Source organism: Dipteris shenzhenensis, chromosome 27 (genome assembly GCF_047967505.1).
Source record: "Dipteris shenzhenensis isolate YYH24624 ecotype China chromosome 27, Dip_SZ_1.0, whole genome shotgun sequence".
Lineage (NCBI taxonomy): Eukaryota > Viridiplantae > Streptophyta > Polypodiopsida > Gleicheniales > Dipteridaceae > Dipteris > Dipteris shenzhenensis.
In genome coordinates this window covers 18865553-18937641 of record NC_141622.1, presented here as the reverse complement: position 1 = coordinate 18937641, position 72089 = coordinate 18865553, and the positions used below count along the sequence as shown (strand labels likewise).

The 72089-nt window shown below is 43.9% G+C and overlaps 1 protein-coding gene and 1 pseudogene across 4 annotated transcripts; one reads left to right on the top strand and one right to left on the bottom strand.

Annotated features, from left to right (window-relative positions):
• The first annotated feature begins 12750 nt into the window (after positions 1–12750).
• Positions 12751–54504, top strand: LOC147883985 (phospholipid-transporting ATPase 1-like). Of its 4 annotated transcripts, XM_087398214.1 has the most exons (13): positions 12751–15061; positions 15305–15641; positions 15883–16342; positions 16730–16783; positions 41451–41574; positions 41730–41949; positions 42721–43188; positions 46826–47370; positions 47531–47682; positions 47803–48079; positions 48297–48345; positions 50599–50717; positions 54343–54504. In XM_087398214.1, exons 1-8 carry the CDS (start codon positions 13204–13206, stop codon positions 47022–47024), a joined length of 3720 nt encoding a protein of 1239 aa, XP_087254340.1. In that variant the 5' UTR covers positions 12751–13203; the 3' UTR covers positions 47025–47370; positions 47531–47682; positions 47803–48079; positions 48297–48345; positions 50599–50717; positions 54343–54504. The 4 variants fall into 4 exon arrangements, with proteins under 4 accessions (XP_087254340.1, XP_087254337.1, XP_087254338.1 ...); XM_087398211.1 differs by having other exon boundaries at positions 15883–16783; XM_087398212.1 differs by lacking the exons at positions 50599–50717; positions 54343–54504 and adding an exon at positions 48437–48461 and having other exon boundaries at positions 15883–16783.
• LOC147883986 (uncharacterized) lies at positions 25300–28443 on the bottom strand (annotated as a pseudogene).
• Positions 54505–72089: the final 17585 nt, after the last annotated feature.

Below are 72089 nucleotides of genomic sequence, written 5' to 3'. Positions count from 1 at the left end.
TTGGTGATATTTCACTCTATTGTGGCATACACATTTGGGTGCACTTGGTATTTGTTGTGATTCTCTCTTGCAGGCACTAGCATTTGGGATTTTGCTTTATTTGCATCATGGCATCCTCTTCCATGCCTGAAAAGGAGTTTTTCAGCATTAAAAAGTTTGATGGGACAAACTTTTCTTTGTGGAAAGAACAAATAAGGGATGTGCTTATTCAAAAGAAGCAGATTAAACCCTTGGCAGGGATTGAAGCTAAGCCTGTGGATATGTCTGAGGATGATTGGAATGAGTTGGATGCATTAGCAAAGTCTACTATTAGACTTCATCTTGCAGAGTCAGTTTATTTCACAGTAGTAAATGAGCAGACTACGGAAGATTTGTGGAAGAAACTGTGTACCACTTATGAGAAGGAAACTGCCTCTAATAAAGTTTACCTCATGAAGAGGTTGTTTGAGCTGCAGATGAAGGAAGGGGTCTCCATTGCTTCTCATTTGAATGAATTCAATATTATTTTCAGCCAGCTTCAGGCTTAGAAAATGAATTTTGATGCGGAGACTAAGGCAATATTTCTCTTATGTTCATTGCCATCCTCATGGGATACCTTCCGTACAGCTGTCAGTAACTCTGCACCTGGTGGAGTACTGAAATTTGATGATGTTGTGGGTAGCTTGTTGGCCGAGGAGATTAGACGGAAGTCTATGGATGGCAACAAGCAGGATGCAGCCTTAAATGTGCAAAGGGGTAGATCACAGTTCAGGGGGAAGTCCCAAGAAAGAGGGAAGTCTCGTAGCAAATCCAGGGCACGGAACATTGAGTGTTACCATTGTGGCAAGAAGGGCCATATGAAAAAGGATTGCTACAAGCTGAAAAGAGAGCAAAGGGATAAGAAAAAGAATGCAAATTGGGGTGCAAATCAAAAGGAAGAGAGTCCAAGGGAGGACAAAGGAAAAGTGAAGATCGAGGAGATCAATGCAGTCACACATGATAGTGACAATGATGTTCTCTTCATGTCTAGTTTATCTGCAGAGTTGCTTACCACTTTAGATGATGCATATTCCCAGGATTGGATTTTGGATTCTGGTGCTTCATTCCATGTTACTCCCCATAGGGAATGGTTCTCCACTTATGATAGTGGAAAGACAGGTTGTGTGCATCTTGGAAATGACTATGCATGTGACATAGTGGGAGCAGGTGTGACATAAAGTTTTCTTTTGCAAATGGGTCTGCATTTGTTCTGAAACATGTGAGACATGTGCCTAAGCTAACCAAGAGTCTTATTTCAGTGGGTCAGCTAGATGATGCTGGTTTTCACACCACTTTTGGTTTTCAGAGTTGGAAAATTCAGAAGGGCTCTATGCTTTTGGCCAGGGGTGCCAAGTGTGGGACTTTGTATCCCTTACATGTATCAGGGGTATTTGATCATGTTGTTGCAATAACCGAGCAGCCAAGCACTTCTTTGTGGCATTGCAGGTTGGGGCACATGAGCCAGAATGGAATGAAACTCTTATGCCGTTTGGGTTATGTACCGCATTTGAGTTTCTCTGATTTTGAATTTTGTGAGCATTGTCTCTATGGGAAGCAAACTAAATCAGCCCATAAAAGAAGGGGAAAGAAAGAGTTTGAAATGCTTGATTTGGTGCATTCAGACGTATGTGGTCCCATGCTTACACGGTCATTAGGCGGGGCCGAATACTATGTGACATTCATTGATGATGCAACTAGGAAAGTGTGGGCTTATGTTATAGCTCGGAAGAGTGATGTATTCCAAGTATTTTAGAAATGGCTGGCCTTGGTTGAGAATCAGTCAGGTAGAATGCTTAAATGCCTACGGACTGACAATGCTGGAGAGTATCTCTCTCATGACTTTCAGCATTTCTGTGATACACGTGGGATTAAGAGGGAGCTCACATCCCCTCGTACTCCAGAGCAAAATCCAGTTGCAGAAAAGATGAACCGTACCATTCAAGAAAGGTTGCAATGCATGCTTTCCAATGCAAGTCTTTCTGGTGGTTTTTGGGCTGAGGCAATGAAGACTGCAGTGCATGTGATCAATAGATCACCTAGTAAGAGTTTGGATGGTGGTATTCCTGAAGAGGCATGGAGTGGCAAGAAGCCCTCTTACTCTCATTTGCATATATTTGGGTGTGAGGCATATGCACATGTGCCAAAAGAGCTTCGAAAGAAGCTAGATCCTAAGTCTAGGAAATGCATCTTTCTAGGTTATGGTGAAAGTGGAGAGATGGGCTATCGTCTCTGGGATCCAGAAGCAAAGAAGATCATACGCAGCCATGATGTGGTCTTCAATGAGAAGAAGATGCATAAGGCACCCATGAGGGATGTGGAAATGAGGAGAATTACTTTCCAGGATGTGAATCCACCTGCATATGTTGATAGACAGCAAGCTGTCCATGCACCAAATGTGCAAGAAATGGTGCCACCAAGTACTCCCACAGGTATACAATCAAGGGTAGATGATGGATCATCTATTGGTGGAAATGATGAGCCAAATGTGGCTGATATGCAAGTGGGACAGCAAGCTGAAATGCCCTTGAGAAGATCATCTAGAGTGTCTAGACCACCTGATAAATTTGTTCCAGGGGTAGACTATGTGATGCTTACTGATTGCGGGGAGCCTTCTTGCTACAGAGAGGCTATGATGCGTGAGGATCAACGCAAGTGGGAGTATGCTATGCAATCAGAGATGAGTTCACTTATGAAGAATAAGACTTGGGACTTGGTTTCTTTGCCACATGGAAAGAAAGCATTGCCATGTAAATGGGTCTACAAAATGAAGGTCACAGGTGATGATGTGCCTAGGTACAAGGCCCGATTGGTTGCTAAAGGGTTCAAGCAAGAGAAGGATGTGGACTTTGATGAGATATTCTCTCCGGTTGTGAAGATGACCACACTTAGATGCATGCTTGGACTAGTGGCAGTAGAGGATATGGAGCTTATGCAAATGGATGTCAAGACAGCTTTCTTGCATGGGGATTTGCATGAGGAAATTTACATGGTGCAGCCGGAAGGCTTTGAAGAAAAGGGCAAAGAGCATTTAGTTTGCAAGCTGAAGAAGAGTCTCTATGGTCTTAAGCAAGCGCCTAGAGAATGGTATCAGAAGTTTGATGCTTTCATTCGGTCCCAGGGTTTTAGAAGGAGTGAAATTGATCACTGCCTCTACACTAAAAGGGCTAAGGATAATAGCCTGATAATCCTGGCACTATATGTGGATGATATGCTATTGGCTAGCAAGAATACTTATGAGCTAGATGCATTAAAGGCCAAGTTGCATGAGGCCTTTGATATGAAGGATTTGGGACTTGCAGGTCATATTCTTGGTATGCGCATCACGCGTGATCGGAGTAGGAAACTCCTTTGGCTTTCACAAAAAGAGTATGTTACAAAAGTATTGCAGCGTTTCAATATGGAGGGGGGGAAGGCAGTGAGTACTCCATTGCCTCCATATCTGAAACTGAGTCATACAGATAGTCCCAAATCAGATGAGGAAAGGGCCATGATGGCTAAGGTTCCTTATGCATCAGCAGTTGGGAGTCTTATGTATGCTATGATAGCTACTAGACCAGATATTGCATTTGCAGTGGGAGTTGTTAGCCGGTATATGGCTAATCCAGGAAAGAGGCATTGGGAGGCAGTTAAGTGCATCATGAGGTACATGAAGGGTACCAAGGAGATGTGCATTTGCTTTGGTAAAGGAGACATGTGTGTACTTGGGTACACAGATTCAGACTATGCAGGGCATGTGGATAGTAGGAGATCCACTTCTGGTTATGTGTTCACCTTTGCAGGTGGTGCAGTGTCGTGGATGTCTCGTGCACAGAAGTGCGTGGCTTTGTCTACCACATCGGGCATGTGGATAGTAGGAGATCCACTTCTGGTTATGTGTTCACCTTTGCAGGTGGTGCAGTGTCGTGGATGTCTCGTGCACAGAAGTGCGTGGCTTTGTCTACCACAGAGGCTGAGTATGTTTGCAGCCACAAAGGGTTGCAAGGAGGCTATATGGCTTGCTAGTGGGAGATTTGGGGATTCATACAGGTGTACCGACATTGCATAGTGATTCCATGAGTGCTATTCAGCTAGCACGGAATCCAGTCTTTCATGCAAAGACCAAACACATTGAGGTCAGGTACCATTTCATCAGGGAGGTACTTGAGGACAAGCGCATAGAGCTTGTCAAGGTTCATACAGATGATAACCCTGCAGATGTGCTAACGAAGAGTCTACCTAGTCAGCGGTTTGAGTATTGTCGTGTATTGATGGGCATTGGATAGTATGCTCACTGGTTGTTCTCCCTTAAAGGCACATTGTCCTTTAAGTGGGAGGTTGTGGGGGTTAAAGGTCACTGTGCCTTAACCCCAGTTATGTACAATACTCAAACACATATATAAATGAATGAAAAAGAAGATTAGGGTGGTTCTGCACCCACCAAAACTTGTGTGGCTCTCTGTCTCTCTCTCTCTCCTTCTTCCGTTCTTGCTTCCGTTGAGAGCACTCTCAATGTTTCTTTTTATGAAGGTAGGGATGTGAGTCCTTGGTCCCACACTTGGCTTGTTTACATCCGGGTACAGAGGGATACTCAGGTCATCTTGGGAGAGGGCTCATTCGAAGGTAGAGGAGGTAGCAAGGGTGGCTGTCTCCTCATTTGAACCGTCTTGGATGAGCACTTGGTTCGTTCCTTCACCTAACCTAGTGACCTTCTTGGATTTGGTCTGCGGGGCTTAGGGCCCCTTGGGGTTTTGCGGCATAAACGTTTTGTCCTTCCTTTCCTGCTTCTTCATTTCATTGCCTATGGCCCTGGTCTGCATCCTCATGATGACCTTAAAGGGCACTGCCGCCGCTACTTGACCCTGTTCAATACTCAACAAATTGATGCTAGTACTCTTGGGTGGGGTGGCCAGAGTTGTTGGTCTCCTCAGGGGACAGTCCTTTTATAAATGCTCCACTCTGTACCCATCACACAAGGGCGTGGGGCATGTTGTGGGTGGAACCACCGAGGTAAGATCCCTATACAGGCAGTCCTTTAGAAAATGCGGCCCTTCGCATTTAAAGCATGGCATGGGGGGGTTCACTGAGCCCTTATACGGGCATTCACATGCCCTGTGTGGACCTTGGCAAGTATAGCATTGGATCGGGGGCCTTGGCACCACGGAGTTCATGTCTCTTGCCCTCGTGGCCATGGTTGCTGCTTGGAACATTGGGACATGTTGATCCTTATGTAGGAGGTAGTGACTTATGATGCCACTTCCCTCCTCACAAGGGTAATAGTTGGTGTGTCCGTGATCCTATTCTAGCTCCTCCAAATAATTGGGTAGTTCCTCCACCAACACTTGGTTAACTAGAGTTATACGAGGTAGGGGGGTTGCGGGCCCAGTATAGGTGGCGAGGGTGCCTTGTGAAGACTGTGGGTCCTAGGTCCACACAGGCAACCTTAGTCCCTACTTGTGGCTCGGGGCTTGGTTGTTGCTGGCCTCCCATTTTTGCAAACATGCTGGCGAAAGGGTTCTCCACATCTACTAGTCCAACCGTCCAAACATGTTGGATATCGTACCTCTTAGCTTGGAGGCTATGGAAGGAGCATGAGAATTAGGTGGAACTAAACTAGTGTAGAGGCTTCAAAAGCCTTCGGGCCTACAGGGTCTTGCATTTCTTCATTCAAGCTCTCCGTCTCATTGGAACTCGAGGGATCTTCATGTCAAGGCCCTAACACTGAGTGAGAGCTAGAAATGGAGCTCCCGGTTGCAAACTAGGGCAAAAAGTGGGCTGAGCGTAGTTCAAAACATTATCCTCAGGCTTGAGTTTCTTGGACAAAATTCTTAGAGACCTCAAGTGCATGTATAAGATCTTCGCGGAGGTACATTTTGCCTCAAACTTAATTCTGTAATTTTTTTGACAATGGGTCTATCCCTAGAGCTATCCCCATGGTCATAGGGTTAACTTAAGGCGACGGGCATAGGGATAGAAGTATGATGACGGGCTTAGGGATAGACTGTTGACACGTGTCGGTGGGTTGGGGTGAGGATGGTATGGCTACGATCATAGGGTTAGTGCTAAGTAAACGGCGGCGAGATGATCAGGTCGGAGGGTTAGTTGTAAGCCGACGGGCATGAGGATAGACTTAAAGTGATGGGTGGCATGATGATCAGGTCGGTGGGATGTGAGTATGGCGACAGTCATAGGGTTGACAGTAAGCCGATGGTTCGCAGGCATAGGCTCAAGGCCACGGGTCAACGCTTGTCAGATCGACAAGATAGCAGATTCTAACATGTATTAATTAAGGAGACGAGTTAGACGACGGGTAGTTGTCAGGTCGTGGGGATAGGAGCTAAGTCGATGGTTCAACGCATGTTTGATCGTAGGGATAGTGCTAAGGTGACGACCCGTGCGGATACGAGATGTCTGAGAGCACGAATTTTATCGACCTCTGTTTGGTGATTTCTGGTGGTTTTTGAGTTTTGGTTCTAGCTTTGAGTGTTTGTGGGTGATATACACTACCTACACTAAGCAAAAAAAAGCAAAAGACAATAACTTTTGATGCACAAATGAGAGACTTCTACATGTGGGACTATCAACACTCCAAAACCACTTCGAATTTGAGCTTCCATCTTCATTTTTTGATGGTTTTTGTTGGAGTTTGCTATCACACACACCTTGGCAATCCTCTAAACTAGCTTCCTATCAATTCAAAACACTAACTACAAAAAAAAACAAGCTTTAAATGATTAAGAATGCTTTCCAATAGAAAATGGTAATTTTCATCTTTTTTTCATCCAAACACACACTTCTTCACTCATTCCACTCCTACAACTCCACTATCAAAGCTGCAAGCTAAGCTTGAAACAATGAGCAATGGGTAAATGACAAGAGAAGGCACTTGCGATGCAAAAGCATACCTTGAACTCCCCGACAACAGCACCAAAGATGTGTAGTCGCTACGATGACTCGTGTGTCCATAGCCAAATTCTCAAGTAACCAATATATTCTTGGTGCTACTGATTATTGCACTAAATGGGTGATGAGATGATGGGCAATCCTGTACGGGCAACCATCCAGAGGAATATGTAATCTTCTACGGCACGTGGTTGGTATGGAAAGCACAAGCCGCCCGCAAGTGTCACTCAAGCAGCTCCTGGATTTTTGCAATGTGTTTCCATGTTTGTACCCTCTACTTTTGGGGAGTAGGTCATTGAGATTAATGTGGATAGAGCTTCCCCTGCTATAGGCCAACCATCTTACATCATTCATAAATTTGGAGTAAAGAATGAATATTCATAAATTTGGAGTAAATAATGAATATTCAAGTAAAAGTGTTAAGAGTTAAAACAAGGTACTTCGTGGTGGTTAAATCAATCAAATACAAAGGCCATAATATATATCTAAGGTCAGAAATAAAGGTTGGATAAATTTTCATTTCTATACTATCTCCAAGACGTAAAAGTTTCAAAATTAAAAGAGTATCCCAAAATTAATTAAATCATTAGAGGATATTATAAGTTGGAAGGACCGAGGATAGGGAAGGGCTATGTGTGTGAGCAATCGCATACCTATAGGCAATAGGGTAGTAGCAGTAGTGTAGACAAGGTGGACGTGCAGATAGAGCAATTAGTGGAGATTAATGGGGAAGTGAAGTGGAATTGGTGATGGAAGTAGGAGTTGGAGCTAGAGGTGGAGGTGGAGATTTAGGACAATAATATAAAGGTAGGAATCACCACATGATAGATTCTGTCAACAATGAAATTCGTGAAGTGGTAACTGCATTGGAGATGAGTCACTAGGGCATATCTCCACCTTTAAATGTTTGATTGCATGTGTCTCCAAACATCAATAAAAGTTATTGATCTTTGTAGATATACCCATGGAAGTGATGTAAAGGTCCTTGTCACTTCTAGGAGTATGGAGTTCATCTCAAATGATAATCATGAATGGTGGTGCTCACATGGTGTAATATTTGATTCCGAAAATGAATCAGATATTTAATAATTTTAGCTTTACTATGTTTAATGTTTGATGGATTGCATGTGTCTCCAAACATCAATAAAAGTTATTGATCTTTGTAGATATACCCATGGAAGTGATGTAAAGGTCCTTGTCACTTCTAGGAGTATGGAGTTCATCTCAAATGATAATCATGAATGGTGGTGCTCACATGGTGTAATATTTGATTCCGAATATGAATCAGATATTTAATAACTTTAGCTTTACTATGGTGTAATATTTGATTCCGAATATGAATCAAATATTTAATAAATTTAGCTTTAATATTTTTTGCCCTAGTTTGGCATTTTTCAAGAGTGTCACCCTCCACCTTTTAAAGTGTTCAATTATATAATTAAATACAAGGGTCCCTACTATTATCATCCTATCATAAGTTTGGTCACTAAGAAACTTCCTTGAAGCTTCACACAATCCACACAACTCACAAGAGATAATAAAGAGATGCATTAAATAACCATGTAATTTGATTGAAAACTATAGGGCATCTAGAGTGAATCCAATTAAGTTGGGAAAACAATTGAGCATGGGGAGCTATCTTCCTTTTTCAAGATGGAGTGGAGTAGATTAAATTACAAAACCTTAGGTGGACTTGTTTCCTCCTTTTCAAACTCTATTGGCTTCCTTATTCCAACACAATTCTCTTTTTTTGAAATCATATTGCTGGTTGTTTTGCACATGCGGCCTTCATTGTGGTTGGATCAAGAGAGCAATGTCACTTTAGCATCACATAATGCCTATTATGAAGGATCTTGAACATGATAAAAGGAGCAAGGCACATCATACAAGAACAAGGGCTCCCTATAGCCCATAGGCTGGATCATCATGTTGTCCCCTCCCATTGAACTATCCTCTTTTTTTATATGACTGTGGTGTTTTCAATAGGTTGATTGTATTCTACTATCAAATTGTTTCATGAAGTATTATTCAAGTCAAGTGCAATATATACTACCAAGGGGGAGGTCTTATTCAAGTGAAGTGATATATATACTACTATCAAAGATGAGTATTAATCAAGTCAAAGATATTGGCCAATATATCCTATTATCCAAGATAGTGACGAATCTTGAAATATTGATGGCATTTAGCTAAGTATAAAATTTGAACCACGTAAGCATGGATGGAGTGATGCTCTTAAAGTTTTGTTGCAATCTTGGAAAGAGATCTTCAACTACCAAACATGATTAAATATTTGTACAGTATGGATGCTTCTTCTGATGAGGAGAGAGCCAATAAAACCCATGTCAATGACATATTCCGTGTTCTACAAGGCTATTACAAACACATTATGAATAGTCATGAGTCATAAATGTGTAAAGGAAGGAATGGAAAGATGATATCGTATATGATAAAGGGGCTAGAGAGAGAGAGAGAGAGAGAGAGAGAGAGAGAGAGAGAGAGAGAGAGAGAGAGAATCCTCAACCGTGAAGGTAAGCTTGGGCCGATGCCATTTGGTCATTGTGCTACAAAAGGTAGACATGCCTAGGCTTGCTACATTGGGCACTCGGCTTTATTTGAGATGGGCAAAGGAAGTTGATGATGTGCTATATGAGATGCATCATTTGCACAAGAAGTCTTGTTTCAATGGTTGGGGTATTCTAACTGCTACAATGTTGGCCAATCTTGTAAGTTTAATCAACAATGATGTGGCTGAGAAGTTGAAGGTGGCAATAGCTAGCCAACCATCCACATTAATGTCAACTCCCGAACACATGTGGTCACATCAAAGTCAACTCCCAACCACATGCAATCACATGACTAACAGAAGCATACGAACTTGTACATTCATATAATAAGTTTCTAGGGCTTGGCTGTAAATCTATGCTAAATGAGTTTTTTGCCACATTAAGATAGTAATATTTTTTACGTCCTCACCCATAGAAATGCTAAGCCTTGACCACAACATTCATGCTGAATGTTGAGCCATTTGTAGCAATAAGTCAAATCTCTAGTCTCATCAATACAATCTAACTAGAGTAATGATATAGGGCAACATGTGTATTCAAGGTTAATTTACTACATTCATATGAAATGGGGACTTTCTTCCAATGTGATTCTTGGTATCAATGATCTATAGCTTGCATATGACCACTCTCTTTGATGGTCCTTTTAAAAAAATTGCATGGTGGCAAACCATGGAGATGCCATAAGGATGTCCTTGCCATCATGTGGCATAATGAAGCAAAAATCAAAGAGAATGTGAAGGTCGGTGAAAAAAGCCCTTTGGGGGAGTCGTAGATATTGGCAAGGCAAGAGGTGATAACAAATGCATGGATAATAGAGCCTTTTGGGGGAGTGGGACAGTTTAGTAAGGTAAAGGGGTGATGAGCTTTGAATTCTATTAACCAAATGCATGGCTTCAATTGGATAAAGTGATGGAGCCCTTTTCAAACATTGGGGATATTTAGTTAGATGTGAAATTTCAACTACATGGGCATTTAGTTGGATGTAAAATTTCAACTACATTGGCATTTGGTTACATTGGTGGCATTTGGTTAGATGTGAAATTTCAATTGCATTGGCATTAAGGGGAGATACTGGCAAGGCAATAGTCGCTAACAAATGCATGGACAAGGAAGTCCTTTGGGAGAGTGGGAGAGTTTGGTAAGATAAACCTTTGAATTCTTTTAAGCAAATGCATGGCTGAAATTGGATAAAGTCACTCAACAATTTCAAATGTTGGTTAGATGTGAACTTTCAACTATAGTGGCATTTAGTTGGATGTGAATTTTCAACTACATTGGCATTTAGCTACATTGGTGGATTTTTTGGATGTGAAATTTGAACTACGTTGGCATTAAGGAAGTGCTTCAATCAAAGCATTGGCGGTACTAAGTAAGATGGGAGATTTCAATGTCATTGGAATCAATGTGGTGCTTCTCTCAAAGCTTTGTTGCAGCCTAGCCCGAAAATTCAAAGCTTTGTAAATGTTTGCACAATGGGTTTTGTACAAGGAAAAAGAACCCATGATATTGACATGCGAAATATTGCAGAGAATGTGAATGCGTTGAGGGACAAATCAAAAGATGAATGAGATTCCATATTAATTTAAATGTGAGCCTCCGTGTGTTGTGAGTTTGCACATGCATATGTGCGACATGAGGGTGTGTCTGTTGTGATTTTGCACATGCATGTGTGTGACATGAGAGAGAGAGAGAGAGAGAGAGAGAGAGAGAGAGAAAGAGATTGCTTAAATTTGGTTTTAACGGAGATGGGGTGGGTAATGATGATAAGGCTAGGAACTTGAATCTTGCACAGGAGGCCAAGTGCAACAATTGTACCAAATGTGTGCATAGAATGGCTGGCTACACACTTATTCGCCGGCTGCCCAGATTGGTTTTTTACTGTTGGTGGTAGGCAGGGTTACGTATACACACTGCCATAGGCATGGTGGTGAGGTCCATCTCTACGTGGCCAACGGTCATGAGTTTTGGTCCCACTAGCAATTTTGCCAGTCCCATGCAAAGAAGAAATCTCCCGCTTGAGTGTTTGGGTGGGGAGTCTTGCGAATGGGTGGTTACACACCTATTCGCCGCCTGCCCAGATTGTTTTTTTTCTACTGGTGGTAGGTGAGGTTACGTAGACACACTGCCATGGGCATGGTGGTGAGGTCCATCTCTATGTGGCCAACGATCACGAGTTCTAGTCCCACCAGTAGGAGCAATCGCAATTAATTTTGCTAATCCCATGCAAATAAGAAATCCCCCACCGGAGTGCTCAGGCGAGGAGTCTTACGAATGGTTGGTTACATACCTATTCGCTGCTTGCCCAGATTGGTAGGCAACAGACATGAGTTTTGGTCCCACCAGTAGGAGCAATTGCAATTGATTTTGCCTGTCCCAAGCAAAGAAGAAATCCCCTGCCCGAGAGCTTGGGCTTGGAGTCTTGCTCATCCAAATTGGGTCAGTGGGTAGCAAAATTTGCACCATGTGCCTCTTGTCATTCATTATGTTGTGCAGGCAGCCCGGTGTGTAACTAGCCTCTGAATCTATATGAGAGGATCCTAGACTTGAGAGTTCTTAGATTATTTACACCCTAAACGGTGCCCAAGATTGGGTGGCCGTTTGGACCAATAGAAAGCCACGATTTAAGATTTAGGTGGGCACCTCTTTACACATATAGTGCCCAAGCTTAGACCTTTTAATCCAATGTGGAGTCCACGTCATGCCTTGAGAAAGGCAAGCTTGGCTGTGCACCGATGGTGGGTAGGGCTGGATTCAGCCAATCACCATCACGATTTGGGTCCCCCAGCTCCACTCCCATTCTGGCCCTCATTTTTACAAAAGGCGTTTGTACTTGGGCGCGGTGTGTAAAATGGGTGCCCATCAGTGGTGGGCACCTATTTTTTAACGATCTCACAATGGGTGGTCGGTGTGTAATGGTTTGGGGGTGCCCATTCCAGTCCGCTTATGAGTGTTTTTGGGTGCCCGCACTTTGATCAATGGGTGGCGGGTGTGTAATGGGGAGTGCCCATTCGAGCCCGCTATGAGTGTTTTTGGGTGGCCACAATTTGGGCACCCTTTGGAGGTGTGTAAGGAGCCTTGATCTATTCTATCTCATGCATTGTAAACCATGCTGGGTGAAGGGGGGCTTAATCATGGTCAGAGTTGGGGCTTCGGGTGTGACCGGGTGAGACCGGAAGGGCCGGTGGTAGGAAGGGAGGGGGTGACCGGCTGTTTTTGTATTGTCTTTTTTGGTGGTCGTCTTTATGGTTTCTTCTTCTTCTTCTTCTTCTTCTCTGTCGGAACTTGGAGCTTCGCCATAGCCATAGCCTTCACTCCAGCCCTAAAGAATTCCTCTTCGCCATCTCCATATCCTCCATTCCCCCTTTTCCCTTCCCCCCTCCTTCTTACTTCTCAGTCTTTCCTGCCTCCCCCCCCCCATGAAGAATGCAGCACTTTGATTATGGCGCAGAAGCGTTTGCGACCTCATCGCCAAAGCTCGGTTTTCCGGATCTTCAGGCCACGGACTTCTGCGCAACACGAAGAGTCGGAGGTCCCCGGGGAGAATTTCGCACTCGCCCTGGTTTGCAAACGAGGTTCGGCTGAACTGTGTTTTTTCTCGATTCGGCTCTGCATCAAGCCGCTCACGTTGCTATGAACTTGCTAGCGAAAGAAGAGATTGAGCTTTGATTTTCTGCCGTGCGGCTTTGCTGCTGCAAATTTGCGAGAAACGAAGAGAATCGATTTGCCTCTGCATGACACGATGGCATCGTGTAAGCAGCACCTTCTGGCCTCTTCGACGCCTCCCGCGACAATTTCACCACCAGGAACCTCGCCTTCGTCGCCTGTTATCCAGAACGGATTCAGTTGTCTCCGTATCGGCAACAATTCTCTCCCGGATGGAACCACGAAAGGTGAGGGCAGTACCGCCCCGGCGAAGAAGGACGGACAGCTTGTTTCTACGCTTCCTTTGACAGTTTCTGAGGATCTCAACGCACCGGAAAACATCTCTCCCGTGCATCCATCAGAGACAGCCACAGCAGCACGAGAACTTCCAGTCTCAATAAACGCTTTACGAACATCCCGCTCCGGGTCCTTGAGTCAATTAGATGTTATCGTGCCTGACCTGGAGCGGTTTGAGCCCGATTTGGGCCAACCTTCTTATGAGCTTCTTGAGCCTTGGGAGACTACATCTTTCACGGGAGACGTACACGCCTCACAGGACTCATCGGCCCTGCCTGAAATAGAAAAAACCGGGCTCAGCTCTCCTTCTGGAGCCCTGGGAGTATCGTCTGACCGGGATAACAGTAAAAAACAAGTGAATAGCAAGGTGCGCAGGGTATATATCAACAATCCAATGCGGACGAGCGAGAACGGTGACTTCTGTGGTAACAAAGTGCGAACCAGCAAGTACACATTTCTGTCTTTTATCCCAAAAAATTTGTTCGAGCAGTTCCGCCGTGTCGCCTACATCTATTTTTTGGTTATTATTATCCTGAATCAGATTAATCGGCTTGCTGTTTTTGGTAGAACAGCTTCGCTCTTCCCCCTATTATTTGTCTTGGTTGTCACAGCAATCAAAGATGGATATGAAGACTGGGGTAGACACAAATCTGACATCGTCGAGAATAACAGGATAGCACAAGTGTTTTTCCAGGGCCAGTTCAGACCCAAAAAGTGGAAGTGGATAGAGGTCGGAGAAATAGTCAAGGTTGCTGCTAACAGTCCCGTTCCTTGTGATATCGTATTGCTTGCAACAAGCGAACCTAGCGGTGCTGCTTATATCCAAACTCTGAATCTGGATGGGGAATCCAATCTGAAGACCCGATATGCTCGACAAGAAACACAAGTTAAGCAGTCTGACTTTAACGCTTTATCTGGGGTTGTGGTCTGTGAGCCTCCAACTAAAAATATTTATGAGTTTACAGCGTATATGGAGCTGGATAATATTGAGATTCCATTAGGATCCTCCAATGTTATTCTTCGAGGATGTGAGTTGAAGAACACCTCATGGATCGTTGGGGTTGTAGTTTGTACTGGAAAGGACACAAAAGTGATGATGAACAGTTCAGGGGCCCAATCCAAAAGAAGCAAACTAGAATCTCAAATGAATAGTGCTACAATGTGGTTGGCTTTTTTTCTCATTGTAATTTGTTTAGTGGGGGGCCTTCTGATGGGATTATGGGTTGCCAAATATCAGAGCATACTTGATTTGCTGCCTTATTACCACAAGCTAGATACCTCTACTGGAGAAGATGTGGATTTTTATAATGCTGCAGGAGAGGCCGTATTTGCATTTTTGAGCTTTATTATAATGTTTCAGGTTATGATACCCATCTCACTGTATATATCGATGGAACTTGTCCGATTAGGTCAGTCAACATGCATGAGTAGGGATACAGAGATGTATCATATGGACTCGGACACATGTTTGGAGTGTAGAGCTTTGAACATCAATGAAGATCTTGGTCAGATAAAGTACATTTTCTCTGATAAAACGGGAACGTTAACTCAGAATAAGATGGAATTTCACTCTGCGAGCATAGATGGCATTGACTACAGTGATGCAGTGGCTTATCAAGGTAGCCATGGAGATCTATCACCGAACCTGGCAAGGAAAGGTATGCCTGTGTATGTCAATCCTGTGAAACTTTATGTGCATTGGGGGGAGTGAACCTGGTCATTTGGCAATCTGAGCATGCTAAATTATGAAAAGCTTTGTGTTCATCCTCAATAGTTTTCCCGCTTATGTCTGTAAGACACTTAATGCCCAAGGCTGAAATGGTAACGGCAACTCTGATATAGCAAAAGTGGGCATTGCTGTGATGTGAATCTCATATGTTCTGTTTCATGTGCTTATGTAGATAATTGTATATCAAGGCCAAAGCAGTTTGCGAACGTGGATTTGAAGCTGTTGCGGATGATACGAAACTCCCAGCAGACATTAGAGAAGAAAGCAGTGCATGATTTTTTCCTCTCTTTAGCTGTTTGTAACACAGTTGTCCCAATCAGGGTCACTGAGGAAAGAGGGTTTGAGTCTTCAACTACGGCTTCACCATCTGTAGATTGCCACATTATAGAATATCAGGCAGAATCCCCTGATGAACAAGCGCTTGTCTTGGCAGCTGCATCATACGGATATGTTCTAATTGAACGCACGTCTTCACATCTTATACTTGAAGTGCAGGGTGAACGTCAAAGGTATGGTCTGTCTGCAACTGAAATGTGACCTGGAGTTAAATGTAGGAGCGATTAATTGCTGGTTGCTGGATGTCTGGGAAAGTTCTTCTGCGAAACACACCTCTGCTTTTCCCCCATTCTGTGATTTCTGATTTTGGCTGATGAATTGTTATAGCAATCTTCATCACTCGTTTTACCACTACACCAAGGTTAGGTTCCAAAATTATAGGTTCAAGGCTGATCCACTTTATTGGGCATGCAGATTTGAGCTGTTGGGACTCCATGAGTTTGATAGTGTGCGTAAACGAATGTCTGTAGTTGCTCGTTGCCCTGATAAGTCTATCAAAGTGTTGCTGAAGGGTGCAGATACAACTGTAATGGGTTTGGTTGCAAAGCATGCCTCATCTTTGGTGAAGCCTGAAGCAGAAAAACATCGTGATGATGTTTTGTTTTCCACATTGACACATGTTGACCAGTATGCCAGAGAAGGGCTTCGTACTCTAGTAGTTGCTTCTAAGGAATTGTCAGAAGCTGAATTTCAAATGTGGGATAACAGGTATGCCAGTGCAAGCAAAGCGCTTGTAAACAGAGTGGGCTTGCTTCGTGAAGTTGCAGAGACTGTTGAAAAGGATCTTGTTCTTTTGGGTGCAACAGGTATAGAGGATAAGTTACAAGACGGTGTCCCAGAAACCATTGCCGCATTGAGAGAAGCAGGAATGAAGGTATGGATGCTAACTGGAGACAAGCAAGAAACAGCAATTTCTATTGGGTTCTCATGCAGCCTCTTAACTCATGATATGGAGCAGATCATTATAAGCTCAACCACACCAATTGATTGTAGACGTCAACTTAAAAAAGCCAAAGAAACTATTCGAACTTTAACAGAAACTCAGAGCGTGTCTCTTTTGCAAAACCACCGCAAGCATAAGCTTGCTGAAAATTTGCAATCAAATCTGGTGTTGAGGGGCTTTCGGTCAAATACTACCTTGTTGTCAAGTTGCTTACATGCTGATGGACATACAAGTCAGGAGCAGTCATTGGTGCACAATAAATTTAGACGACCTCTAGCCCTGATCATTGATGGAAACAGTCTTGTCCATGCTTTACAGAAGGACCTCGAGCAGGAAGTAAGTTCTGAGCAGGAGATGGATCTGGAGCAGGAGGTAATGCCTGTTTTAGTGGTGTGTTTGGTTTTATTTGAGTACATGTTACAGCATAGCACGCTAAAAGAGCGAAAAGATGTTGGAATCTTTTTAACAATTATTTTTCATTCATCATTGGTGTTGATGCATTAGAAGGTATGCTTAAAAGAAAAGATCACCTGTTAGCTTCACAGTTGTTTTGGAACTCTAAAAGCTAACAATCCTCTATTACACTTGTGTGATGTGAGCATGAATGCCTAAATAAACATTCCTTATAAGCCACTTGTGAACTCTGGAATAGTTATGGAACTTTAAGGACTTTCCATTTGTGGTAAATGCCATGGAGATTGACTTGCAGTTTTTGTTGGAATGGTCACCTCCCCAGCCCCCATATGAGGAGAGCATGGGGGGGTGGACCTAGGGATGTATAGACTGCCACATGGGCAGAGAATGGGGCCGCCACATGGGCAGCACATGAGCTGTCATGTGGACAGCACAAGAAACGCATTAGAAGGAGACCTTGTGCAGGAGAGATGGCGGGGGATGTAGCCCTGGATCTGACCTGGCAAGACGGAAATTTAGAGCAGGCGTACGGCCTGCAAGGGGGCCCTGTAAAGGGCATGATGACATCAGCAGAGTACGGCCCCAGTGCCCACTGTACGGAGGTTTATTGGATGGAGAACAGGGCTGCTGGAAGCCTGACAGAAGGCAGGATCTGCAGTGGCCAAAGGCGCCTGCATGGCAGGGCCTTTGGGCCTTGTATGGAGCCTGCAACAGGCCTAGAACAGGGCCAGCAGGTGGGCAGAGTGCCTGGGCCTATGTGTTAAGCAACTAGCAATACCCAATTTATGGGGCAAACATACCAGTCTGCAGGCCAGCCAAAAGGTCAGCCAGCAGGGGTCTGGCCAACCAGAACTGGCCGACCAGCAGCCAGCAGGGGTCTGGCCGACCAGAACTGGCCAACCAGCTGGCCGACCAGCTGGCCGGCCAGCTAGGTCAGGCCTATAAAGGCACTAGCCCCCACACTCTCAGTGACAGGACAGGACCTGCAGCTGCTCTACACCTCCTCCATCCTTTGCTGCAGTCCCTTCTGCTCCAAATCTGCCCCCCATTGCTCCAGATCTGTCCCTTCTGCTCCTCTGCTCCAGATCTGCTCCTTCTGCCCCAGATCTGCTCCTTTTCTTCATCATGTTGCTATTCCAGATAGCCTGAAGGTTCCTTCCTCAGAGCATGCTGGTTTTAAGCCATTTCCTAGGGCAGCTCCAGCCCTTCATCATCTTCGTCATCATCAAGCTACACGGAGGACTGCGTTTCGCTCCCTCTGCTGCTATCATTTTCTACTGTTTCTCTACATGGAATCATCTTTCTGATTCACCTCAGCCACGGTCTTTGAGACACGACGGCTTCAGGTTCTTGTATTCAGTTTTTCATATTACCGACAGGCACTATGTTTTCTGAGTTCTGTTCTTCAGTTGTGTCTGAGTATCGTCTATTTTTGATCGCTCCACCGCAAACCCTATCGTTTCTCTATATGGTATCAGAGCCATGGTGATCTAAAGACCCCTTCAGTTGTGTCTGAGTATCGTCTATTTTTGATCGCTCCACTGCAAACCCTATCGTTTCTCTATATGGTATCATAGGCATGGTGATCTAAAGACCCCAGATCGTTGGTGATCTAAAGATCCTGCTTCTTTAAGGAGGCCATAGGTACGGGGAGCATCACTCCTATGAACATATCAGTTTCCTCTTCATTCCGCTGCGCACTAAGGGAGAGAACTCCATCCCTCCTCCCTTTCAGGACTCCATCTTCTACTCCCATCCCTCCCTCCTTTCTTACCTCCATCTTCTACACCCATCCCTCCCTCCCTTTTCGGTTTCAGGCTTGACACTCCCCATTCCTTTGAACAAGGAGGTCATGATCCTTCACCTCTACCAGATCTCCATTGGCATCGACTTCCAGGATCTACAAGTTCTCCCTAGGCGGGACCCTTTCTGTTCAGATGTGTCTTGATGTTTCTGTTCGAATCTTCTACATTTATGGAGGTGGGGATAGACTCCTTTCTCCCGAGGTTCAAGATCGGGCACACACTGGATCACTGTTCAGCTCCGACCTCTTCCTTTGGTGAAATCCTACCATCTCTGGATTATCAGTGCTGCTACGACATATTTGTTCTTTACCTTTGCTTTTCCCTCCACCTTTCGGCAGTGAGAGGGGGTGGCTTATTCTCTCGAGCTTCACAGTGTTCTTATTTCTGCTGATCATACGTGTAACTTAGGCACTTGAGGAAGTGAACAATTCCCTTGCAAGGGCACTCCTCTTGTGATCATCTCTTGGGCATTTCACAGGGATAGCCACCACCACCGTCGACATCCCTACACGAAGCTCCACGCACACAATGTCTGCCCCTCCAAATTGGCAATTGAGAGGGGGTGTTAAGCAACTAGCAATCCCCAATTTATGGGGCAAACATACCAGTCTGCAGGCCAGCCAAAAGGTCAGCCAGCAGGGGTCTGGCCAACCAGAACTGGCCGACCAGCAGCCAGCAGGGGTCTGGCCGACCAGAACTGGCCAACCAGCCGGCCGACCAGCTGGCAGGCCCACCGACCAGCTGGCAAGTCCACCGACCAGCTGGCAGGCCCGCCGACCAGCTGGCCGACCAGCTAGGTCAGGCCTATAAACCCTGCCACCCAAAAGAGTCCTCCTTTTCATACAGTGCATGATGTTGTTCGGTTTGTTGGCAAGGGACATGCTGGATAGCCCCCACACTCTCAGTGACAGGACAGGACTTGCAGCTGCTCCTCATCTCCTCCATCCTTTGCTGCAGCCCCGCCTGCTCCAGTTCTGCTTTCTGCCATCTTCTCCTACCTCAGGACAGGACCTGCAGCTGCTCTACACCTCCTCTATCCTTTGCTGCAGTCCCTTCTGCTCCAGATCTGCCCCCCCTTGCTCTAGATTTGTCCCTTCTGCTCCTCTACTCCAGATCTGCTCCTTCTGCCCTAGATCTGCTCCTTTTCTTCATCATGTTGCTATTCCAGATAGCTTGAAGGTTCCTTCCTCAGAGCATGCTGGTTTTCAGCCATTTCCTAGGGCAGCTCCAGCCCTTCATCATCTTCGTCATCATCAAGCTACACGGAGGACTGCGTTTCGCTCCCTCTGCTGCTATCATTTTCTACTGTTTCTCTACATGGAATCATCTTCCTGATTCACCTCAGCCACGGTCTTTGAGACACGACGGCTTGGGGTTCTTGTATTCAGTTTTTCATATTACCGACAGGCACTATGTTTTCTGAGATCTGTTCTTCAGTTGTGTCTGAGTATTGTCTATTTTTGATCGCTCCACTGCGAACCCTATCGTTTCTCTATACTATGGCGGGCTGCCACGTGGCCAGGTGGGTCTGAAGAACAGCCCCCAACTAGATCGGTTTACAGACTGGGGGGGGCAGACTGGTTGGCCCAAACAGACCCTAAAAGTCGGCCCTACCAGGTCTGTTGGTTCAAGGGCCTTGTGCCCTATAAAAGGAGAGGCCCCTTGGCCTCATTCAAGATCTTCTGGAGCAGCAAACCTGCAGCAGACAGGAGCAGCAGATAAGGCATTCTTGGACCTACTCCCAGGAGGTGAAGAAGACCTACAGAGAGCTGCAGACTGAGCTAGCAAGGTGCTGCCCACCTAGGCTGATTCACAGGCAGTAAGGCGGAGAAGAACACTGTAGATAGAGTCTACATCTGCTCGAGGTGGAGCACGCGGGCTCAGAGATCTAGAAGTGCTTGACATCTAGTAGGAGAACCTTTTGGTATTGTATCCTGTCCTACTTTCTGGATGGACGGAAATATAAAGTGTTGCTTCTATATTTGTCTCTAAGCATTGTCTATTGACTGGCTTACACATCTATGCACATTAAGTTAAGAAGTTTGTGATTCCACACCCCACACCACATTGTGTGAGCTCTTGGGCAATACTATCAGTCTTCCGCTGTGCTTACCCTATGTTGGGTAATTTCTCATCTCATCTCAGAGTGTCGGTGAGCTGGGCTAAAATCTCTACGGTCCCTAATATCGTGGCAGTATGGCTGGGATCTGCATTTATTGCATGCCAATCTGTTCTGCTGATCTTGCTCGTGATGTGGTGAGATGAGTCACTGCGGTAGCCTGGCATCGTGGAGTGTGGCGAGCTCTGTCTATGTTCAGCTATGAATGATCAGGGCTGTCAGTGAGCTTGGGCTAGAGTTCGAGCTGGAATCCTGGTGTCTCGGGAGTCTGTCCAAGATTTGCTTGTGTGTCTCCTGGCTCACTTTGTGAGTCTCACTCAAGGTGCTGTGAAAGCGGCAATGAGTGTGCCTGGGATGGGGCATGTGCTTACTAACTGTGTCAATCCGGGTTGTTTTTATTGCTCTTGGCTAAACATTTTGTCGAATGATGGTACGCCTGAGATGCATGACCTCTGATAACAAAAGGGCTGCACAGGTCTAGGTGATCAACAACTCAGCTCATATCCTGAAAGCCCTGCTCAAAGCTACACTGGTGTGGCTTGAGGTTATGTTATGAGCACATGCTCCTTTCTCTCCACCTTTGACATATGACATAGGGTGCAGAATTTCAACTCATGGTGATGACACATGGGCTCGCCCTATCACTCTTGTCTCGATATGAATCCATGGGATGAGGTCCAAAGCTGACCCATGGCTATCGGCACTCCATATGAGAGATGGATTTGTAATATCCTGGTGGCCTAATAAATTCATCCTCAGCCAAATGGAGAAACTGCTCCCTGTAGAACTCCAACTTAATGGCATGTGCCTTTGTTGGGGATACCATAGTGAACAAAATTGATGTAGAGGTGTAGAGCATTGTAGGAGAAACACACTAGCTCATCTCTGCCTGGCTGTGGGTGCCCTTGTTTGGTTTCGAAGTGCCAGCAAGGCTTGAGGTTCTTAAACTCATCATCATACCGAGGTATTTTGTGGGTTATACCCCTTGGTTGGCTTCTTGTCATTTTACCGTGTAACAAAATGAGTGAACTGATACACACTTCAAGAGGGGATTCTTGTGTTTTCTTAAATCTTAAACTTTTCAATCTTCCGTAGGATTAGAGGTTGATATATATGATAAATGTGAACAACCTGAATATAGTGGTTTACACCTTATAAAATTGCCTCACATTGACTCAAAACATTTCTGATTTGGCAAAATATGGAGTCATTTCTTCCCAATTCTATAGATTTTTTCGCCTTTGTACAACTAAGGAGTCTTTTATCACTCAATGCAGTAATTTGATCACTTTACTAATACACAAGAGGTATAATCCAAGAAAAATAATGAAAAAAGTACACACAATCTTAGATATGAAGTCTTTTATCTATGGTGTATCGGCCTTAGGCATGTTTAGAATGATTGGATATAAGCTGAAAACAAAAAGCAGGGAGCCGAATAGCCTGTTTTTCTTTTAGTTTCAAAAGAGAGTTTGAGTATGCATGTGCTTACTAAGTTAGGATCGTAATTTTGCATCTTTGTACGAAATAGTACATAAGTGTATTCTTTTAGTTTCAAAAGAGAGTTTGAGTATGCATGTGCTTTCTAAGTTAGGATTGTAATTTTGCATCTTCGTAGGAAATAGTACATAAGTGTAAGGTTTTCATTTATTTTTTAATGTTTTAAATAATTCATTCATTCTGTAAATTCTTTGTTTCATTCGTGCAAATGAGAGAGAGAGAGAGATTTTATTCCTGTTTTTTGGTCGATTTTGTTTCTTGATTTGCTTATTCACCTTCGTCCTTTGTTCTTTATTTCTTGTTTTCTTTCTCTTTTGTTTATTTGATGTATTTTAGTAAGCACTAGGTTTGCCCAAGAGACTCTGCAGGTCTTTAGAAACTCAGTATAGCTGCTTACTGATGACGACATAAGTGTTGCTTTGCTTGCTAAACATGCCTTCCTTTTGTTTTTCAAAAAAATTTTGTTCTCTCTTTTTTCTTCTCTTCCGTTTTCTCTTTTATTTGTGTAGATTTTTGGACTTTAGAACGACAAAAATTTCTAAATTTGTACAATTTGATATATTCTAGTCGTACAAAGGTATATAAAATGAGTGTTGTTTTGTTGAGGAAGCTTTCTTTTTCTTTTGTTTTTGTTGTGGGTTCTCTTTCCATGCCAATGAAGTCCCGACTGTTGAAAAAGCCCTTCAGGAACTGCGCATTATGGCTTCTGAAAGGTGCTGTCTGTCAGACGGCTGAGATCACCCTTTGTGGATAGCTGGGTATGAGGGGGAATGTTAGAGGAGGGGGGGTTGGTGTACAGCGGGTTTGGGGGGTGGGGGGTGGGGTTCAAGAGCAGAAGAGGGGGGGGTGATACAGAGCAAGGCCTTCTTGGCCCTGCCATTTGTCTTGGGATGAAGTGGGGATGAGTGGCAACAGTAGTAGGTGGCGATAGTAGTAGCAGTGGAGGGGATGGTTGTAGTGGGGAGGATGGCCGCAAAAGAAAGATAGATTCGTACATACATACAGAGAGAGAGAGAGAGAGAGAGAGAGAGAGAGAGAATATGATGATATGATTTTATTAAAGTCCGTGTGAGACCCTTCAGGATCTATGGGACTGACGATCACTATTAACTAATAGTGATAAGTAAATATCACAAACTTGCTGTGTAGTGAGTACTTGTTGAGCTAGCTTGTGTGCTAGCCCTAGTACTTTGTTGCGATGTTCCAAATGTCTTTAAGTAACTTCGTAGTTCTTGGGCTGGCCGCTTCACATGAGGAAGTAGCCATTGTAGATTGCTTCTTGCTCAGCCAAGAAATGCAAGCTTTGCCAAAAAAGAGACAATTACCACTAGTGGACTGCCTGGTATCATAGTCTCCAGCCCAATCTGAATCACTATAAGCATGCATATGAAAGTCACCCCCGCTGGAAAAAAATCAAGCCATGAGACTTTGTGCCTTTCAAATAACGGAAGATGCGTTTTACAGCCTGCCAATGTGTAGTCTTTGGGCTGTGCATATATCTGCTCACCTGAGATACTGCATACTAAATATCGGGCCTAGTATTGCACAAATAGATGAGGCATCCAACAGCTTGGCTGTAAAGTGTGACATCCATTGAAATTTCTGCATCATACATAGTAAGCTTCAGCCTCGGCTCCATGGGAGTGGCTATAAGCTTACAATCATGCATGTTGAACCTATCCAAGAGCTTTTGCACATACTTGGATTGAGACATAACGATGCCACGCTTGTCTTGTATAAACTAGATCCCCAAATAAAAATTCAACATGCCCAAATTAGTCATGTCAAATTCAGCTTTCAACTTATTTCCTCATTTGACCCTGTGAGCAGCATGTCATCTACATAAAGAATGATGACCAAAATATCCCCCCATCCTTCTTGATGTAGAGAATGCTTTCCGTGGGACTATTATGTAACCCCTTACTTGCTAGGAATGCATCAATCTTGGCATACCATGCACGTGGGGCTTGTTTTAACCCATATAAAGCTTTGTTCAGCTTGCAAACTTGAAGTGCATTGTCAGAAAGTTCAAATCCAGGAGGTTGTTTCACATAAACCTCTTCCTGCAAGTCCCCATTAAGGAAAGTTGCTTTTATGTCCAACTGATGGACATTCCAAACAAAATTTGCAACCATGGCAATAACTGACTTGATGGTGGTCATCTACGATGTAGGAGCAAAAGTCTCCTCTTAATCTATGCCCTTCTTCTGTGCATAGCCTTTGGCAACTAGCCTTGCCTTATACCTGTCAATGGACCCATTTGGCTTCCTTTTCACTTTGAAAACCCATTTGGTACCAATGGCATGCTTACTTGGTGGCATGGTTGACACGTACGATCACGTTCGATGCATACCGTTCAATATTAGTGCAATACTAAACGAACTAAAAAATCTTAGGTGTACGTCGATGGTACGTTCGATACAAAAAAAAAGAGAGATTTTAGGGTTTTAGAGTAAGTTGAAACACAAACATGTCCATGACTTGATTCTTGAATGTTGAAACAGAAACATTCTACATGTTGCATACGTGCAATTTGCAAAACTTAAAAGGATCGAAGATATATCATGATTCATGATTCATGTCAAAAGGACTGAAGATATATCATTACAATTAGTAGCGAGTCGTGACTCCTGACATAAAGTAGTGAGTACAAAAAGGGGGACCAAGGTCTAATATAGATGCAGAAAGTTTTACAATAAGCTTTACTACTACAGGCAAGAGCCTAGGGCCTAGGCTCTAGGTCCTAGCCTCTAGGTACTCCCATCACTGTCAAATCCAAGACTATGATCACTCTTACTAGAGGATGATTAGGATCCATGAGACCCCTCACCATAGTCACCCTCACTAAGAACATTGCCCTCCTCATCATACTCCGGCTCTCTAGCCACAGGGGTGTCCTCAGCAACTGATGTAGTTGATGTGATCCCAGAGCTGCGCCTCACATAGGTTCGGGGAGTCGATGGCATGGATGTCTTGATACGGGCTATGGATGCTCTGCTACCATGAGTGCCACCAACTAGAATGGTGACCCTTCTCTTCTTTCTATCACACTATCGATTGGAGAGAATGGAGTATCCATACTTGGCCCACTCGGCACGCACGGGTTCGAGAGACTTGTTGATTCTCTCCCTCTCTTCATCTAGCTTCTTGGTATGCATGTCGCTGTAGCTAACTCCATCCCACCCTTCACATGGACCAACCGAGGCTATGGCTTTTACCTGTTGGAGATAAGTGCACACTAAGTGTACTATTTCCTAGTCTAAGTCTAAGTCTAGTCTTTATGTCTTGAGTGTGTGCCATGTGGCACTTCTACAATTATCCCATAAACACTCTTGCATTATGTCTTGTACTTTGGCCCATATATTCAATGGGTCACATCATTCTAATCTATCAGTCTAGCTTGTGTCTTGTCTACACTTTTCTCAAGGTATTTCTTGTCTTCTAGTCTTGTCATTTCATTTCATTTCCAGTTTCTAGTTCTAGTTCTTTTTCCATATTTCAACATGGTATCAGAGCTAGCTTGATCCCTCTTCTCCCCCCTCAGTCTGCTGCAGCCATAGCTGCCCCTTCTCAGATTTCTCCCCCGCTCAGCTGGTCGCCATCTTCCTCTTCTTCCCGTCTTCCCCACGTCGTACTTCGCTGCCGCTGTAAATCTGCCCGCCATCTCTCTTCCCGATCTGCGCGTCTTCCAGATCTGTTGCGCAGTTCCAGATCTGCACGCCATTGCGCTGCCAGATCTGTTGCGCAGTTCCAGATCTGCACGTCAGATCTGCGCAGATCTGGCGCTGCTTCCGCTCCTGCTGTCGCTCAGCCAGATCTGAGCGCCAGATCTGCTGCCACCGACAAATCTGCGCAGCATCCATCTCTCCTCTCCGTACGACCGCCGCTGTACGCCGCCGTACTTCGTTCGTCTTCGTCCGTACTCCGTCGTCAGTATTCTGCACCATCGTCCGTACAGTCCGTACGACTGTACGGAATCCGTACAGGCTGAAGACTTCTTCGACTTCATCTGCCTATTTCAGTTTGCAGAACAGTCTCCTTTTTTGCTGGTTCCTCCTACTTCGATGGGCTGTCATATGCTATGGCCCTGACAAAGTGGTGAGAGAACCGGCTTCTGGGATCTCTCCTTCTCATTTATTTTCTGCAATATTGTAAGGGAATAGACACTGCCCTTGCATCCTAGCAAGAGGTAAGACCTTCCCACATGGCATCTTCCTCTCATCCTCTCATGTCTATCGACAAATTCAATGGGTCCAACTTTCATACTTGGCAGATCAAAATCAAGTGCCATCTTATGAAAGAAGGCCTTTGGGACATTGTTCACCGTGATGCTCCCGAAGGTCCATCTGAGCAAGTTGTTGCTGCCAAGAACGACAAAGCCTATGCTATCATATTGCTCGGCCTTGGAGATGATTACATTCATCACATCTCCGACATACAGTCTGCTCCTCAAGCATGGATCACTCTGGATACTCTTTTTGGAGCCCGATCTAAAAACTCTAAAATTGCACTTATGATCTCATTCTTTGATCTACATATGCAGGAAGGAGCTACTATAGCCTCTCATGTTAATTATCTTCGCAGTCTTATGGTTCAGCTTGCGTCAGTTAAGTCTCCCATCTCCGAAGATATTGCTATTGCTGTGCTTCTCAAAAGCTTACCTGACTCCTATGATACTCTTGTCACTACCTTCAAGTATCATAATAATCCTTCTCTTGAGGGTATCATCAATGCTCTCCAAGAGGAAGAAAGAACTCAACAACGAAAGGTAACTGACACTGCATTTTTAGCAAAGAAAGGAAGTTCTAAGGTAAGAAAGCCTTGCACCCATTGTGGCAAAACTAATCATATGGAGAAGGACTGTTTCAAGGCTCATCCATGCACCATTTGTGGCCGTGATAATCACCGGGAGAGGGACTGCTACTCCAAAACCTCTACATCAGCTCCTGGATCTACCTCAGCCCATGTTGCTGCAACATCTCCATCAGCTGATCCTGCTGTTCCTTCCTTACATGATGAAAAGTGGGCTTTCTGATTACTTCTATGTTTTGTCTACCACCTTGACCACCGATGATGTAGGTCAAGGGGTTCTAGTGTCTTGGTCTTTCTATTTGTCTACAGTCAGTCTTCTGTCTATCTAGTCTTGTCTGTCTGTCTATTTGTCTATCAATCTGACTGTGTTTTAGATCCATCTTGTCCCTACCCTTGTGGACCCATATGAGGATATCACTTGAGGAGGGGTGTCTCAGGATCTTTTGTCTGTCATGTTTTCTATCTTGTCTCTCAGTCTATCAGTCTTTATGTCTGTCTTCTAGTCTTTTCTTTCTGTCTTACTCCTAGTGTCCACTTAAGGAGGGTGTTGGAGATAAGTGCACACTAAGTGTACTATTTCCTAGTCTAAGTCTAAGTCTAGTCTTTATGTCTTGAGTGTGTGCCATGTGGCACTTCTACAATTATCCCATAAACACTCTTGCATTATGTCTTGTACTTTGGCCCATATATTCAATGGGTCACATCATTCTAATCTATCAGTCTAGCTTGTGTCTTGTCTACACTTTTCTCAAGGTATTTCTTGTCTTCTAGTCTTGTCATTTCATTTCATTTCCAGTTTCTAGTTCTAGTTCTTTTTCCATATTTCAACATTACCATTCTTCGCCACCGTTCACATCAAAGCACATGGAAAGAGAGATTGCAATTAATGATGGTGCGGGCAATCTCTATTTCAGCTTGTCTTTGCCGCTCCTTCAAGAATGACAATGGACCAGAGAGGCCACCCGTGGCTTGGGCAAGAGTGGCTTGCCTCCTCCTTGGTGCATCACTTGTCTTCGTTCTCTTTAATGCCGTACCGGAGGACATAGCAGCCCCAACGGAGGCAAAGGAGACGGATTGAGAGGACCCATCCTCCGCTTCGGATGAGGAATTGTCCGGGCACACTATCTCCTCTCGTGCCATAGAAGTCTTCTTTTTTCGTTCAAGGGTAAGTACTTTTGACAACAATCTTGAAAAATGTCAATGGGAATCCCCGTGCATGGTCCGCATTGCCCACCCAACTTACACAAATGGATAAGAAGGCGGGTCACACTACTAGTTTGGACCTTGGGGCAATACTTGCAACTCCACTTGCAAACATTGGACTTCTCTTTCACTCTCTCAAAGTAAGCACAATGCAAGGAAAAAGCTTCATGAATATTTGGTGGTATTGCGGGTGACGGGAGGGTGAGAGAGAGAGAGAGAGAGAGAGAGAGAGAGAGAAAGAGATGAGGAGGAAGAAGGACGAAGAGGCTTGAATCTTGGTGCTTGGAGAAAGGGAGAGAGATGGAGATGGAGAAGGAGAGAGATGGAGATGGAGAGGAGAGAGATGGAGAGGGAGGAAGAGGGAGATGGAGAGGAGAGAGATGGAGAGGGAGGAAGAGGGAGATGGAGAGGGAGCTTGATGGAGAGGCCCAAGGTAGATGGAGAGGAGCTTGATGGAGAGGGGGAGAGAGAGGGATGGAGAGGGAGCTTGATGGAGAGGCCCAAGGGAGATGGAGAGAAGCTTGATGGAGAGGGAGAGGGAGATGGAGATGGAGGGAGAGCTTGATGGAGAGGCCCGAGGGAGATGGAGAAGTGATGGAGGAGGGGGATGAAGAGGGAGCTTGATGGAGATGGAGGGGGAGCTTGATGGAGAGGGAGAGGGAGAGGAAGAGCGAGATGGAGATGGAGATGGAGATGGAGATAGAGAGGAGAGAGGGAGATGGAGAGGGGAGATGGAGAGGGAGAGGGAGATGGAGAGGTGGGCAGCGGGCTGCTTGATGGCTAGGGAGATGGAGAGGGAAGAGTGCTTGGTGGAGAGGGGATGGGTGAGAGAGGTATATAGGAGGAGAGGCTGGCCCCAAACGGTAAAAAACGGGCAATAAACAGAAACCCTAATCGGTCGAAACCCTAAAAAAATAGTCAAACGTACGGGAACGTACGGAATTTACGGAACAGAATGGAACGTACGTCGAACATAGGCAACCCTGCGTGGTGGCAAATCCACAACATCCGAAGTCTGATTTTTCTCAATGGACTGCAATTCATTGTGCATAGCATGCATCCGATGCACATTATCCTCTAGATTCTTCTTCATTAAGAAGAGTACCTGCATAAGCTGTCTCAACAGAAAGAGCCCCTTGTGCGTGCCTTACTGCACTACGAGTCCTGCCAGGCAAAGGTGCCTCAAGCCTACTCTTCCTGAGAGTCTGTAGCACCGATTCAGAACTGTTTTGGCTGTGTGTATCTCTTGAATCTCTTGCCTGACAACTTCATCCACACCTTGTGGAGATACAAAATCAGCATGTGGCTGAATCGGGGCATGTGGATCAGGAGGAGATTGCTGTAAATTCTGATTTTCAGCATGAGCCTCAGCTGGGGAACCAAATGCTATGGGAAGCATCTTCTCAAAAACATCATCTGAAGAAGCTGGAATAGTAAATTCAGCATTTGTATGTGCTGAATTCTCTGAAAATATAACATCTCTACTCACCAAAATGTTGCGAGAAGCAGGATTGTAGAGGCGATAGCCTTTGCTTTGTGCACTGTACCCAACAAAAATGCATTTAAGTGCCTTATTTGACAACTTATGTTGAAACTCCATAGGCACGTGGGCATATGCAATACAACCAAAAACTCTGAAGTGATCCACTGAAGGCTTTCTCCCATGCCATGCCTCATAGGGAGTGATTGTCTTCAAAGCCTTTGTGGGAGCCCGATTCAAAACATAATTTGCACACGAGGCCTTCCAACGGCAACTTCATACTAGTAAGCATGCATCTATCCATCTCCATAAGAGTGCGATTCTTGCGCTCAGCTTTGCCATTTTGCTGAGGTGTAAGCCTCGCAGGTGTCCTCATGGGACCGCAGACATCACTGTTTATGAGCTGTAATTTACGAGTAGCTCTTACTGCACCATCCTCCTTAAAAGGAAATCTATCCATCTTGCCAAGGATGGAACCCTTACATTCATGAGGAGGAGGTGACTCCAAAGGAGGCAATGCATCAACCATAGCATGCTTTTGAAGTGTCATCAAGTTGCCATAGCTCATGTGCCTATATCTTGCATGCCATAACTCCGCATTCGGCATCGCAGCAGTGGGAGTGCTCACTGAAAGTGCAAGATCGGATCTTTTCTCAATATATATCAAGCTGAAAAAGACCCCGATACAAAGAAGGGGAATTTGAAGTGAAAAAAAAAATTATAAATTTCTATTTTCCCTTTTGAAAGAACGGAGACAGAGGAACAAGATTCCAGGGTAAATCTTGGTGAATCTAGAGTGCGATCTACGCAAGAAATGTCCCATCACACAACACCTACTCTGGTGGGTAGGATTTCTGTATTAGAAGATGCTTTACAACAGATCATGAACCAGCAGCTTCAAGTGAATGCTGGTCAAAATGAAATTAGGGAGATGGTGCAAGCCTTGTCGGTTAGACCATCCAGAAATGAAAAGGGCAAAGCTTCAGCATAGCCAGAGCCCAGTATACGCTCATCAGAGTGTGCGAAGATCAAGGTACCTAATATTGCCAACTATAGACCGGAGAAGTACGTTGGTCGGATGACCGAGCGCAGTTCTGATGTGATCGAGGTTTGGTTACACAAGTGGGAAGAAGCCTTCGCCATATGTGAAAGCAGATCTGATCTAAAGAAAATCTGCGAGACCACTCACCTGTTTATTGAGGCAGCGGATAGATGGTGGATAAAGCAACAGAAAGATCAAGTTGCCCCTACCACCTGGGAAGGGTTTAAAGCTGAATTTAAGGAACACTTTCTTCCACCTGAGCTTGGGATGCTTACAGAAACCTTCGCCAGAGGAATTTGTCGGTGGCAGAGTACACTGACAAGTTCAGGGAATGTGTTATGAAAACAACAGACCCTCTCCCTATGTCGGTTCAGTTGAAAGACTATATCTATGGACTGAACGACAAGATTAAAATGGAAGTTCGGGCTAAATATGTGACTACATTAGATGAATTTATTGCTGTAGCCCTGAACTATGAGGATGCCAGAGGCAGATCTAGTGGATTTGTGCAGGTAGGGACTCAGCATGAGTACCCGAGGAAAGGGGGATTTGAGAGGAAATGGACTTCAAAGACAAGTGTCTCGCAGCCAAGTGGCCAAACCAAGCAGGTGAAGCCGGTTGAGGGACCAGCAAAGACAAGTACCACCGTTGGGGTGAAAAGGAAAGTAACTCCAATGGCAGCTCGGGCTTGGTCAAAGTCCTCGTTGACCCCTGAGCAAAAAAGAAAAAGCTAGAAAAGAAGGATTGTGCTTCGGTTGCCTTCAGCGATGTCAATGGAAAGATTGTCCACTAAACAAAGACCGTCGCACGGCCAATATGATAATATCTGAATGCGACGCGGAAATGCAGGAGAGTCCCAATGCGGAACATATGCAAATGCAATTGGCGGGACCTTCTCAGAGGTTAGTACCTGTGTTGTTAAGTGTGTCTGTTACTAAGTAAGTGGTGCACTTGATAACATCCTTTCAAAGCCTGCAGTAACGGGGTATACGGTTTTTGATGAGCCCGAGTTGATTAAAATGAAAGGGCAAGTAGCCAATCATGATGTAATTGTGTTGTTTGACTCAGCGTCAATGCACAATGTAATTAACTCGAAGCTTATTAAGAGGTTCAAGTTGAAAACTAGTCCGTCTACGGTTAGGATGGCGGACGGAAGTTCAACTGAAGTATGGGATCAAAGGGTTACCAAGTTGGAACTTCGAATTCAGGACTATGTTGAGAAGCTGGACTTTGAACTGACCAGACTTGCTCACGCAGATATAGCCCTAGGCATGGCTTGGCATTTTTGGAAAAATCCAGCCATTGATTGGAAAAAGCATATTTACTAGTTCAAGATGAACGGAGTAGAATATGTTTTGCGAGGTGAAAAAATTTTACCTCGAGGACCATTGATTTCAGCCATCGAAATTCGGAAGACTCCGAAAGAGTTTTTGTGTCTGTGTATAGCATCGGTAGAGTCGATTGATGATGCGTCGACTAGCACTGAGGCTACCCAAGATGGGAAAATGGCCGAGTTGGCTAAAGAGATATCGGAGAAGTTCTCTGATTGTTTTAGGGATGAGTTACCTTATGGGTTACCTCCAGAGCGGAATGTTCAACATAAAATTGAGCTTATCCCGGGGGCAGATACTGTAAATAGACCTCCCTATAGATTAAGCTTTACAGAAGAAGCCGAGGTGCGAAGACAATTGGAAGAATACCTCAAGCTGCGGCAGATTCAACCAAGTTTTTCACCTTTTGCTTCGCCAGTGATATTAAAGAGGAAGAAAGATGATACTTTTCGCCTCTGTATAGATTACAGAGCATTGAATAATATTACTATTAAGCACAGGTATCCGATGGCTCAGATCGATGATTTGCTAGATGCATTACATGGGGCCGTAATTTTCAGTAAGATAGATCTTAAGTGTGGCTACCATCAGATCTGCATTAGAGCCGAGGATGTGCATAAAATCGCTTTTAGAAGCAGGTTTGGTCATTATGAGGTTTTGGTAATGCCCTTTGGACTTACCAATGCTCCAGCTACATTCGTCATGCTTATGAACAATTTACTACGTCCGTATATCGGAAAGTTTGTAGTACATTTTATTGACGATATTCTAGTATTCAGTAAAAGTATTACTGAGCATCGTGAACACTTAAGAATAGTGTTCAGTACTTTGAGGAAAGCCAGTCTTTATGTAAATAAAAAGAAAACTATAATGTGTATGGTTAGACTTGAATATTTAGGATTCATAATTACTTCAGAGGGGGTAGAAATGGATCCAAAGAAAGTGGCTGTGATACTGACTTGGCCAATCCCTCATAGTCTGACCGCTTTGCGATCATTCTTGGGATTTGTCCAATTTTATCGAAGGCATATCAAAGGATATTCCGAAATAGTATCGCCATTGATTGATCTGAGCTCAGATAAAGTACCTTTTATATGGGAACAGAATCAACAAGAAAGTTTTAACACCATAAAACAAGCTGTGGTCACAGGACCGGTGTTAAAAATAGTTGATCCCCAGAAATCGTTGTTCCTGGAAACCGATGCAAGTGGCATTGCGGTAGGAGCAGTTCTCCTCCAAGAGGGAAGGCTAGTAGCCTTTGAAAGCAAGAAGCTTTCTGCCTCTCAAAGGAATTGACCAACTCATGAATTAGAGTTGTATGCTGTTATCTATGCTTTGAAAACATGGCGACATTATTTGTATGGATCAGAGTTTTATGTGGATGTTGATCATGATACTCTGAAACATTTTTGTAAACAACCTGACTTGAGAGGCCGCCAAGCTAGGTGGGCAGAACTCATGTGGGAGTTTAATTTGACGATTTGGTACCGAAGAGACAAGGATAATAAGGTTGCTGATGCGTTGTCACGCATTATGTATAACATGAGTTTCACGGTGTTAGAGAGTGCTCTAATGGCCGAGATTAGAGAAACTCAAAAGGTGGACGAGTTTGTCCAGAGTCTATGGCCTAAGGCTCAAGTGTTAAAACCCGGGGAAAACGAAAAGGATGACCTGGCATTCAGAAAAGGCCAAACGTATGCAAGATATGCCATAAGGGATGGTACCTAATCAGAATGATCTCAGGCAGAGAGTCATTCGACAGTGCCATGACAACCCATGTGCGGGACATCCAGGAGTCGAGAAGACATATGATCTCGTGAAGCGAGATTTCTTTTGGCCAAAGATGAAAAAGCATATTCATGAATGTGTGACACGTTGTTTTTCGTGTCAGGTAAGTAAGGCAGAACGGGTGAAGCCACCCGGCCTTTTACAGCCCTTGGGGATACCATTAAGTAAGTGGGAGAGCATTTTCATGGACTTTATTGTAGGGCTGCCTACGACACAAGGTGGATATGATTCTATCCTTGTGGCGGTTGATCGTCTCACCAAGATGGCTCACTTTATTCCAACTAGAGAATCTGTTAGTGCCCCGCAAGTGGCGGATTTGTTTATTAGACATATATTTCATTTGCATGGATTACCCAAATCCATAGTGTCAGACAGAGAGTCAAATTTACCGGTCAATTTTGGACTGCGGTATTTGAGACACTAAGGACTGAGTTGGGAATTAGTAGTGCGGATCATCCAGAAACGGATGGTCAGACGAAAAGAATCAACCAAATTTTAGAGGATATGCTTAGAGCATATGTGTCATTGAGGCAACATACATGGGACAAGTGGTTGCCATTGTTGGAGTTTGCCTACAATGATGGAAAACATTCCTCTACAAGGTTCAGTCCGTTTGAGCTGAACTATGGTTATAGACCAACGAATCCAACTATAGTTGGAGTACCTCAGAAAGTGCCTAGTGCCGCGAACTTTGTGGTTCAGATGCGGGAGATGCTAGCACTTGCGAGAGCTAACATCCGCCAAGCTATGGATAGAGCTAAGGCGTATGCGGATGAAAACCGATCCGTTAGAGAATTTAAGGAAGGAGAAAAAGTTTTTCTCAGATTTCCTTCGCACTCCTAAGTCTTTGACTGCAGGAGAGTGTGCTAAGTTATCACCTCGATATTGTGGGCCATGGTTAATTCTAAAAAGAATAGGCAAGGTAGCCTAAAAATTAGAATTATCACCGGGATGTAAGGTGCACCCAGTGTTTCATGTTTCTCGTTTAAAGAAATTTTTGCATACATGTGACTCACTAATCGAAGGTGTGGTTTTGTTTCAGGAGATAGAGGATAATGCAAGACGCAAACCAACAAGAATCCTGGACCGAGGAACAATGCAAGTGCGTAATCGGAAGATACCCACGGTGTTGGTTGCATGGCATGGTCTACCTCTATCAGAAGCTACTTGGGAATCCGTATATCAGTTACGGAGAGTGTTCCCAGATTTCATCATCGAGGACGCTGATGCTTGAAGAGGGAAGGAATGTTATGCTCTAGTCGAGATAGCATGACCTCGGAAAGATCGGTGGGCATTTTCTCTTAGATGACCGACTTTTGTAATATTTTATGTGCGTAAATAAAATGGTCAAGGGAAGTTAATGCCAAGGTCCTAGGTGAGGGTGTATTGACATCGACTAGGTGGTTCTGAGTGCTAAGGCCTAGGTGCACCTAAATGTGTAATAATGCCAAGGGGCAAATGTTTTAATTGTGCCCCAAGAGAGGGGTAAATGGTGTACCAAGTTAAAGGTCTAAAATGATGACATGTGGCAGAGGGAACCTATTAAGCAACTAAGCAATTCCCACTTTACGGGGCAATCAAATGGCTTACAGGCCAGCCAAAAGGCCAGCTCTCTCAGCCAAACAAATGGCCTGCAAGTCCAGCTGGTCTGGCCGACCAGATCTGGCCGACCAGTTGGCCGACCAGCTGGCAGGCCCACCGACCAACTGGCAGGCCCAACCGACCAGCTGGCCGACCAGCTGGCAGGCCCACCGACCAGCTGGCCGACCAGCTAGGTCTGGCCTATAAGAGGCCTTTGCCCTCACTCTTCTGTTTGACTCTTCCTGGACAGGACAGGACCTGCAACTGTTCCTCATCTCCTCCATCTTTTGCTGCAGGCCCGCCTGCTCCATCTACCTCTCCTCTGATGTCTCCCTCTCCTGCCTCTCCTTCATGCCTCCTGGCTGCTTCATCCTCTACTCCAAGATCTGCTCCCAACTTCTGCTCCTCTGCTCAGATCTGCTCCCCTACTTCAGCTCAGCTCCTTCTGCTCCAGATATGTCCCATCCTACTCCAGATCTGTCCCCTTCTGCTCCTCTTCTCCAGATCAGATCCTTCTACTCCAGATCTGTCCCATCCTACTCCAGATCTGTCCCCTTCTGCTCCTCTGCTACATAACAGCTCCTTCTGCCCTAGATCAGTTCCTTTTCTTCATCCTATTGCTATTCCAGATAGCCTGAAGGTTCCTTCCTCAGAGCATGCTGGTTTCAGCCATCTCCAAGGGCAGCTCCAGCTCCCATCATCCTCGTCATCATTGAGCTACACGGAGGACTGCGTGACGCTCCCTCTGCGGCTATCTGTTCTACTGTCTCTCTACAGATTCACCTCAGCCACAGTCCTTCAGACACGATGGCTTGAGGTTCTTGTATTCAGTTTTTCATATTACCGACAGGCACTATGTTTTCTGAGTTCCGTTCTTCAGTTGTATCTGAGTATTGTCTATTTTCTGATCGCTCCACTGCAAACCCTATGGTTTCTCTATCGTTTCTCTATATGGTATCAGAGCCATGGTGATGAGAGCCATGGAGATCAGAGCCATGGTGATCTAAAGACCCCAGATCTCAGGTGATCTAAAGATCCTGCTTCTTCATGGAGGCCATAGGTACAGGGAGCATCACTCCTATGAACATATCAGTTTCCTCTTCATTCCGCTGCGCACTAAGGGAGAGACCTCCATCTTCTACTCCCATCCCTCCCTCCCTTTCAGAACTCCATCTTCTACTGCCATCCCTCCCTTCCTTTCTTACCTCCATCTTCTACTACTATCCCTCCCTCCTTTTCTAGGTTTCTGGCTTGACACTCCCCATTCTTTCGAAAGAGGGGGTCATGACACTTCACCTCTACCTCCATCGGCATCGACTTCCAGGATCTACAAGTTCTCCCTAGGAGGGACCCTTTCTGTTCACATGTGTCTAGATGACTGTTGTTTCGAATATTCTACCTGCATGGAGGCGGGAATAGACTCCTCTCTCCCGAGGTCCAAGATCGGACACACACTAGCTCACTGTTCAGCTCCGATCTCTTTGGATTATCAGTACTGCTACGACAAATTTGTTCCTTCCCTTTGCACTTTCCTCCACTTTTTCGGCGGTGAGAGGGGGTGGCTTATTCTCTCAAGCTTCACAGTGTTCTTATTTCTATCTGGTATCATACGTGTAACTACGACACTTGAGGAAGTGAACAATTCCCTTGCAAGGGCACTCCTCTTGTGATCTTCTATTGTGTATTTCACAGGAATAGCCAGCACCACCATCGACATCCCTACACGAAGCTCCAAGCACACAATATTTGCCCCTCAAAATTGGCAATTGAGAGGGGGTATTAAGCAACTAAGCAATTCCCACTTTACGGGGCAATCAAATGGCTTACAGGCCAGCCAAAAGGCCAGCTCTCTCAGCCAAACAAATGGCCTGCAAGTCCAGCTGGTCTGGCCGACCAGATCTGGCCGACCAGCTGGCAGGCCCACCGACCAACTGGCAGGCCCAACCGACCAGCTGGCCGACCAGCTGGCAGGCCCACCGACCAGCTGGCCGACCAGCTAGGTCTGGCCTATAAGAGGCCTTTGCCCTCACTCTTCTGTTTGACTCTTCCTGGACAGGACAGGACCTGCAACTGATCGTCATCTCCTCCATCTTTTGCTGCAGGCCCGCCTGCTCCATCTACCTCTCCTCTGATGTCTCCCTCTCCTGCCTCTCCTTCATGCCTCCTGGCTGCTTCATCCTCTACTCCAAGATCTGCTCCCAACTTCTGCTCCTCTGCTCAGATCTGCTCCCCTACTTCAGCTCAGCTCCTTCTGCTCCAGATCTGTCCCATCCTACTCCAGATCTGTCCCCTTCTGCTCCTCTTCTCCAGATCAGATCCTTCTACTCCAGATCTGTCCCATCCTACTCCAGATCTGTCCCCTTCTGCTCCTCTGCTACATAACAGCTCCTTCTGCCCTAGATCAGTTCCTTTTCTTCATCCTATTGCTATTCCAGATAGCCTGAAGGTTCCTTCCTCAGAGCATGCTGGTTTCAGCCATCTCCAAGGGCAGCTCCAGCTCCCATCATCCTCGTCATCATTGAGCTACACGGAGGACTGCGTGACGCTCCCTCTGCGGCTATCTGTTCTACTGTCTCTCTACAGATTCACCTCAGCCACAGTCCTTCAAACACGATGGCTTGAGGTTCTTGTATTCAGTTTTTCATATTACCGACAGGCACTATGTTTTCTGAGTTCCGTTCTTCAGTTGTATCTGAGTATTGTCTATTTTCTGATCGCTCCACTGCAAACCCTATGGTTTCTCTATCGTTTCTCTATAGAACCATCTAGGGAACTGAGGGCTTGTGGATAGGCATGATGGAATAAAAGTTACGTATCTTTTGTACATGTGATCCATGAGATAGGATGGGAGGATATTCAGTATGCCAACGCCTGTGAATTTGAGTCCGTGAATATTCACAACGAAGGATTAATTAGTTACGGTTCGTTTCAGAGACTCTGAAAAACTTGGTACAAATGAGCTGTGGTAGTGGAGTTAGTAAACGAGCATCCACATCAATGCAAAATGCAAAAATGCAGAATGGTAGTACTAAGTCCTAAGTACAACATAGTCATGTCGGTGGTCGACTATATATCAATCTCATCATCATCGTCATCATCAGCAAGACATCAGGGTGGATGAGGCAATGGGGGCATGAGATCGGCGATAGAGTGCTGTCGGTCACTCAAAGGTGCAGCCCTAGCACGTCTCATGGTCGTAGCTCTACGTCTAACCAAAGCTGCTATGACCCTTGTCGGTCGGGTTTCGATTGTAAACAGGACGGGGATGTCCCCAAGTGTGATCTGTGTGTCAACCCTCTGTCTGAGTTGTCGGGTCACAGGCTCCGGGTCACGGTCATGTCGAGGCCTCATCTCATGGGGGTCCATGTGATCTGGCTGAAAAAACTCCGTGATAGAGCTCTGAGAGGGATCAACCAATGAAAAAGTCTACTCTTGTTTCCGTGCTCGAAGTACTCTTTCGCGGTGTCTGAGTACCTCATGAATGAAACTTGCCAAACATCGCTGGTCTGGGTAGGAGAGGAATCGGGCCAAAATCCCATAGCTATCTGTGAAGAGGTAGTAGAAACGCACTCGGATCTTGTAGTAAACAAGACACCTGAAGATGAAGTGCTCCTCTGTCTCAACCTCCTGGCAACCTCCTGGCTCTTGATACGAAGTCTATGTGAAGAGACCTGGAACTGCCCAAGAGAGATCCTCAGTGAGTGGGGTAGGTAAATCTGTGTGTATCCTAGTGGGTCAATGAAACCCTCCGTTGTGATATGTAAGAAGTGATCTCTGTAGAAGCTAAGCTTCACTAGGAGTTCACTTGGTCCCAACCAGGTGCGAAATGTGTGTAGCTGTAATAGATCCTCGTGGATAACCTGGTTGACATCGTGTGATAGGTGGGGAGAAAATAGAGCATCTGTGCTGTACTAGAAGGGAGGTAGTCTATCCATGTGGAGCCCAGTAGCTCAAACCGTCTCTCTGTGCGTGCATACCAGCACCTCTGGTCCCCTCCTGCTGCAAGTGCCATAGAAGCCGGGCACCGTGGTGGCTCTCTGGTGAGCTGTGAAAATATGTTGGATCTGCGTTTGTCGGGTTGTCTCACGTTGTGGCGAGGGGCATGGTCTCCTCGATCTCTGAACCCGCTGAGCTATGTCCAGAGTGACCCCTCGTCTCTAGCAATCTCCATTGAGGAAAGTTGTGATAGGACTGACCGAGAGAGAGAAAGAAAGAAAGAAATTTTATTAGTCTTCGGAAGACCGATGGGTCTATGAGATTGAAAGAAAACTTGATACAAACCACAGTAAGGGTGGAGCTACTAAACGAGCATCATCACCCGTGCTGAGCCCTAAATCTGATCATACATAGTCAAATACATGTGGGTGTGACAATGAAAAGGAAAAAGACTGGAGCGGAGCTGAATCCTCCGTATGTCATGTCCCCTTGGCTGGTGCGTAGCCGGTGATGGGATGCTGGCGTTTGTCAAGGGGTGCCGTGCGTCTCGGTCTCCTAGAGGAGGCTCGACTCAAGACCAGAGCCATCGTGACTCTTGTGGGACGTGTCCCGGGTCTAAATAGTGACGGAAGGTCTCCCAGAGTGATTTGTGTGTCCCCTCGATGCCTCGTGTGTCGTGCTACGATTGTCGGGTCAGGGTCTCTGTTATGTCTGCGGCTAGAGACTGGACGATCAATATCACTCGATGGGAAGAACTCTGTGATCCTGCTATGAGAGGTGTTTGGTAGTGTGGCCAAGCCCCGTCGCCTAAGTAAGTACTCTCTGTGTCGGACCCCCTCATGAATGAAGGCCGCGAGGCATCTCTGATCTCGGTAGGCGAGGAATTTGGAAAGGGGCCCGAAGCCGTCTCTAAAGAGACATTGGTAGCGACCTCGGATCTCATAGTACACTGGGCACCTGAAAATAAAATGCTCCTTCGACTCAACCTCTTGACAGTCGCACAATGTGCATATGTGATGCTCCCTAGGGATCCCCTCTGCTCTGCCGCTCTCTATGCGGAGGCGGTGTTATGATATCCGAAACTGTTCGATGGAGATCCGTAGTGACTGAGGCATGTGTAGCTGAGTGTACCCCAGGTCCTAAAGGTGTGTAGCTGTAGGAGATCCTCTCGAATGACGTGGTTGGTGTGTGGCCCGATTAGGATGGTGGGTGGGAGTACCGGGGGGGCATCCAAACTGTACTAAAAAGTAGGTATCCTATCGATGTGAAACCCCAAGTCTCACAAACCATCTGTGAGTCCGTGCATACCAGCCTCGCTCGTCTCCCTCTGCTGCCAACCTCATGGAGGAATCGAGAGCCAACCATGGCAACCTCTGTCTCCCTGATGTGCAGTCCCCATATGATCTAACCCGGTGTAGATATGCGATGGTCTGAAAGGCTGCATCTAGCTGGAGTGGAGAAGCACCAAACTAGGCCTGAATGATATGATGTGGTACATATGGTTTCCCCTGGACCATCTGTGAGAGCATAAGGATCTGCAGGCGCTCCTCCCATGTCCACTCTATATCTGACATGTTAGGCCCCCAACAAGGGCTGCCATACATATCGGCTGGTCGGACCAAGGAGTCGAAGAGAAGAGCCTTGGTCCGAGGGTCTTGGAAGCGGGAGTGGAAGCACTGTCTCTCTAGCCAAGCCAGTGAGACGTATCCCCTGCTCAATCTGGCCTGCATCGTTGGTCTCATCGTGAAGATCGGGCCGGAGAAGATGACCCCTAAGTAAGTGTATGGCAAGGCTATGGCGAGGCAGAGCAACAGCGGGAGCAGACAGGCTATGGTGAGGCAGAGCAGTGGGCTATGGCGAGGCAGCAGACTGGCAGCAGCGATGGAGAGGACCAGCGAAGGGAGAGGACCAGCGATGGACAGGACCAGAGAGCAGCGGGTTAGAGAGAGAGAGAGAGAGAGAGAGAGAGAGAGAGAGAGAGAGTGTCCATGTGGATGCTGATTTGTTCCTTTTGGTTTGTTTTGACAGCTTTTTGAATTGGCCACAGCTTGCCAAGTTGTTATGTGCTGCAGGGTTGCTCCATTACAAAAGGCTAATATTGTCTCTTTGATCAAGGAAAAAGCTCAGGAGATGACTCTAGCAATAGGTGATGGTGAGTTTACTGATTTCGTCCTGTTTACTGAATGCAAGGTTGGCAGGTCATAAGAGATGCTTATGAATGGCAGTCTTCTTGTGCAACTTTTGCATGTTCTGTCGAAATATTTTCCATCTAACCATTTGCATTATTAAATTAACTGGTGCTCACAGGTGCAAACGATGTCCCTATGTTACAAAAGGCACATGTTGGGGCTGGCATCAGTGGTCAAGAGGGAAGGCAAGCGGTTATGTCTTCTGATTTCTCCATGGGGCAGTTCAGATTTTTGAAGAAATTATTGCTGGTTCATGGCCACTGGAATTACCAACGACTATCCTACATGGTGCTCTACAACTTTTATCGCAATGCTGTGTTCGTCATGATGCTCTTTTGGTGAGTGTTGCCCAGGATGTGCAGAGGATCAAGTGCTTAAATGTGGCCCTGGTTGCAAAATTATAAGTGTGTGTAGTAGATTTGAATTGGACACATGCACCGGCCCTTTCCTCACATCCCATAGAGGCGTTTCCCCTTGGGGAATAAAAACCGTGTGCATGTACACACATCTATACCCCTATTTCCCCCCCTTCTCTATACACTTACGCATGCATACGTACATGCCCACGCATGCCTGCATGCCCATGCTCAAACACAAAAATATACAAGCCATGTGTGTGTAGGCTTGCATGCATGCAACACGCACAAAATGGATGCATGCATGCCTTTGGGATTTCGTACATGCACAGGGTAAGCATCCATGCACAGGGCAAGCACATTGTGCATTCCTAATAAGTTTTGTCTCCCTTTTCTGTGCCTTTCCATTTGCTATCTATGCTTATGGAACTTTAAAATGTGGAATGGATGATCTTGCTGAGCCATAGCCGCAGCTTACTCACAGTATACAAGGGGATTAAAAATAATAAAAACAATGATAGAACAAACAATAGAGATTCTTTGGTTTTGAACCAAGGGAATGATCAATTCAATGATGATTATGTCATCGGCTGTCAATTACAGTCAATTGAGTGATCCAGTGCACTTGGAGTGTTTATTTGAGAGATTGGAGCATTAAAATCTTGAGGCATTAAAGTGATTCTTGTTAAGAATAAGAGATTACTGGCACTAGACTCTTGGATTGAATAATTGATGGCATTTGTATTCGTGCAGGTACATTCTTCACACTGCCTTTTCACCCACATCTGCTATTTTTGATTGGAATCTTATGTTCTATTCTTTACTCTACACATCTGTTCCCACTGTCGTCGTTGGAATCTGGGATAAGGACATTGGTCACAAGAATTTGCTAAATTATCCCCCCCTCTACGGAGCTGGGCAGAGAGATGAAAGTTACAACCATCTGCTCTTTTGGATTACCATGCTAGATACGCTGTGGCAGAGTCTGGTACTCTTTTACATTCCCTTCTTTACGTACAAAGAGAGCACAATTGATATTTGGAGCTTGGGCAGCTTGTGGACAATTGCAGTGGTAATTTTGGTAAATTTGCATCTTGCCATGGATATCCAACGCTGGACATTGATCACACATGTAGCAATTTGGGGTTCAATAGCAGCAACTTTTTGCTGTCTTTTTATTCTTGATATCTTGAAACAGGACGCTTTCCTCTCACACTATGGGTAAGCGTAAGAAGAATAATAATGACTTGTTTTTTCAGTCTTTTCTGATTGTAATGTTTTTGGATGTAAGTATTGAAAATTCACAGAAATGTTGGCCTGTTGGTTGACCAGAGTTTAGAAAAAATTAATATAGTTAATATTCACAAAGCTAGTGCTATAGGTAAACAGTCATTGTGATGGCCTCTCTATTTTCAGTTCATGTTGCTGCTGCTGCTGCTGCTGTTGTTCCTCAATGTACTGTATCTGTCCAATGCCAAATAATATGCCTGAGTAAAAAGGTTGATTATAGGTTGCCACTCCATGTATAGCTTTTTTCTGCCTACATTCTGTATGTTTGTACATGTGAGTGTCTAGATGGGCCTATCCAATATTGTGAAGGGAAATGTTACAAGAAAGCAAGCTTGGGCAAGCTTGTATTCCACAATGAGCGTCCCATCTGAATTACAATGAAAGTGCAAGCCCCAAAATTGGTTTTGACAACTTTTTGAACATTATGGCCAAAGAGAATTTTGTCATCCATGTGAGATTGACAGACACTGAATCAGAACACATACAAATTGCTCTCTGAAGGGCTGTTTTTGAAGCCTTTGGACAGGAAGTAGGCATGCACGTTTTGGTACCAAGCCTGTAAGAGCCTTTTTCAGTTAGCGGACTTTATGTTGCTGCCTTGGCACTTTAAAGCCTTGGGTTACTGAATGTACACGTCTTCTTGGGATCCCCATTCACAATGTGGCCTTATTATCTAAAGGATTTCTTATTCTGAATGTGTTGCAATGGAAACGAGGGTCTGAATAGTCTTCATTTTGGCGACAGGAGCAAAATTCTCCTCAGTCAATACCCTGCTCTTTTGCAGACCCATCTGCATGGTGTTTGATATAGCAGACCCATTTGGTCCCCACAGTGTTTGCATCTTGGGGTGGTCAACCAAATCCGAAGCCCTTTGTCGTTCACAGAATTGTAATCATTCTGCATGGCTTGCTGCCACTGAGCTGTGCCCTTTTCATCATTGTAGATGAGGGCGTGACTGCCAATTAATACATAATTGACCTTACTCTTGGAGTGCTGAAAAGATTGTCTCGTCCTTCCCAAATCAGGTTGTGTGTAAGAGCCTTTTCAGTTTGCAAACTTTAGGTTCCTGCCTAGGCACTTTAGGAATGTACACGTCTTCTTGGAGATCCCCATTCACAATGTGGCCTTATAGTCTTCATTTTGGGTACAGGAGCAAAATTCTTTTCAGTCAATACCCTGCTCTTTTGTAGACCCCTCTGCATGGTGTTTGATATAGCAGATCCATTTGGTCCCCACAATGTTTGCACCTTGGGGTGGGTCCCTTTGTCGATCACAGAATTGTAATCAGTGTGCATGGCTTGCTGCCAATCAACTTTGCCTTTTGCATCATTGTAGATGAGGTCCTATCAGCTACATGACTGCCGATTAATGCATAATTGACCTTACACTCGGATTGCCTAAAAGCTCACCTTGTCCTTCCCAAATTGGGTTGTGTGTTCCTGGATGGCTTGTATGGACCATTTTGGCACCTTCTCTTTTCCCTTTTCTTGCTTTCCCATCAATGGGCCGAATAGGAGCATTTGGGTGATCCAAATCTAAAGTACCTGAAGTCTCAGGCTGCACATCTCCACATGGCTGAATATTTGGCTAGATATCAAGCTCTATGTTAAGTAATGTGCCATGGTCATCTCATGGAGCGGTGGGCTGCATGCTCTCATTCGCTTGGAACACAAGATCCCGGCTGATCATGATTTTTCTGGTGGTGGGATCCCAAAGTTTATAGCCCTTGCTTTCTGTGCTATGTCTCGCAAAAATGCATTTTTACTCCCTTATGATCTAAGTATGCTCTTAATAGGGGAGCCCTCAATGTCCAATCTCTGGACTATGGCTTTGGTCCAATAACAATCAGCTTCAACAGGTAATCATGTGTCTCGCTTTATTGAAGATACATGAAGCAGTCTCATTGAAGACATTGCAACTGTGGGTTGCTTCTTGCTCAGCCAAGAGACGCAGCTACCCATAAACAGTAGCCTGAAGTATCCGACTTTCTCCCCAATCTGAATTACAAAGCAGTGATTCCACCAATGGGAAAGCATCCTTCTCGAGGCTTGGATAGCTTAGCATGTATTTCCATGGGAGTTGCAGCTGGTTAGCATTCCTCCAGCTTTTAGCCTGACTTTCTCCCCAATCTGAATTACGAAGCATTAATGGGAAAGCGTCCTTGAGGCTTGGATAGCTTAGCATGTATTTACATGGGAGTTGCAGCTGGTTAGCATTCCGTAAGCCTCTGGCTAGCAAAGCCGGCTCTCAAAACAAAACAAAATTTTTCCCCTATTCTGAGTTGAAGGTGTCTTCACTCTCCTAGCATGTTTGTTGTTAGAGGAGAAGACTAATGCTATAGCTCCCTTACACAACAGATGGACCACTTAATTCTCTCCCATCCCTCAATTAAACGGTGCACAATGAGCTTAACAATGAACCCACAACAATCTGAAATTGCAGCAGAGAGGGCAAAAAAAACTCAGTTAAATCATCTACAAGGTTTGGAAAACTTGCCAAAGGAAGACTACAAACATCGAGCAAAAGGGAGGGGAATACTACAGCCGAAAAGCTTAACATTGACTGAGATCCAAGGCTGCCAGGGACCTGCTCCTTACTTGTCCTGGGTGGGCTGATGGGAAGCCTTAAGTGGGAGTGAGTGAGAAGTGGCCAAGGATGTCTTTTTATTGGCTAGATAGGCCAGCCCGAACCGAACGAGAATTTGGCTGACTGAGCCCTGGCGCATGGCTGACCAAGGTCCCCTGACTTGGGTCTGGGGGTTGTCCTACGTAAGGCTCCCTTAAAACCAGCTGCCTAATGGCACCATAGGGTTCCATTACTGCTTTAACTGCTGTTCATTCTGCTTCCCCTTTCCTGCCCATATCTACCCCAAGACCACTACCCCTATGTCCTTATATGGGGGCGCTCAGGTGGATCAGTGACTTTAACACCCATCTGCTCTCGAGGAAGAGCCTTTGCCTCTATGTGTGTCATTCAAGCATAGCACACCAGCTTATTTGCAAGGGCCATGCAACTTTGGTTGTCGCACATGATGGCCAATGCTTTTCCTGAAGTACATTTAGGTCCTCCAAAATCCACTTGAGCCTTTCATGATGCTAAGCAAGCAAGACTTGCGTGACCAATGTGCTTGAGAGAGAGAGAGAGAGAGAGAGAAAGAAAACAAGCCACTGAGGGCTGAAGCAAACGGTTCACTAAGACCCTTGCTGAAAGCGAAAGTGCTAAACTAGTGAATCAAGTGTCAAAATACTAGAGTAGCAAAGCAAAATAACAGAGAAGTATCAGGTGCTCAAAGCTAGCACTCCTAGTACATGCTCAGGTTCCGTATATCCAAGTAACCTAGTGGCTCTCTGATGAGATGTGAGGAGCTTCATATCTGTGTCTGTCGAGCTGTCTCTTGACATGGGGGAGGGCGTGGTCTCCTTGATCTTTGGATCCGGTGGGCTACGTCTATTATTGAGAGAGAGAGAGAGAGAGAGAGAGAGAGAGAGAGAGAGAGAGATGTTTGCGTTTTATTGATGTTTTGAAGATAACCTCTAGAATGATGTTGATTTATAATGTCACCTTGCAGGGTAATCTATTCAATCGTCAACACGCTAAGCTACTGGTTTGACATCCTTTTAATTGTCATTCTAGCTCTCCTGCCAAGGTTCTGTTTCAAAGTTGCAGTACAGAAGTTTTGGCCTTCTGATGTACAAATTGCCAGAGAGGCTGATATAAGGAAAAAGGCCAAACGATCTGACGCTGCAGCTCTCTCCAAAACTTTCTAAATGGTGCACTGATAAAAAGGGTGATATTGTATTCATCTTGTAAATAGGCAAAATGAAAAGAAATAGATATCGATTTGTTAATCAAGCTGTGTTTCATGCTGAAGAGCAGCTATTTATCTATTTGTTCCTATTATTGAAGGTCCTCAGAAATTCGTTTTCTTACACTTGCAATCGCACGGAAGCTCCCATAGCATTTATGCTCTTTGTACATTTTAGGGTTTATTTGTGCCTTGGAAATGTGGAAGATAGAGAGGGCAAGTGTGTCATATATTCTGCTTTGATTCCACACGTTGCAAGGATCGGTTCTGGAGCAAGTGAAAGAAACTGCTTGACATTTGTTCTTAAGGTGATGAACTTGCTTCAACAGAATGCAAATTGGATGCATGACATGTAGGAAAGTCTTCTGTATCTGCTTTGAAAATTAGGGGAAAGACTAACGCATGCCTAGCTTCTTGTTTTGTATGTGGCAATTCATCTGATCTAATAAGAGTATCCTCTTGCTGAAGGGGTCGTGCTTAGAAATTGGAGGATACTGAACATTAATAGCGAGTGTTGTGAGATGCGCAAAATGAAGAACATATCAGATCATCATCAACTGGCAACAAAGCATGCACAAATATTGGCAGAACAATTTTGGCGATCACTGGAACCAATACATGTAAGAGAATCAAGCGCTTATAGATGTCTTAACAATAACTATGTCAAATTTAGCGCTGCATAAAGCTGAAATTCGAGGATTGCATGGATCCTCACTGGGCTCTGGATTTTTCTTGAGCAGGTTGGACAGTGTGCAACATAAAGATCGACAGTTTCTTGATTATAGGTTTAGTAAAAGGTTTTTGCAGATCTTTTTAAGTGGCCAAGAGTTAAATCGTGCAATTGTTCATTTCTTATTTGTACCAAAGGAAACTTATTTTTGAATGTAACAGACAGAGAGACTTGAATAACACCTTGCATCTTTATATGGAAGAAAACTTCTTGCTTGCTGGAAGTATTAGCTCTGGCATTCAGACCCTGGCTATACTCACATCCGAAGTGACATGCAGGCTGACAAGGTAATGGAAATTTGTTTCTCTACCCTTGAACTTGAGAATTCAGCTGTTGGGGTGTGAGTTTTGACTTTGCAGTCTAAAGATTCTCTCCTACAAGCTTGGGTTCGAGTGCTGGTGTGCTAGTTCTCCTTTTGCATCCTTAGGATTACTGCCTATGAGCATATCTTTTATTTGGCGAGGCTAACTTTAGATTTGGTTGGTTGGCTTGTTTGAGGCATAGGGATGGGCTGTCTCTGCCTTGATGGCTTTGATTATGTTCCAGTATTCTGGTAAGTTCAGCACTTGCCTTTTATCTTGGTGCTTGCAAAGGGATCTCTTAACCTATGATGGTGAATCTTTTTTTTTTTTTTTTGGGATTAGATGGACTATCTTTTTCTAGAAATGCACTTCCCATGTTCACATTATTCACCGTGACTGAGTAAGAGTCCGGTGTGGGATTATCAGTATCCCAGAGAATGCAAAATCTGTTTGAATTACCATTTGGCCGTGGTGGGCAGACCACTTTACCTAAAGAGGCTGCAATTTTAGGCAAAAGTGAGGCCATGCATTGGGGAAAATCAACAACTTCAACCCAGACTGGGCATGTGTGTCGGATTAAAGCCTGAAAGTCCCTTGTGGGAGACCACGGCAAGACATGCACCATTCGCTGCCCAAAAAAGAGAGGTGAATGTTCCCAAAGCATTTGTCTGTGGATCTCGTCCACCATGATAACCTCGAAAAAGCCCCTGGCTGCATAATGTACTTTACGAACAAAAGAGCCAGCCAATGTGCGTGTCAGCCAGTTGCCTATTTCTGCAGCAGGTGGCATCCGGCCTGGAAAAAATAAAATGACTGCATTCTTGGCATACTCTCTGACTGGATCCACAATTTCATCGACCTCAACCATGAGGCCAACTGAAGGAACCGAGTCTTTCCACTCTTTTCTCGTATCTGCAAACTCCGGTTGAAAGCCCCAAAAGTATGCGAAAGCTGAACTTGTACGGAAAGGTACAGAATGTACGGACACCGTACGGTGACCGTACAGACGTACGGAAGAGGGTTGGTGCCTGGTTACGGATGAGAGACGAGATGCTGATGGAAGATGGAACTGAAACGAACTTACACACACACACACACACACACACACACACACACGCATACACACACACTCTCTCACACACACACACACACACACACACAATCGTTTTCTTCCTTTTTTCCATGCAACTTACATTCTTTCCCTTGTTACCCCTTTGGTAAAACTTTTTTAACTACCTCTCCTCCTCTCTCTCTCTTCAATTGAAACGATGGAAGATGCTGATGGAAGATGGAACTGAAACGAACTTACACACACACACACACACACACACACACACACACACGCATACACACACACTCTCACACACACACACACACACACACACACACACACACACAATCGTTTTCTTCCTTTTTTCCATGCAACTTACATTCTTTCCCTTGTTACCCCTTTGGTAAAACTTTTTTAACTACCTCTCCTCCTCTCTCTCTCTTCAATTGAAACTTCCTCCCACACTCTCTACCCTTCCCCTCTCTTTCTCCTAATTTTCCTCACACCCTTTCTCAACTTTACCCTCCCCTTCTTTTCCTGATCCTAAAATTTGTTTTTAAGTAAAAATATTTTTTTAAGTAAAAATATTTTTTCTACTAATTTTTTCTAAAATCTTTAAATTTTTTTTGTTTTTTCTAATCTTTAAAAAAAATTTCCTATTATTTTTTCTTCCTATTTTGTCTAATTTCATTTTTTAAATATTTCTCTATGTTTCCTTTCCTTAATCTCTCTCTCTCTCAAACTTCTCCTCTCCCTATTTTTTCCTAAGTTTTGATTTTTCTCTTTTTTCTTCCTTTTTTGTTAATTCCTTTTATTTTATCCTAATTTCATTTTCCTCCTATTTCTTCCTTTTTTTCTGTAATTTCTTCTAGATTTTAATTTTAATTCTTTACTTACTCTCGCAAAATTTTTTCTTTTTTATCCTAATCTCTTAATTCCTCCTATTTGTTCTCTATTTCTCCATATTGCTTCGTATTTTTCCTAATTCTTTCAAATCCTTTCTATTTTTCTTAATTCTTCTCATTTTTAAAAAATTTTCCTTCTTTGAAATTCTTTCTATAATTTTTTTTCTCTTTTTTAAAACTCTTTAAAATATTTCTTTAAATTCCTTTAAGCTTCTCTTTCTCATAAATTCTCCTTCCCTTATGCTCTAAATCTTAAAATACATTTATTACTCGAATCCTTAATTTCTTCCCTCCTCCTCCTTTACGTTAACACACCTAAATACACCAAGTTTTCTCGCCTTACATAACCATTTATTTACTTTTCCTTAAACTCACCCTGATTATTTTTACACTTAAAGCATAATATCAAAGATTGGCTTTATAAGTCTATAGCGTGAGCAACTATTTTTATTGTGATCCCAATAACAAGGGAGGGGTGTTTATGACATCTGTCTTCCCAACTAAGTTAAAATATGATTCTTATCATTTTGATTGTTGGATGGTGGCAGGTATGCAGACTCTCCTCTTCAATAAAAGTGATGCTTATGAGGACTTATCAAAGCAGAACTTATCTGTATAGTCATGCATTCTATAAGTCTCTTGCAAATTGTGGTCTGCTCGGTTTTTGGTAATATCTCATAGCAGTTTTCACTTTTGTTTCTTTTACCAAAATTATTTTTATTTCATTATGAAACGGGGTTTTGTCAAGTCACACACACGCATGCACGCGCGCGTGCTTTCCAGCGGGACGTGATCCACTTCAAGGATATGCACCCACTCTGGCATCGAAGGGGACCGATGCAAAACAAAGATATACACGTATGGTAGAACACCAATGATGGGACCCCATTAGGAGGATCCAAGAATTTGAACAAGACAAGAATTCACTTAAGTTTCTTTTACCAAAATGGTTTTCATTTCAGTATGAAACGGGGTTTTGTCAAGTCACACACACACACACACACACACACACACACATACACACTTTCTAGCGGGATGTGATCCACTTCAAGGATATGCACCCACTCTGGCATCGAAGGGGACCGATGCAAAACAAAGATATACATGTATGGTAGAACACCAATAATGGGACCCCATTAGGAGGATCGAAGAATTCAAACAGGAAGACTCAAAATCCTTTATATGCTCTATCTCATTCCTGTAAGTGTGATTATATGTGTGTTTGGTAAAAATATGCACCAATATAGGCATACATATGAAGAGAAAAAGGCCCAAAACGGATTGTAAGGATGAACATATAGGCTAATGCCTTTTAGGGGATGTGTATACCTTAATAGGTAGGGGACTTGATTGTTAGGGTGCCTATGGACTTATACCCTTAGATTCTCAATGGAGGGGTATATACCCCGAGATGAAAGGGTAAACATGAAACTATGGAATTCTAAAAGGTTTTACACTAATAAAAGGAAAAACCCAAAAATAAAGAAGGGGGTCATGTAGACCCTTGCCCAAGAACCCACTACCAAGGGATGGTAATACCCAATTTTATATAAAAAAAGAATAAACCCCCTGAAAAAATAGGAGGGAAGAAAAAGGACACGCAATAGTGAACAAAGTATTTGGATATACACATATATGAATAGATATATATATATGCAATGGATACGTTGATATCCAGATGTAGAAGAATGTGCAGGTATGAAATCAAGGCCACAAGGAAGTACTCCACTATGGGGAGGTGGGCACATTAATCGCCTTTTTCCCGCCTCCTGGGTTCATAGAGGGAAGGCAAAGTGGACTTAGTACAAAAGGCATCCAAAGCCCTATTTGCAAACACACCGAACCCGAGGTTGCTGGAGATCTAAAGAGATGGCTCAATGTGAAGACGACCTTGACTCCTCGACTGCAGCATCAAAAAAACAAGGACTATAGCAGCTGGACTCCAGCTCGCTATGTGGAGCACAAGGAAAAGCCTCTGACACGAAAAGGAGACATCTATTTCCGCGCCACAGCTTTCCAATGGGCCGCTGAGCATATGGAGAGCACACATGTCAGAAACCTTTCCACTCTCCTCCGGCTGGAACACCAATGAGCTCTAAGAGACGTCTTGCTCTGGATTTTCTACGCCCTTACAAAGCTGCTAATATGGCCGTAACCAAAACTCACTGGGACCCCGTAGATAGTGAGTTCTAGTTATTTGATTATCCCATCAGTCTCAGAGCTCCATACACCTCTACTCTCCCTCTACTGTCCCTCGCGACGAAGGGTTTGAGTGCCTATAGGAGCACGGTGAAGACTTGTGAGCTCACGAAAGACCAGCGCCCTGGTTTATCCTTCGGACACAGGTCTTGTGTGGTAGTTAACGTTACGACGTAGGTCTCTTGAGCTTCATGCGCAAACAACCTACTTAGACATTCAGAAACCTTGGCGTGATGCATGAGCAGGATAGGGACGATATCCCGAACGGTTTTGCTCACACTATACTTGAAAGTTTACACATACAGTACAAAGCTCCACGACTACTCACGAAGTCGGCACTCACGGATTATTCAGTGGTGGACACAAAGGTTCCCCCGTCATAGCTACAAGCGCTATTATGTCTACAATACGTCGCAAGTCGTGTCTGCTGAAGATTGAGGGCTCGTATGAGCTCTAGGAGGCTGAAGATAGTAACACATACTACGTAAGAAGAGCGGTAAGAGCTATGTATGCCCTCGGATGTGCTCCACGTCCCCCCACGACGCTACTATACATTACTATACGCAGTGGCTTACTCGAAATGTGGTCGCAACCATGCGCAACGGGGACTGGATACGCCTTATACTGTATTCGCTTGGAGAACTGCAAGCTTCCAGAAGCCGTCGGATATCACAGAATGGTCAGTTATGCTATGACGCCAACCAAGCAAAAACATTTGCTGGGCCAGCTTATGGTGGTGAACCGGCTTACCTCTTTGTTATTAGGCATTAGTGCTGATCGGTATATAGAAAAGTCCTTCTCTTTACAGTAGCTTCAGACTTGAACGAATGCGATATGGTTACGTCTAAGAACGTTTGGTGTGATATATTTTTTCTTGAATTCGGGCCTGCTTGCCTGGGCTGCTGAAACGTAACTGGCAATGGTCCCACACGATTATTCAGGGACAATTTGAACAAAAAAGTATGGATTATACTCTGGACTATTGATATACTCCAGTATGTTTTGAAAAAATAGATCCTCTTTTTATGAACATTGCAGTGATGTATCATAAGGGACTAACATTGCAGGAAGTTCACAACAACACTACTTATCATTTTTTGTCAGATTCCCATACAATAAATGGTAAGGATGAACATTATAAGCCATCATGACTCGGATAGGTATAGTATGCACTGCTACTCTATGTCCAAGAGGTACCCTAAGCATACTTGCAGTGATACTGTATTCTTTTTTTTTTTTTTTCAAAGAAGTCTCTATTCTGAAAAATATCCTGGCACCTTTAGATGATGGGATGTTATACTAATTTTACATTAACATATTTTAGTCTTTCTAAACCCTTTGCTACAGTTTTAGTTATTACAGTAACCCTTTACTATATGTTGAACTGCTTCCGGGGATACATTTAGCACTTTTTCTCTTTTTTCTTTTTTTGAGGATTGCTTGAGCTGTGGAATAAGTGCTAACCTTTATACTGAGACTTAAAACAGAACCCGGAATGTTTATAAAGTCGTAACGGACTTGGACTATTAGAAAAGTTAAGTTGATTTACTGATCTCTCAGAACATACCTGATAGCCTTGGCATACAGTAAATGCTAGGACATGTCCATAACCCCTTGGAGAATTTGCTGCTTGAATTTTTCTAAAGGGGGTTTTACATGTTTAGGAGGTATCATCAAATGTCCTAACACTGTTATGTCCTTGCAGGAATTTTCATACTTGAAAACATGGAAATGTTAAGATGAGATCATAAAAAAGAAGGTTGAAATCAGGACAATGAACTGTTACTCCACAGCCATTGATATTTTATCGTAATAATAGAAAGGGCTAGGGACATGCAGTTATTTTGCATAAGCTACTGACAGTATTTCAGATTACAATAGCTGTTCTCTAATACATTTTATGAAGAAACTATACATGCAAATGTCCATGTATAGAGATACAAATTGGATAATTTCACGGGATTTTCTTTTGAGGCATCTCCTTCTGAAATTGCTGGGATGGACAGGGATAACAACCGTGGCGAAGCATTGAAGCGTGTGGTTACAAGATTATTACAAAAATTCTAATTTTTGTCTTATCTTTTTTGACGCAGGTGAGTTTGGTGTTTTGATACTTGCAAAGTGGGGACATTTCATCTACGACACTATATGTCACGATCTGTGACGTATTCCTTTCTCTATTTCTAGACTTATGGATGGTTTGATGAATGGACACTTGTGGAAGGGTATGCCCTTCCAACGGGACACTTCCTAAGGGGCACAACCCTTGCCCTTTCGACGGGACACTTCCTAATGAGGCACAACCCTTCACAAGAGACTCTATTGAAGAGACATTCCTATTGTAATGTACCCTCTCATCAAGGGTCACACCCTTCACAAGGGGTACACACCTCTTCGTGCACATACCCTTTGGAGTACACACCTTTTCATGTGTGACTCTTCACTCTCTATATAAGAGGGGCCCAATTGTATGGATGACACTACATCCACCCTACAGACATTCAAGCAATACAATTATTCCTTGTTCTCTGCTATCTCAGTCTCCTTTCTGTTCCTTAGCACATTTCTAAACATAGTAAATCTAGGATTTCTTACAGTGGTATTAGAGCAAAATTCGCTCCTGCGTGTAGGAAATGCCCCCCCACCTTCTAGCGCTGATTTGATACATCTTTCCGCTAGAAGGACATCCGTGCACATTGTGCATGGAAGAGATGGAGAGGATGAGCGTAAAAATTTTAAACATCTACCCTGCCTAAAGTCATCTATGGCCTCTCCATCTCCCACACATCACAAGTTGATGTGAATGGACACGACAAAAATCGTGTCTTTTCAGGTGCTTGGGCTGTCCCAAAACCAAGGGGGACACCTTTTCCACCATGGGACACATCTTTTGGTGACGAGTCTCGACTCCTCACTCAAGAGACACACCCCATCGTGGACAAAAGGACATACCTATTCATGTAGGGACACCCCTTTTAAAAACAGGGACACACCCCTTCATAAAAAGGTGCACCTATTCCAAGGGTCACACCCCTCTGAATAGGCATACCTTTTAGGCCCCAAGTACTTACAAAAGGGTACCTAGAGGGGTAAAAAGGAGAAAAAATAAACCCATCCCCTAACCTTAGGTTTACCCTAGCTACCTAGGGTTAACTAACCCCCAATTTAATTTTTGGGGCAACTAACCACCCTTTAGGCAGTCCCAACGAAAAGTCGCAGCCTCTCCCCAACGAAAAGTCGCACCGTACGGAACTGCACGGCAGCCTTGCGCATCCCTCGTCCTCGCTGTACCGCTTGCGCAACCCTGCGTCGTACAGCCCTGCGCAGCCCTCGTCGTATTGCTTGCCCAGCTTGCGTCGTACAGCCCTGCGCAGCCTGCACCGTACAGTCTGTCAGCCCTGTGCCGTACAGTTCGCCAGTCCTGCGTTGTACTGCCCGCAGCCCTGCGCCATACTGCACGCCAGCCCTTGCACAGCCTCGTCGTACAGCACGCCAGCCCTGCGCATTTCATTGGCCTCGCCAGCCCCCCCTGCGATATCATTTGGCCTCTCCAGCACACAAACCCCCCCTCCTGCGCAGTCCTTGCTAGCCAAGCCTTCGCTCTTGCCTTTTCTTGCGCAGAACAGTCTTGGGAACTACCATGTGCTTCGCCATTGACAGCCTGCAGTCCCTCCCTTGTTTCGCCATCTCTGTCCTGCCAAATCAGCACCAGTTGCAGCTCCTCGCATGATGAAGACATTCTGTTAACAGCTCGGACCAGACAACCGCTCCTCGCAAAACACTGTAACATGGATCTCCGGACAGTGATTTGCAGTCTTCTTCTACGCAACAATTCGGTAGATTAAATTATTGCCAGGTGGAGTCTTTCCAATTTGCTTTTAAGGATTCTTTTCCCTTTAACAAATTACAGCAAATTAAAGAATCCACCTTAAAGCATGGAAACCCCTGGTAATTCACTCGGCATTTCAAGGACACCTCAGGCATCATCTACCACACAATATCGTGTTCAGATTGCACAACCAGCCCATTTCAGAGCTTTTGCATCTTGGGTCTTCTGTGTCACGTGCCCTCCTAGTGATTTGGACCACATCCTCTACCTTCTGCGTGAGGCACCTCAGTTACATTACTTCCTCAGCACAGTACAGGTTGTGTTTCACGAGACACGATGATACCCAGAACCCGATATTCCTCAAGAGTAGAGTTTGCTGTCCATCTTTGGAGAGAATTTTACCCCTCACCTTCGGCATCTCCAGGGTACTCTCCACCTCCTTCAGCTCCCAGATATCCTCCTCTACAGGTTGTACCTTCTCCCAGACAGTATTTATACTCTGAAGGCACTCCCTCTCTTGGATATCCTCCACTTCCGACAGCAGCTCCTTATCCCTTCTCAGATCCGTGGACTCTGCTACCTACCCCTGTCCTCTTCCGAGCAGTAACACCACTTTCGGCATCACCAGTGTTACCTCAGCCAGAACCTCCTTTACCAGATTTCCACGGGTGGTTCCATCCTGCCTCGCCTGTCCCCTCCAACATGAGCAACCTCAGGGAGCAGCCCGAATCCTCTTCCAAGAATGGTACAAACTAGAATCCTCTTCCCGAACCCTCCCATATGGAACTTAGCACTTCCCAGACAGAAGATGCTACCCCAGCACAAGACAAGAAAGGCAAAGCTGTTTGAATGGCGAATACCATCCACCTGAGCCTTGCCAGCAACCCCGAACCTTCCCTGGCCACTCAAGTACTTTGTGTTCAAGGATCAATTCGTGGAACAACGGTCACTATCCTCATCGACAGTGGCTGTTCTCATAACTTCCTAGCTAGTTCTATGGTCGACAAACTTCGGTTGACCACCAGTCCTAGTCTCATGGACTATCAGATTGAACTCGCAAATGAAACTACTTTCTTGTGCAACACCAGGATAAAAAACTTGTCTTTTCGCATTCAACATTATACAGACAAGTTGAACTTTGACATCATGCCTCTTTCTCGATACGATGTCATACTTGGACAACAGTGGCTCTACGACTATGATCCATCAATCAGTTTTCGCAGCCATACTATCCAGTTTGTCCACCAAGGAAAACTTATTGAGCTAACTGGTTCTAAGGACTCTCCTTCAATCCCAGTTGCCTCTGCCCTACAAGTAAAGAAGTGGGTTCGTAAACTCAAGTAAAGACTTCACTTCTGTAGTTTACGGCAGTAGAGGAGACACCAACAAAGGATCCTCCTGAATACCTCAACCAACCTTTTTTCCAGCCTTACCTGGATATTTTTCCACAGGAATTGCCAAAGCAGTTACCACCTCGACGACCAGTGGATCACCCAATCGAACTTATTCCCGGCAGTAATCCACCGTTGATGAAACCTCCTTATCGGGTTTCTTACACTCAAAATGAAGAAATCCAAAGACAGGTCACCGAACTACTCGACAAAGGTCACATTCAGCCCAGTCACAGCCCTTTCGGATCTCCTGTACTACTTGTGGAAAAAAAGAATAAGTCAATGCGCCTCTGCATCGACTACCGAGCCCTCAACAAGCTCACTATCAAAAACAAGTATCCATTGCCTCGCATCGATGACCTCTTCGATCAACTTCTACATGCAACACAATTCTCAAAGATTGATCTTCGTTCAAGTTATCATCAAATACGCATACGAGAAGGCGATGAGTACAAGACAGCTTTTCGGACAAAGTATGGATACTATGAATGTTTGGTCATGCCTTTTGGGTTAAACAATGCCCCGGCCACATTCATGACATTAATGAACGACATCTTCAGGCCTTTCCTCGATAAGTTCGTCATCGTTTACCTCGATGACATCCTCGTTTTCAGCAGATCCCTACATGAGCACAAACAACATCTTCACCAAGTTTTTGAAGTTCTCCGCGCAAATTCTCTCTACATCAACATTGAGAAGTGAGTTCTTCAAGACCCAACTCGAATATTTGGGACATGTTATTTCAGCTCAAGGCATCTCTGTGGATCCCAAGAAGGTCGAGGTAATCCGAAACTGGCCTACTCCTAAGAATGTTCATGATGTCCGCTCTTTTCTCGGATTGGCAAACTTCTACCATACAAAGGTCTATCAGTTTTTCGAAATCGCAGCTCCTATGTCCGAGTTATTGAAAGCACAACAATTTTTCAGTGGCTTTCCAAAATAGAGTATAGTTTCCAACAACTCAAGCAAGCACTCACTACCACACCAGTTATGGCTATTGCTGACCCAAACCTTCCATTTGAGGTCATGACCAACGCTTCCGACATCGCCACAGGAGCAGTCTTGATGCAAGAAGGCAGAGTTATTGCTTTTGACAGCCATAAACATTCTGATATCCAAACCCGATACCCGGTTTATGATAAGGAGTTCTTTGCTGTTGTACATGCTTATCGCTCTTGGAAACATTATCTCATGGGAGCCGACTCTGTGGTCAAGACAGACCATCACTCTCTAAAGTATATCTTTACTCAGCCAGTCATGAACACTCGAGATCTGGACGACTCCGACGCTACTTGGCAATCTGATGAAGACTTACAGCAGTACCCTGACATTTTACAGCAGTATTTTCAGAATTTACAGTGATATTTTCTACATCAGTTCATTATCTCCACCAGGGTCTTCTTTTGAGTGGGAGGGGATGTCACGATCTGTGACGTATTCCTTTCTCTATTTCTAGACTTATGGATGGTTTGATGAATGGACACTTGTGGAAGGGTATGCCCTTCCAACGGGACACTTCCTAAGAGGCACAACCCTTGCCCTTTCGACGGGACACTTCCTAATGAGGCACAACCCTTCACAAGAGACACTCTATTGAAGAGACATTCCTATTGTAATGTACCCTCTCATCAAGGGTCACACCCTTCACAAGGGATACACACCTCTTCATGCACATACCCTTTGGAGTACACACCTTTTCATGTGTGACTCTTCACTCTCTATATAAGAGAGGCCCAATTGTATGGATGACACTACATCCACCCTACAGACATTCAAGCAATACAATTATTCTTTGTTCTCTGCTATCTTAGTCTCCTTTCTGTTCCTTAGCACATTTCTAAATATAGTAAATCTAGGATTTCTTACACTATAACACTGCAAAGATGCTCTTTTTGGAGCCCAACAGAGGCTTTTATCTGCAGCTATCCTCTGCATAAACTTTATAGGGAGGCATGAATAGAATCTTTTTCAAAAAACACTCACTTTTGAAGTTGTAGGATAGCCTTGATGTTTTGAAGTAAAATGTCTTTGGAATTAACAAAATACACCAAATGTCATGGATGTCTCTGACGGGATGTTGGATGGATTGAACTTAAGCTTGGAAAAATCTTGGAAAAACCTTAGATGATCATATTAGTAGTTACATAGACAAGAATGAGTTTGCGTTTACAGTCCAGTAATTGAGCTCAACCTGAGCCTTTTCAAAGGTTTCCCCCGATGATTGAAAGGAAAAGAATTTTAAAAGAAAGGAAGAAACCGTGATTATCACACACAAAAGGCAGGTTATTTGTAAAAAAGAGGGTTAGAGTATCCCAATTACTTGCTGTTATTTCTGAGCATCATGATATGGGCAATAAATGAAAAGGAAGGAGAGCTGGGTGCATGAGATCATATTGGAATGGAGGATTAGAAAAGAGGAGAAAAGTAAAAGTAAAAGAAAAAGAGAGAGAATTAGTAGGCAGCACACACACACACATGTGCGCGCGCTGGCACCCCCACACATGCACCTATGCGTACACATTGGTTTAGAGGATTAATAGGATGGTGCTAGTAACAATTATATTCAATACTCCAAAAATAAACATCAGATAAGATGCCTAAAACTTTATCCTCTTTGAAAAATTTTTGGCCATTCCTTATTTCTTTGAAACTTCCTACTTCCCCTTTCCAAATTTGTGTAAGTTTATATATGGCCCTCTTTAAAAAATAGGTCTATATGGTCAACTTGTTTGTAGTTTATGGCATGACAAGTGCATCCTTCAATTGAAGATTGAGGGTCTTAGCATATAGAAGAAGAAAGTGGTTTGTTCGGCCTCATGCCACCACTCCACACTTTCCTTATGCTTATTCGTGATTTGATAACTTTTGCTTATTCTAGCGTTTCATGTTTGCGCATGAGCACACGCACATGCATGTCCGTACGTCCTCGCGTGCACACGTGTGCGTGTGCGCGCGCACACACACACGTGCAGGGGTAATACACATATATATGAAATGACTTTTCGAAAAATGTATGTGCCTCTTAAGAGGACAACATATTTGGTTATTTCTCATTTTCATGATATTGTTGTTTAAGCTTAAAAGATCCAAAAAACAAGGTCAATCTTACAAGGTTTTTTTTTTTTGAGGGGGGGGATACTGGAGTTTAATAATTATGAACTTCTAAAGTGTATAGGTATCTTTTAGTGTTGAAGCAACAAAAGGAGAAGAGGGACTTGACTCTTTTAGCCTGTAGATTTCTTTTAGTGTGGAAGCAATAGAAGGAGAGGAGTTGACTTCATTCTTGGAAAGTGGCCTTTATATTTGTATTGGTATTATGGATGCATATATATATGTAAATATGCAAAAGGTACTTGTTTTTGTGTGTTAACAGAACCCAAAAGAAATAAGAAATGATGTCTTCCTCCCCAACTTGAACAAAAGGATACAAGGGAAAGGAATGCACAGATGCCGTTGCCACACAATGTAGATTTCCCTCCAACACATCGCAACACAATCGAACACAAGGAAGAAGCCTCTATAATGTCTTTCCAACAAGCACAAAAAGAAGTACATGCCATAACACAATTTTTTGAGGATGTAAATTGCAAAATGTGCACATACAATGGTGACATGAGCATGCCTCTTACTAGCAAGGGTTACCCCTCCAAAGAAAAGATGAAGCTTGCGAGCTCAGCACCTCCTGATAGAAATGGGGCATGAAGCTTGTGGTGGCAATAGTCCAAGATAACTCTTTATTGCTTATTATGCCCTCTAGGCCCAACCATGGGTGGTTAGGTTAATGGTCAAGTCGCCCAATAATGTGTGGTTAGGTTAATGGTTTGGTAGAAGAGGGTTTGTGTTGAACTCTTGGCACTTGATGACATGGTAATTTGACATGGATCACGTAGTGACTTTGAAGGAATGACATGGAATGTGTCGTGCAAGGTAGCCTTAACCAAAGAGTTTCTCTAGAAGGTTACAATAACAGCCACATACTGTGAGGGTCCCTGGCACTTGAAATGCTTAATTGGCATCCTAAGTCTCTTGTTAAACACTCGAGCTAATTCAAGTGCATGTGGCATAACTCCTACCTAGACTTATTCAAGAAGGGTCAAGTGTAAGTCAAGTGGGGTCACATGTGATCCTAATGAGATTAAGTCACCATGTCTCCAATCAAACTAAAGGAAATAGCTTTCAAGTGGTTCATGGATCAATTGGGCTCAAACTAAACCAAGAAGTGCCCAAGTTATTAAATTGAATCTAAAGAGGATACACCTAAATAGAGGCCCAATTTGACTCCACGTAAGGTTAATTTTCAAAATTTGGGCATTTTATTTGCTAGAATTGGAAAACAAGGCCAATGATCCATCTAAAAGTACAAAAAAGATATATGTCAAAATCTAGATTTGTTTGAATCAAATTAAAGTCTTAGAGACATCAGGGACTACACGTTATGTTGCTCAATCAAACTATTTGAAATATTCTTCTAAAGGTTAAGTTAAAATCAACAATGAACTATTTTCGATACGGTGCATTGCTCAAGAATGAATAATTGAGCTCATCTTTAGCAAGTGTTACCACCGCCATCAATAAAAGGGAAATGGTGTTGACAAAATCCTTTCATAGGGAAGCAGTCAATCTTGGGAAAGATTTTCTTCCAAGTTGAGGTACTCAATGTTTAAAAAATTTTGGAGTACAATATTTCCATAGCTAAAGTAGTGTTTGTTGAGAAATGCGGACCAAGCAACCAATCGAGCAATGAACAAAATTCGCAGAGGCAACATCAACAAAAGTTGAACATTCGTCAATAGACAAAATGGGTAGGCCTTGATAAAAAAGGCACCATCAACCTTCGATTAAAGAGCAAACATAATTTGGATAAACAAGAATGTCAAGTATGGATAAGCCTCCTATAGGGGTCACCAATAAGTTTAAAAAGCCTTTTCGCATAAAACACGATATATTAACATGGCTAGATGACATGCCAGTCAAATGGAATTTGCAACCAATGATGAAATGAGTTTAGTTTATGAAGTCATGCTTTGAGTTTAATAGTAAGAGAAATCAAAGAAATCAAGCAAAAATATTAACTAAGAATTCATGGGATGGGATTTCAAGTTGTCTACAATGTAGAATGGCATGTTGTGGATTTTTTTCTAATCAATTCAAAGTCTTCAACTTAGTTGACAAACTCAAATTCATAGTGTCCAACAACATAATTCTTTAAGCATAAAACTACAAGTAGATGCAAATGTAATAGCAGAAGCTCCCTACTTCGTCGAGATGGAATCAGAGCATATAGTGTTCCTACTCCTTGCACCCTCCTCTTGAGGTATTGTGATCATCTCCTCTTTGAGAAGGCTCCTTGTTTTGACATTTGGAGCTTCTTGTATGTCACTTTGAGTGAATTTGTGGATTCGTGTGTGAGATTCATGAGCATTGTAAGGTTTGAGAGAAAGTTTTTCATGTGATTTTGAGAGAGAAAAATATAGATTCCAAAGTAAGAGAAGAGCTCCTATGAATATTTGTGCACAACTTTTTAAGAGAGATCTTCTTCCTATCCTAGTGGGCATATTGAACTTTGGGGTGGATTTTGAAAAAACTTGTCACATCTTGAATGTTGGAGCGTGTGTTTATATTGAGGTGGCATCTTCTCTTGCTCTTTGCTCGCCCTTCAATTCCATAGTCTACCTCTTGATGATCTCAGCCATTCTAGATGTTGTACAACCTCTGAATAGGCAGTGTGCTACTGATTACATTTGTGGGGGGACATCCAAAACTCCATTCCATGTGGCCATGCTCTTAGGGGCACATGTTGTGCCTAAGCCTCATGCTCAAGATCCCTAGTGATAGAGGAGTGAAAATTTTAGGCGAGCGGTTGCATTTTTGGGAATTTGAAGAACATATATATGCTTGCATGCCAAGTATGATTTTCAGCCCCTTAACCTCTTTTGGAAGTCTGGACATGTGCAACATGGTGTCTCTTTTATTGCCACTTCATATTACAATTCAATAGATGAGTTACCGCCCTTGCTTTCTATTATAAAAACTTTATGTTCAACCAACTTTACAACCCTTTCCAGTACGATGCGTGCATCAAGAGTCTTTGTGAGTTGAATTTTTTTCCAAGATGCCTTTGACACTTTTGACCTGTAGTATGCGCGGATCAACATCTTCTTGGCCCATGTTGCTATTTGCACTTGCACATGCAACCCTTTGTTTAGTGCTTCCAAATCTAGAAGTCTCCAACTTGAAGCCCGCTCTTGTAAGAGAGTCAACCTCTTCTTGTGTAAAGGATGTGCCTTCCTGCACATGCCACACATTTGGGATGGTATCTGATATAGGCATGATGTTGGAGTCAAGATTCCATGCATGCATGCATGTAATATTGTAGAACCACACCGTTTGAGATATTGTGCAACCATATGGATGTTTCCTTGTAGGAAAAAAACATGATGGTGGCACTACAAGGCCATTTTTGGAGATAATTACATTGCAAATGTTATATCTTGGATCATAAACATGGCGAGAAAATGTGCTCTTGCCAACCACTTTTTTTGTGTCATGGAATTAACTATATCAACCCCTAAAGCTAGACCCCTTGTAGACGTTTTGAGAACAAAAAATCTATCCTCCTCAATTTCCTGGTCTATAGACATTTTGAGAACAAAACATCTATCCTCCTCAAATCCTTGACAAAGGAATTGACTACTATGGAAGAACTCATACATGCATTTATGTTTGAGCTCCAAGATTCTATCTAGTCCACCACTTCCAAGTAAACTAGTTCTCTTTCCTTTGCCAACAATGTCTTGAAAGCTGATTCAAACAACAATAACAAAATCATTAATCCTCAACACGTTGCAAGCATCATTGTATTCAACACCAAGGGATTATGACTTCCTTGTGTGCTTTTGCTAGTGGCTCCATTAATTGCAAGATGTCGGACAACTAAGCATCACCCATAATGAGCCTCCTTATACCATTTATTCTATGAGTCTCCATGTCAAATCCCGTTATAGTGAAAGCACTTCCTCTCTCACGAGCATTTTCCAATCACTTTATTCCAAATCTTTAACTCACTTTATATCTTTCGTCTCAAGTTATGGTTATCCACTTGTCTATGGTTCTTTAAATCTTAGAAGAGGTATTAAAGTGGGTCTTTTCAAATCTTTAGCGCACATTATAGTTCTTTATTCAAAATCTTTCATCTCACATTATGGTTCTTTATCTTTTACTTCGCAGTGTCAAGTAGAGAGTTCTCCCATCCTTGTCATGGTGAAAGCACTTCCTCTCTCATTAGCATTTTCCAATCACTTCATTCCAAATCTTTGACTCACTTTATTTGAAATATTTCGTCTCAAGTTACGGTTCTGCAAGTGTCACTTCATAGTTTCTAGTAGAGTGTTCTCCTACCATCATCATAGCAAAATTTCAACCTTTCTCACGAGCATTATCAGGCCCTTTTGTAATAGCAGTGCCCCAATAGAAAAATCATTGGCATATGTTTCAACCACTAATGGTTTATTAGGATCCACTACCTTTAAGATGAGAGTAGACGCTAAAGCCACTTTTAATTTTTCAAAACTATTCTTTTAAGGTTTATCCCATATGAAGGTACTTCCCTTCCCCTTAAGCTCGTCTATCATTGGAACAACAATCTTAGCATAATCTTGGATGAATCTCCTATAAATTCCAGAAAAACCAAAGAATGTTTGCAATTCTTGTAGCTTTGTGGGATGTGGCCATTCTAATATTGCTCTAACCTTCTCAGGATCCATATGAATCCCTTCTTGGGATATAATATGTCCCAAGTACCATTAGGGGAGATTTGGTGTCTCAAAAGGGCCTCGTAAGGAATGGACTAAGTTAATTGGAAGTGAACCTACTATGGTAACCCATGGGCTAAGGGCCCCATAGCAATTAATCAACTAACATGGGTACCTTTATTTTGAAATAGGGCAACCTTGGCCTTTGGATGGAGGTGGATGGTGAATAGATCAAAGGCCTAGGATGTCTTTGGTGGGCTCCAAGTTGCAAAATTTTACTTTAGGGAGGCCTAATTAAGAGGGTGAAGGCACTTTCAATATGGACCCTTGATCTAAATCTAAGATCTATGACTAGGATGGAAGCGCCTATTTGGAGGGCTAGGATGCAATCGGATTTTAAATGGTGGAGATCAACATTCCAAGATCAATGGCCCGGATTAAAGTGCTTGTTTGGATGGCCTGGATTTAAGCGCCTTTTGCACTAACCTCCTCTCTTGATCCCCTTGCCAGGGCCCAGATTGGAGTGCTTTTGGCACTCATCTCCTCCCTTGGATCTTTATCTTGATCAAGGGCTTATATTGACCTGCCTCCTCTTTTCATCGCATCCATTGGATCTTGTTCTTGATCAAGGGTTGATATTTGATCCCTCTATCCTTTGATGCTATCCTTTAGATCTACCCCTTGATCTAATGGTTGGGAGTGCTCTATCTCAAATTTGAATGTATCCCTTAGATTGGAGATTAGATCAAGGGCTGGGAGTGAAGATCATGGGTCCAAAACTCTAGGTTAGAGCTCTTCGTGCCCTTAAATACTTTTGTCAACTTCAACATGGCATTGAATCACATCTCAAAGCGCTTTGATTGGTACACCTCAAATTGCTCTCTAATCCCTTAAAATTAGGAAGGCTAATTGGGGGCCCTTTTGGGTACTTGTACCTTGTACTTCTCTTTTTCCTATTATCCTAGTTTTAAACGTGATGGCTAATCTATCGACTCTTTTGCAACCTGCATTCTCTCTCTTTCATTCGATCCTACAGTGGTATCAAAGCTTGCTGAAACTCATCTTTGGCATGAGAGAATGGGTCATCTCAATTTAGAGCTCTTGCAAAGCTACATTCACAGCAGATGGCAAATGATGAATCTTAAACACACAGTTTCCAAATGTGTGTGAGGGTTGTCTTTTGGGTAAGATGCATTGGTTTCCTTTTCAAAAGAATTGTCCAAAATTCTCACAAAGGAAATTGCAGCTAGTGCACAATGATGTCTGTGGCCCAATGAGGACAAATGCCATTGGAGAGTACAAATATTTCATGACTCTCATTGATGATTTCACAAGATATTGCTGGGTATATCCTTTAAAAGCCAAATCTGAAGTTTTCTTATGCTTTCAGAGGTGGCTGAATATGGTTGAGAATGAACCAGGATGCAAGCTTGTCACCCTCAACACAGATCCGGGGGGAGGGTATATGTCTAAGGAGTTTGATGCATTTCTGTCTTCATGGGGCATTATTCACGCATGCACTACTCCTTACACTCCTCAGCAGAATCCTATTTCTGAAAGGAAAAACAGGTCCACAATGGAGATAGCCAGATGCATGCTTAAGGCCAAGTCTTTGCCCAATAAATTTTGGCTTGATGCAGTGATGTGTGCCAACTATGTACTGAATAGATCACCTACACGGACATTGAAGACTGTTACTCTTATGAAGCATGGAAAGGCAGGAAGCCTTCACTTTCACACATGAGAGTTTTTGGGTCTCTTGCATATGTTCATGTACCATCTCAGCTAAGACATAAGCTTGATGACAAGGCAATCAAATGCATATTTATTGGTTATGGCCAGGAGAGCAGAGGGTATCGGTTATATCAACCAAATACTGGGAAGATTATTGTCAGTAGAGATGTAATCTTTGCTGAACATTCAGCTTCTCCTCTTGTGGATTGCAAAGCTAAGCCAGATGTTGACATGTTTAATGCCTTTGAATCTTGGTTACCTGTGCCATCCTCAGAAGAGGACTTTGACTAGCAACATGAGCCGCCTGCAGGCCCTCCACCAAGCAATCATTAGCCACTACCCCATGCTAATTTGCAGGTTTCTCTTCCGGCACAAAATGATCCCACTATTCATGATGCAATCATTAAAGAAAGAGCTGTCAATAGACAACAAAGGCAAGTTCCCAGATGGCTTCTTGATACATTGAGGGACAGCAAACAAGATCAGCCTTTTGCTGCCCGGACAAGATTAGGGAATAGACAGCATGGTCACTTTCTTGAGTTTGCACTCCTTACTACAGCTTGCAATGAAGAGCCTTTGTGCCATAAAGATGCTTTTGATAGCAAAGAGTGGATGGATGCAATGAGAGCTGAGCTACATTCCATTGCTAAAAATGACACATGGGAATTAGTAGATCTCCCTCCCGGCAAGCATGCCATTGGAACCTGGTGGGTCTACAAATTAAAAAGGAAATCTGATGGCAGCATAGATCGATACAAAGCCCGTCTTGTTGCAAAAGGGTATGCCCAACAACAAGGCATTGACTTTGAGGAGACATTTGCTCCCACATCTAGGATTACTACCATTAGATGTGTCATTGCCATTGTAGCCCATCATCATTGGCAAGTACATACATTGCTACTTAAGGTGGTCAATTGTGGTTTTTACATGATGTCAATACCTCCCCTGAGTGATTGCATGGCTACTTGCAAGTGGTCAGGTTTGATTACAAGAATATAGGATAAAGGTGGAAAGGATTTTGCTTCTCAATACATGTTGTTCTTGTCATTTTGCTCAGGGCTTGACATAGTTGACCTTTTGGTTCGTCAATCTATAGTATTCTTCTTTGTGTCTCAGCTTCTTGCAATGGTGAGACTTTGGTTTCTTCTTCAGTCTGCAATCACTTTGATAGTGACCCATCCTATGCTTTGCTGAACAATGCTTGTTCTTCATGGTTGTTGCTGCGTGTTGATGTAGATGTCGATGCCGATGCCTTCAAGTCTCTTTTTTTCTCAAGAAGAGATGATACACATCCTCAAATTTTTGATTTGGAAGATTCTTCAAGGTGGTTGTCAGTGCATTGCACTCTTCAAGCATGCTTTTAAGAAGGATTGCAAGAGCATACTTTTCTCCTACTTTTACATTTACGCCTTCCAACTGGGTCATAAGCTTTTGATATTGTTGACAAATTGTGCCAAGGATTCATTGAAGCTCATGCGCAAACCATAGAATTCAATCTTAATATGAATTTCTCTTTGCTTTTGCACCAAACATTGTGTTAAACTCATCCCATGCATCTTTAGCATGATCCTTAGAGTCCATGTAATGAATTATGTTTGGACCTAAGTGCAAGCCAATGAGTGAGTGTGCTGCTTCATCTTTTTCTTTCTAGGCTTCATTTTGTGCAGTGAATATGCCTTCTTTTATAGTCTTCCAAAGCTTTTGATGCATCAAGAGATACCTCATTTGTGTAGACCAGGTGTTGAATCCTTCCCCATGAACTTCTCAACAGTTGGGGTATGTATTGCCATTGCAAAGGTCTTACCAGTTGAAGAATATTTCAAATCTAATAGTGTCTAATTGCATACAATTGACTTGACAGGCACGTAGAGCTCAAAAAGGCGATCACTTTTCCTTTATGGAGCAGGTGCAAATTCTTTTTGGATTGCAAGTTATGGCTTGTTGAAGTTTTAATTAAGAAGTGGCCCTTGATGATGTGGCATAGGGATTCATATGCAGTATTCAAAACAATGCTTAGCAAGGAGCTATGGGCTTAGGTGGCATTGCTGACATGGCAAGTGTCTTGTTGATGTGGCATTATGGATAAGCTGATATGCCATGTGGCATACTACTGAAGAGTGAACCTTTACCACAATTAATTTGACCAGCCTTGTCTGCCATGTGGCATTTCCACATGGCCTAAGGCTACAGCCTTGGGAAGAAAGATGCACAATAGGTCAGCGAATGGGGATGGCTGAGAAGAAATCAACGGTGATGATGATTCTTGTGAAGTAGACGGTTCCCTATGCTGAGTCAGTTGCTTGCATGTGTGGTCAGAGATGCGGCGGCTATCATGTGACGTGAAGCTGATGCTCTCTCAACTCTTCTACAGCTCTTCTCGACTCTTCTCCTTCATCTCAAGCTATGTCTAATTATTGTTGTTTGTTGTTGTTCATCGCTACATGAGTTGGCCTCATTTGTTGGAGTGCTGGTCAAGACGTCTGAATCCACCAGGGAATCCTACCTACTCGCTAGCATCGAGTCGCCTTTGTTGTGGTGTAATGCTTGGGTGGAGCTGTGCCATAGCTTCCATCACTCGTTATCGTGCCATTAGTTTGCTGCACTAATGGACTCAAGTAGTTGTTATGGCGACTAGTAACAGCAGTAGCAGTTGAGACAAGGAGAACAAAGCCAGCAACAACAAGAGTCGAGACAAGGAGAATAAGCAGATGGAGCTTTGGGTCATTTGAAGAGGTAGCGTGCTGCAATAGAGGCAGAGGAGGCCACTACTCAATTAGAGAAGGCCATGGTTGAAATTAACAGGATTGTTGCTTGTCATTGGCTGCTCCATGTCTTAGTCGCTTTATGGCTGCTCTAAGACAACAGCTCACACTACAGGAAACCAAACACAAAAAAGAAGACCTTTTCATGATTCATAGCAGATGACCTCACACCCCCAGTAAGGAGCGTGCGCGTGCTTTAATTGCCCTCCTTCAAGAGTACAAGGATTGCATGGCTTGGAAGTACATAGACATGAAGGGTGTGCCCGCTAAATTCGTGCAGCACACCATACCCATGCTAGATGATGTCAGCCCAGTGCGCCAACATATCCCTATCCCATAAATCCCAAATATGCGCTCATAGTGAGGGAGGAGATCCAAAAACTCATAGATGCAGGATTCATCTATGAAATAGAGCATACAAACTGGGTGTCACCCATTGTGATAGTCCTAAATAAGAATGGAAAGATTTGAGTATGCATGGATCTTAAGAAAGTCAATGCCACCACCAGGTGCGACCACTATCCCTTGCCTTTCATGGAACATGTTCTTGAAAGAGTAGCCGGAAAGGAAGCTTATAGCTTCCTAGATGGATTCTCGGGTTACAATTAGGTATCTATTGCCTCGTAAGATCGCCTTCGTGACTGAGTTGGGGGTATATGTGGCCAAAGTAATGATATTTGGGCTCATCAATGTATCGGCCACATTTTAGCAGGTGATGATCACCATCTTCAAGGAGTACCTAAGGGACTTCATAGAAGTCTTCTTGGATGACATGTGCATGAACTTGACATGGGATGATCGCCTAAGATACCTGAAACTAGTCCTTGAGATATGCAGGTTGTATCGGATATCCCTGAATCCCCTCAAGTGTCAATTTTGGGTCAAACACGACGTGATTCTTGGTCACATAGTGTCCAAGAATGGCATCTCCACAGATTACAACAAGATCAAGCTCATTCTAGAGTTGCCTCCACCCACAAATGCCAAGGGACTGCATCAGCTTACAGGCCATACAGGCTATATTGAAGGTCCATCTTGCTTTACGCAGACATAGCCCGATCATTGTACAAGCTGCTAGTAGTCTTTGAGTGGACCAAGGAATGTCAAAAATCCTTTGAAACCCTCAAGCTAGCTCTGGCCATAACACCGGTATTGCGGGCCCCAAACGAGAATCTAATATTCCACGTCCACATAGATGCCTCAAACTTTGCTATCAGATGTGTGTTAGCCCAATAAGGGGAGTACAACTTGGACTACCTAGTGTACTTTGCTAGCCGAAAATTAAACGATGCTGAGGTTAATTACACGACAATAGAGAGGGAAGGCCTGGCCATGGTCTACGCAGTTAAGAAGTTTAGGCATTACTTGTTAGCCAACAAGTTCGCCTTTTTTGTTGATCATCAAGCCTTATTATATTTGGTTAACAAGCCTTGCATGATGAGACGCATCACAAGGTGGATGCTAATGCTTTTAGAGTTTGGCTTCACAGTCACGGTACATAAAGGAAAGACCCACATCCTAGCTGACCACCTCTCAAGTATTCCCAATGGGGAAGCTCCAACAGAGTTAAGGATGACCTCCCAAATGCTCCCCTATTCCTCATTGACATAATTCTAGAATGAGCAGCCGAAATAGGCCACTACCTAGCAAATGAGTTGGCTCTAGACAAGACCCTCAAGGGGGGTAGTGCTCTCAACGGAAGCAAGAACGGAAGAAGGAGAGAGAGAGAGACAGAGAGCCACACAAGTTTTGGTGGGTGCAGAACCACCCTAATCTTCTTTTTCATTCATTTATATATGTGTTTGAGTATTGTACATAACTGGGGTTAAGGCACAGTGACCTTTAACCCCCACAAACATATCCAGACCCAGCCTTGGAAAAACAACACTTAATAAATGCTCAGAACTTGGTATGGGAATGCTAGGAGAAATTCGAGCATAGGCTCAAAGTCAACAAGGGGTCGGATACTACTACTCCTTCTCCTTAGAACTCTCCTCATCCTCTTAACATCCTCCTTGCCCTCCTTGTCCTCGGCCTCTCTACGTAGGTGTGATCCCTCGCTCTCCTCTTCTATGGCCTTTCTACTTCTTCTTGAGATTCTGTCTCTAAGTCTGGATAAATTGGTCGAAGGTGCCTCCCTAAGAACGTAACAAGTTAGGATCATAAGAGCATCAATTGTAAGACAATGGTTATACTCAAATGACAATGATGAGGATTGAGGTATACTCACATGACGCTCTGCCACCTTGTGCCAATCAATTCTATAATCTTCTTGCTCCTTATCCTTAAACTAAGGGTAGGCGCCAATCTTGAACGCCCTTTTGTACTCGTGAGGCCTACCAATCACATATTTCTGTGGATCCAAATTCAAGG

Coding starts and splice junctions, on each gene's coding strand:
- LOC147883985 (XM_087398211.1), top strand. CDS start 13,204: ATGGCATCGTGTAAGCAGCACCTTCTGGCCTCTTCGACGCCTCCCGCG. Junction 15,642..15,882: donor GTGCAGGGTGAACGTCAAAG/GTATGGTCTGTC, acceptor TTGGGCATGCAG/ATTTGAGCTGTTGGGACTCC. Junction 41,950..42,720: donor TTCGTCATGATGCTCTTTTG/GTGAGTGTTGCC, acceptor GTATTCGTGCAG/GTACATTCTTCACACTGCCT.